We start from the raw sequence: 72,089 nt of genomic DNA, 5'->3' as shown, positions 1-72,089 counted from the left end.
GAATATTGCCATATATTAAGACTAATAATCTGTTCTTATATCAGTAATACAGCTGTAAACCCTGAAGAGAAGCAGTTTTACAGTGAGTATTTGAAGTGTTTAAAGAGAGCTCCGGTGAGTCAGAGCAGAAGCTCCTGTGTTCTGCTAGTTAGCTAATCTCTGATAGGGGGGAGTTCACCCTGCTGTGTTTAAGATTAGATATTTTGGTAGAGAAATTAGTAAAATAAATAACCAGTCAGACTTAAGAAAATGTTTTAACACTTGTAGAAATGCACTAAAATTGTAGTTAATTCTAATTGCTAGGCAATGGTAACCGCAGGTAACCGCATCTTGTGAACCATAAGGCCTATTCTCAAGATAATTTTTTTAGACTTGCTAAGCTAAGTGGCTGTGCTTAGATTGCCACTTGCGGCTTTATTATATATATTTTTTTTCGTTTACTGGATCCTTTAACAAGATAATCACTCATGCAGAAGAACAAGTACAATGTTCTGGAATGGCCACCTCAGTCCCCAGACCTTAAAATGATTGAAATCTGTGGTGACATAAAGCGGGATGTTTATGCTCGAAAACCTGACTGAACTGGAGATGTTTTGTAAAGAAGAATGGTCCAAAATACCTTCAGCCAGAACCTAGAGTCGCATTGGAAACTATAGGAAGTGTTTATTTCTGCAAAAGGAGAATCTACTAAATATTGATGTCTTTTTTTTGTTGAACCCAAATTTATGCATCTGCCTAATTTTTGCACACTTTCAGTAAATCCTATAAACTCCATTTAACTTCTCTAATATCACTGTGTTTATCTGCTATATGATATATTTAACAGAAATGATCTAAACATCCAATGATTTACAAGGGGACATCATGAAAATTGTCTAAACTTTTTAAGTTTATGCCACTGTATTTCCTGCTATGTTTAAGTCTAATAAAATTAGATATAAAATTGGCTATGAAATATGATTATGAATATGGCAATGAAATTACCACTACATCTGTTTGATTTGTGTTCAGCTGAGCAGCTGATTCAAATTAAATGCTTTCCACTTTAAACTGTAACAGAAACATTGTAAATATGATTTCTTTCAGCAAAGTTTAACTTTATCAAATTTTAACTTTATTAAAATATCTCCTCAAAACCACATCTGCACCTCCACGCAACACCTTTGCTCAACAAGGTACAATAATTACAAAATAATAATACAAAATATTTACTTGAATTTCTGCATAAATTGGTCATTGTTTCATCAAGTCACAACAATAGACAAACACAGTCTGCTTAAAATAATACCACACAAAAATTATGTTTACATGTTTTTATTGAGCACAACATGTTAACATTCACAGTTAGGGTAGAAAACGTATGTGAATCCCTACATCCCTACCTAATGACTATTCTAAGAGCTAATTGGAGTCAGGATGTGATGAGATTGGATTTGTTAGTTAAAGCTGCCAAGCCCTATAAAAACACAAACCAGTTTAGAGTTTGCTGTTCTTAAGAAGCATTGCTTAGTGTGAATCATGCCTAGCACAAAAGATCAACTCTCAGAAGACCTACGTTCAAGAATTGTTGACTTGCATGAAGCTGGGGTTACAAAAGTATTTCTAAAATCCTTGATGTTCATGTGTCCACGGAACGACAGACAGTCTGCAAATGGAGAAAGTTCAGCACTGTTGCTCCTCTCCCTGGGTGTGGTGGACCTTTAAAAATGACTGCAAGAGCACAACACAGAATAATCAATGAGGTGAGGAAGAATCCTAGAGTGTCAGCTGAAGACTCACAGAAATCTCTGGCACATGCTAACATTTTTGTTGACAAATTAACAAAACTGGTTGACACCAGATATCCAGATAATATTGCTAAACTGTTTTGGGAGGAGGAATGATCCAAAATTCCTCCTGACTGTTGTGCAGGTCTGATCTGCAACTACAGGAAACCTTTGGTTGAGATTATTTCTGCCAAAGGAGGATCAACCAGTTATCACATACCCCCCACCAACTGTAAATGATAACATGTTGTGTTCAATAAAATCATGCAAACATATATTTTTGTGTGGTATGAGTTTAAGCAGACTATACAGTTTGTCTATTTTTGTGACTTAGATGAAGATCAGAACCCATTTAGTGATTCATTTTTGCAGAAATCCAAGTAATCCAAAAGGGTTCACATACTTCTTCTTGCAACTGTAGCACTTTTTAAACATAGAATCAGAGACGTTATTATTGATGGGAACAGCCGCTGGAGTGGCATCTCAGGAAAAGGGTCCACGTGCAAGAGAGAAAAATCTGTCTCAATGGTAAGATCTGCACAGGCACAGTAGTTATACCAAGCTACATCATGTAGTCAAATGCTATAAACTTTAAAGAGCTTTTTGTTATATTCCTGAAACAGGTTTTTCCCCATTCAAAGAGATTGAATTCAAAGACATTCAAAGAAATTCTGTGAAACAGGATCATGATATTGCATCGTGAGTTGCCCGGTGATTCCATTCCCAATGCCACAATATAAGATAAAAAATGAATTAAATAATAATAATGATAGTAATAATAATAGTTTATTATTAGTTATAATAGTTTATTATAGTTATAATAGTTTATTATTAATATAGTTTATTATTATATTAATGGTATTGGTAATAATGGTAATGTATTAATGATAATAAAAGATGCCTGGAAAGTTTTGGTACCTTGTGGCACCAGATTGTTTCAGCAGTATTTTGTTTTTTATTTTTTGAACTTTGTGGATGTAAGGTCCTGGCCCTGTTTCCTGTCTGTCCTCGTGCCTGTGTTGTCCCACGTGACCCGTGCCCCTGTGTTCTGCCTGTGTTTTTCCACTCACCTGTGTTCTTTTGTAACTCCGCCCCTTCGTCCCAGGTGTTTCATGTTTCCTGTGTGTGTGCACCTCTATTTAAGGTCCGTCTTCCATTTCCCCGGTGTCGATCCTTGTACGTTTTTACGTCTGTTAGTGGTCCGTGTGTTTCCCCAGTTTCCTCAGTCCAGTTTTCAGTTATTTCCCAGTAAGTGTATTCCAAGTTTGTTTTGTGTTCATTTTTGTAATAAATCCCGTTTATGTTTGCATTTTGCGTCCGCCTCCTCGTCCTCCCTGCACCCTCACCCTGACAGAAGGATCGACCCCAAAAATGGACGCAGCAAACCGCTGGACCAGCTCCAGGTTGGCGATTCGCCACGCTCCATGCGGGACCCCGGCGTTGGAATCCCCGAGGCCTAAAGGACGCCACAGGCCTCGGGGTAGACGTTCTAAGGGGTCCCGCCAGCCGAAGGAGGATCCCTTTTCCGGGGAAGAATTGCTTGGGGGGGCGCTGCGGGTGTGTGCGGGGAGCCTCGGGACTCGTCTCAGGTTGGGTGAAACCTACGAGTACCCGAGGCTCGTGGAGCGGAAGCCGTGGGACTTCATCGGTTGCGCTCCCAGCAGCTCCGAGGAGGAAGAGGAGCTCTACCCCGCACCAGCCCGTACTCCATTGCCGTTTCCCCCAGGGGCTGTACTCTACCCGCGCTCGGTGACTTTCGCGGCCGAGATGCCGCGCTCTGTGAAGCTCGCGGCTGAGGCTCCTCGCCCCGACGAGGACTGGGGTGGCATGGATGCAGGCTGTGAGGAGTCCTATTCCTGGGACTACTCCGATCTCCTCACACCTGTGTCCAGTGAAGAGGAGTTTGAGGACTGCCCTCCTGCACCAGCCCGCCAGCCGCTACTTCCTCCCGCGGTAGCTGCCGATCCGCGCCCAGTGTCTTTCGCGGTGGCAGCCGAACCAGTTGCGCGTTAAGGGGGGGGTTATGTAAGGTCCTGGCCCTGTTTCCTGTCTGTCCTCGTGCCTGTGTTGTCCCACGTGACCCGTGTCCCTGTGTTCTGCCTGTGTTTTTCCACTCACCTGTGTTCTTTTGTAACTCCGCCCCTTCGTCCCAGGTGTTTCATGTTTCCTGTGTGTGTGCACCTCTATTTAAGGTCCGTCTTCCATTTCCCCGGTGTCGATCCTTGTACGTTTTTACGTCTGTTAGTGGTCCGTGTGTTTCCCCAGTTTCCTCAGTCCAGTTTTCAGTTATTTCCCAGTAAGTGTATTCCAAGTTTGTTTTGTGTTCATTTTTGTAATAAATCCCGTTTATGTTTGCATTTTGCGTCCGCCTCCTCGTCCTCCCTGCACCCTCACCCTGACAGTGGAACTTTGTATGTAGGGTTGCAGCGGTAACCGGTTTCACGGTATACCGTGGTATTAAAATGCACGGTTATCATACCGTGTGTGTTTGCTTATTACCGGTAAAACGCAAGCCAGCGGAGAAAGTCACCCGCGCATGCGCAACTCTGCTCCGCTTCAGCTACTCAGCACACAGCGGTGAGAATGGCAGAAAGTGCATCAGAGCCTAGATTCTCTGCCCGAACCAGACCTGACCCGAGGACCGACCCGAAATCGGGTCCGTTCGGGCCGAGATTTCCCACCACATTCCTCGGGCCGGGTCGGGTTGGGCTCCAGAAAATAGTCTGAGATGTAGGCATCTGTTTTTTAATTATATATTTTATTTTTAAATAAAGCTCTGGTGTGATAATCACAATGTTAATGCTAAGTAACCAATTATTATTGTTAATGAAAACGAACCAAATAACGAAAACTGAAAGTGAAACTTAACTAACTTATTTATAAGCGCTGTTTTCACTCCCGCAGTTCTACAGCGGGAGGTGTTGTGCCGATTCTGTCCGCGAAGCGGGAGTCGGATTGAGCAGGGAGTCGGATTCGGCATAACAGCGGCAGCGCGGCTGCACCTCGCGGTCCGCGGTGTTAGTTGTAAGCGCTCGCGCTAGCCGCAAAATACGACAGAAAACACTGAGAAACTGCAGAATTATGAATTGGACTAAAATGAGCACGAGGAGATAAAAGAGAACCTTTACCTGTGAGTAGCTCTCATCAGAACACGCAAATCTCTCTCTCTCTCTGTGTCTCTCTCTCTCGCACGTGAACTTCTCCGCACTGTGTTTAGCTGTTCTTAAAAATCATTTTTATTAAATAATAGTTCTATGCTTCTATGTTAGTGTTAATTAACATAATTCTGATCATATTTCGCTCATTCAAACAGCCTGAAAACAGACTTGTAATCTTGTAATCAACAAGCTTGTAATCAATGTGGCCGTAGTCACAGCTAAAGGAGGAAATACATCAAACCTGTTCTCCCATCTCCGAGAACACCACCCCGCTGTGCAGCGGAAAGTATGTGTTTAGTTTATAATTTTAATCTGAACATAAATAAAAACCTCTTTGTAGTCGTGCACAACCCATGCGGTAAGCGCCCGCAAAAGCGCTGAGTTATCCGAAATTTGGGCACGCAGGTACAGGCGTGAAGTGCGTGCTACGATGGATTCACGTGTCCGTGTAAAGGTCCTGGCCGGACTGGATGTGAAAGACGCCATTCATTTACATGCGTTAATTTTCAAATTCTGACGTGCCTGTTTTTCATATGTTGAAGGTTTTAAGGTGTGAAAGCCTTAAAATAGAAATCTCTATTGTGAGGATCATGTCAGAAATAAATCCCCTCTTTCTGCAGTATCTGGTTATATACCAACTTTTTTTATATATATATACACTCTTAATGCCCTTAAGAGTAGTGGAAAAACATGGTTTCCTTCACCTGATGGTGTAGTTTCTACAATAAATAGTTAATTGAACAAAAAAACTTTGTTGTAATTTCTTTAAGGGTCAGTTTAATAATATATGTAACAAACTGTGATACCGTGATAACCGTGATACCGCGGTATTTTCCGAGACGGTTATCATACCGTGAAAATCTCATACCGTTGCAACCCTATTTGTATGATTTGATTTTAGGATTTGTCAGAAATTCAGATGCAGGGAAGTTCTAACCCATTAAGAGGTTTTAAAGGTATTAAAATCTTAAACTTAATTATAAAAGAACTAGCAGCTATTGTGTATTGATGATTGACCAACAGAGAGTAAATCCTATTTTATATTTAACTGTTTTATAATCCCATCACAGAAAATATGGTAATTATCTATATATGACTCAATGTTGTTCTTTCCTTTTCGTTTGCCTTTTCTCTTCTATGTGCTCTGCTTCTCTCTGTTGGGCAGGTGAGTCAGGGCAATGTTCCCGGCATTGAGAGCGCATCCCTGGCCATGGACACAGAGGAGGGAGTGGAGGTGGTGTGGAATGAGGTTCAGTTCTCTGATAAGAAGGTCTTCAAGGCCCACGAGGTAATGGTCGCAGCGGCGAGGGATGCACCAAATGAATGTGGCAAAAAAAAAAAAAAGGCCTTTAAGAGTTTTACATTTAGGCTATTTAATTTATGCAAGGGTAAAAAAGTTCCAGAAAGCACAATGATCTGAGAATTGCTGGCACCAGCAATACTAGTGACAAGGGAAGTTTATAGAAATAAGGATTTGGGTATTTGGCCTTCCAAACTGCTTAAATTTAAAATATTATTGCACATTTATTTACAAAATATTTGTTTTCAATATTTTAGTATTGTGCAGGTCTAATAATAATAATACTAATAATCTAATTTATGTAGCCCTTACTCTTGAATAGCTGTTGCACAGTAGATGAGCCCTCAGTCATGCTTAAAGGCTTGCAGGAAGAAAGACCCATCTGTAAAAGAGGATGCTGCTGCTCTTTCTGCTCTGCACGAGTGGCAGTGACCTGGAGGCTGGTAGGAAAGCGGGCCTGTGAAATAAACAGTGCCTTGCCCCCTTGAATTTTTTAACCTTTGCCACATTCCAGGCCTCAAACATAAAGATTCATAATTGTACATTTTTTGTGAAAAATCAACAACAAGTGGGACACAATCGTGACAAAATGTATTGGCTATTTTTAACTTTTTTTTTTTTTTTTTAATAAAAAACTGGGGTGTGCAATATTACTCAGCCCCTTTGCGCTAATACTTTGTAGCACCACCTTTTGCTGCGATTACAGCTGTAAGTAGCTTGGGGTATGAAATTTTGGCCCATCCTTGCAAAACAGCTGAAGGTCAGTGGATGGAGAGCATTTGTGAACAGCAGATTTCAGCTCTTTCCACAGATTCTCTATTGGATTCAAGTCTGCACTTTAACTTGGCCATTCTAACACCTGGATAAGTTTATTTGTGAACCATTCCGTTGTAGATTTATGTTTTGGATCATTGTCTTCTTGGAAGATAAATCTCTGTCCCAGTCTCAGGTCTTTTGCAGATTCAAACAGGTTTTCTTCTAGAATGGTCCTGTATTTGGCTTCATTCATCTTCCCATCAATTTTAACCATCTTCCCTGTCCCTGCTGAAGAACAACCGGCCCAAACCATGATGCTGCCACCACCATGTTTGACAGTGGGGATGGTCTGTTCAGGGTTATCGGCAGTTGCTCAAAATCAAATGACTCGGACTCCAGCAGCTGCTGTTCAGGCCCGTGCTGCTGTCTTTAATGGCTGCAGTGTTGTGTTCTGTATAGTGGTGTAAAGCAGTGTTAGTGAAACGATGGCAGACAGTGGCAGTACGGATTAAGAGCAGATAATGGAAATATGCTAACATTTGTGTTTCTGTTTTTAGGACAGGATCAAGGAAATGTTTGAGAACCTGATGCAGGTGGAGCATCCCAACATCGTCAAATTCCACAAATACTGGCTGGACACAAGGGAGAACCGGGCCAGGGTGAGAGCTCAGCATTTTCTACTAGTTTTCTTAATGCTTAGATTACTACATAACCAAATTCTGTGTAAAATATATTAATAATGAAAAATCATACACTACATTAAATGTTTAATATTTATATGACTTTATACACTCAGCATGGAGCAGAGTGCAACAAATATAAATGATGAAAAACATGTGAATCACATGTTCACAAAATCGAGAAAACATCACTCAAGAACATATGATTTACATGTGCTAAACAAAAAGTAAAAGCAGCATTAAGGGTCCAACACACATCTTTACTAGGGATGCAATGGTTCTCAGTATTTTATAGAATCGGCACAACACCGCCCGCTGTAAAACTGCTGGAGTGAAAACTTATAGCACTTATAAATAAAGGAACAAACATTCTAAAAACTATTCTATCTGTTATTTCAGTTTGTTTTAGTTAGGTACCTTTTTTTCTTTTAATTACTGTTTTATTAGTTTCAGTTAACAAAAATGTTATTTTTGTTTCAGTTTTGTTATTTTGTTCGTTTTCGTTAACAATAATACCAGGTTACTTGGCAATATTGTCATTACCACGCCAGAGCCCAAGAACCGCAATACGAACCGAACGGTGGCCACACTGTAGCGCTGCATCCCTAATCTTTACCAATCAGGCTTTAACAGGAAAAAAAGTCTGACAATCGGAGCCAGTTCTTAGAGACGGATCATTGGGGACCGACCCCCCTCTACTTTCAAGAACTGATTTCTACATTCCCTTAAAATTAGTCAGAGAAATAGAGAAACTGGAGTGTCTGATTGTATCTTTTTCTTCCTGATGCAGGTCATCTTCATCACAGAGTACATGTCCTCTGGAAGTCTGAAACAGTTTCTGAAGAAAACCAAGAAAAACCACAAGACCATGAACGTGAAGGTAATCATCCAGCTTCCTCTGACTTCACATGCAGTACAGTGCCCCCCTGTGGTAAAATAACAGCAGCACAATAACATCCATACATCGTGTGTGTGTGTGTGTGTGTGTGTGTGTGTGTGTGTGTGTGTGTGTGTGTGTGTGTGTGTGTGTGTGTGTGTGTGTGTGTGGTAGGCATGGAAGCGCTGGTGCACACAGATCTTGTCGGCCCTCAGGTAAGACACCACCTCTGTCCTGTAGTTTTAGTGCTGTAATTAAATCTGTTTATTAGAAAGGTTTTCTTCTGACAGAACACTACCAGCTCCCCACAAGGTACAGTACATATATGACATACAATTTCACATGTATAAAATATTATTAGCACATCTTTGATTTTTTTTCAAGAAGAGCCAAGGAGCATAAATGAGCAGATACGTTGACATGAATGTTTTTTTTATAAATTAACAAAAAAATATCCTAGAATCTAAATATTCTTCATATTTAAAAATAATTGCTCCTTAAAAGAGAGTATTGGATTAATTTTAGAAGTATATGTGTGCTAAATGGACTCAAAAAATGTTTGCCAATTATTTCTTGTGGCGGGCCTAATGCTGTGTTTACACTACTCTGTCGCGACAACGCACAGCGATATATTCCATTAATTTTCAATGGGAAGCATCAGCTCCATCACGCGGTGCATCATGGGTCAAATCTGGGGGATGCGATGCAAGGAAAATTTGAGCTGAGCTCAACTTACTGCAAAAGAATCTGTCCAACGTAATGCATCTATCCAATCAGAGAGCAGGTGTTTGCCTGATACGTGTCCTCAGTGCTTTTCAGTTCCACTTTAAACGTTCAAGAGAAGCATGGAAGAAAATCTAATCATTGCGATTTCAGGTTTCCTTGTCCTTTATGTTAAATCCCTGCTGATTTACAGGGACTCTGATTAGCATAATACAGCATGGAGAAAGGTTGCAGAGATTGTTGGGGTCTCTGGTGGGTTTTCAAAATATTAATATATAATTTAATTGGAAAAGTTTGCTTTTGTTAGCCTATATGCTGCTCACTAGACAGCATTATGACTCTCAATCAAACATTTATATTTGTAAATATTAGTGGTTTCAATTTTGTCACTACAATTTTTTGCGATTTAATTTTATAGTGAATATTTAAATGTAAATAAAAGAATGAATGTAAGAAATGTAAAATGCAATTACTGTATATTAGTGGTGGCAATTAAAATGTTAGTATATACTTGTATGTTTGAGGGAGATAAAATCAATGTTCTGGAATAAAGAATGCATGATAAATTGGATTGTAAATGTCTCTGTGTCTGCGTGAGAGAGAGAAAGAGAGAGAGAAAGAGAGATGAGAGAGAGAGAGAGCGAGCTCTCTGAGCTGGAAGTTCAGACTGCGCCGTTTAATTATTCAGCCAGAAAACAGATCATGGCGGAAGTGGGAATCAAACTTGGTGCCTTAATTAACTTGCATAAAAAAAATAATAACGCGTTACTAGTTCCAAATTAACAGCGTGCGTTAACACTTTAACGTTGACAGTTTATTAGTTTATAGGAAATAATAAAAGCTTGTTTAAAACCATTTGCCATTTATTAAAATGATTTAATTGGACAACGCAGGAAATGCCTTTGTAATGCCCACACGTGACCAGTTGGAGGGGGCAGTGCATGTATGTGCGTTGATGCGATGGTGCAGTGTAAATGCAGCGTAATGCAGGCAGACTGCTGTCATTTTTGTACTTCACATCACAGTACTTTGTACTTTACATCACAGAAACATTTTCAAATACTCTAACATGAAGCACATGTGATTATTCAGTACCAGCAGTTATAATACCCCCTGCAACAGACTTTACTATCAGGGTATCAGTGTTTGAGTTGTGTTATATGGATTCAATGATGTTCTTGCAGCTGCGCATGAAGACGATACAGTGGTCAGTTTTACATTTCATATTTTATTCCTTCTGTCCCCCCTCAGCTACCTGCACTCCTGTGATCCACCCATCGTTCACGGCAATCTGACCTGTGACACCATCTTTATCCAGCACAACGGCCTGATAAAGATCGGATCAGGTGCAGCAGAATCTTCTCCAATGTCTTCAGAACGGTGAAGTTTGAGAATGCAATGTGTTATGATTTTCTGAGAGAGGTGTTTAAAGTATTTTTTTTCTGCCTATTCCACAGTTTGGCACAGATTGTTTGTGAATGGTAAGTGCTGTTTCTGCTGATAATTAGTTAATTAATCTTTCATTTTGGTTCTGTAGATTAATTGCTAACAAAAATAATCTCAAAAAGAAGCTAAAGTGTGACATGCACACATCACATGGCTAAAAACAGGTCTACAACCATCTACAAGCCCTGGTATCGTGTCCCATTTTTTTTCAGTTATTTGGCCAAAGAATTCTGCCCTGACCTGTGGGATATGTAGGTGGGCTCTCCTACGTTGAATGTGAAATTGCTTGTCTGTTTACACAGACAATTCTAGCCAGACCCTGTGGGTGGTAATAGTAGCCTTCAATGGTTTATTCAAACCAAATCCAGTTTATTTATATAGCTTTCATCATATAACTGATTTGTCTGCACCATGCAGAGATAAGGCATTCTTTAGCCTGACAAAGATTTGAGGGCTAAAAAAGCTCTTCTGGTAACACTAGATATGCTAGATCTGAACCTATGATAATTTTTAGCTGCTGAACAAGGTGTGGCTGACAGATAGTTTTGACATTAAGTCTGATGTAAATAAGATCAGTGTAAATAAAAACAGTCCTAAGAGAAGGACCTCCCGTGTGCATCTCCAGGAAAGATGTCGCTCAGTCCAGGTGACGTATCAATGTATCACCTTTTGTGTGGGCGGAGAGTTGCCTGGAGGACCTTTCCTAAATATTTAGGAGTATTAAACTGTGACATCATGGAATGAGCAGATTAAAGAATTACTGCTTAACGTGTGCCCGAAAGTAAATACTAAACTAATACTTGATTTCCCAACCTAAAAAATGTTTAGCACAGGCAGTGTTCCCAAATTCACATAAATTCCTCTTGTGTGCTGAACATCTTCAAACATAAACCAAAAAAACTTTGTGGCATTAAGTTTTCAGTGATATAAATTTAATAGAAAGTAAAGCAGCCCCCTCTCGTGTGAGGTGGATACCATCAGTACCTGTAAGACCAGGTTTGTCATCAAACTTTAACGCGTTATCTATAAAGCCCACATGATTTTCTGCACACCACTTGGACATCCAGCAGTTCAGCAAGGAAAGCCTGCTGTAAGCTTCATCACCACGCCTCATTGGGATGGGGCCTCGGAGATCGCCTGAGCCTCTTTGATGAGTAGATAATTAAAGTGTACGTTTTGTCAATAATACATTTCTTGATGGTTCCTAAAAGAGTAAAAAATTCAGTTAATAAACTGAAATAACTAAAAAAAGAGGAGAAGTTGTTAATGACTGGTGATGCCAAACTTTTGAACAGTATTCTTCCCATCTGTTCCACCACTCTCTGCGCTGTAGCTGTGTTTATCTGTGTAGAGCTACAGCTGCTGCATTATTGAGCTGATCCTTGCTGACCCTTCCCTTGACCGCTTTAGAGAGGTCATTCTGACTGTCTCATCAATTGTGTTTACTGGCTGTGCTTTGGACAGACCCCCTTCTTATAAATATAAATAAATAAATAATGGATGGAATGTGCGTTTCTTGCTCTGTGTGTTTCTCTTTGCTCTGTGTTCCTCTTTGCTCTGTGTTCCTCTTTGCTCTGTGTGTTCCTCTTTGCTCTGTGTGTTCCTCTTTGCTCTGTGTGTTCCTCTTTGCTCTGTGTGTTCCTCTTTGCTCTGTGTGTTCCTCTTTGCTCTGTGTGTTCCTCTTTGCTCTGTGTGTTCCTCTTTGCTCTGTGTGTTCCTCTTTGCTCTGTGTGATTCTCTTTGCTCTGTGTGTCCCTCTTTGCTCTGTGTTCCTCTTTGCTCTGTGTGTTCCTCTTTGCTCTGTGTGTTCCTCTTTGCTCTGTGTGATTCTCTTTGCTCTGTGTGTTCCTCTTTGCTCTGTGTGTTCCTCTTTGCTCTGTGTTCCTCTTTGCTCTGTGTTTCTCTTTGCTCTGTGTTCCTCTTTGCTCTGTGTGTTCCTCTTTGCTCTGTGTGTTCCTCTTTGCTCTGTGTGTTCCTCTTTGCTCTGTGTTCCTCTTTGCTCTGTGTGTTTCTCTTTGCTCTGTGTTTCTCTTTGCTCTGTGTTCCTCTTTGCTCTCTGTGTTCCTCTTTGCTCTGTGTTCCTCTTTGCTCTGTGTTCCTCTTTGCTCTGTGTGTTCCTCTTTGCTCTGTGTGTTCCTCTTTGCTCTGTGTGTTCCTCTTTGCTCTGTGTGTTCCTCTTTGCTCTGTGTGTTCCTCTTTGCTCTGTGTGTTCCTCTTTGCTCTGTGTGTTCCTCTTTGCTCTGTGTGTTCCTCTTTGCTCTGTGTGTTCCTCTTTGCTCTGTGTGTTCCTCTTTGCTCTGTGTGTTCCTCTTTGCTCTGTGTGTTCCTCTTTGCTCTGTGTGTTCCTCTTTGCTCTGTGTGTTCCTCTTTGCTCTGTGTGTTCCTCTTTGCTCTGTGTGTTCCTCTTTGCTCTCTGTGTTCCTCTTTGCTCTCTGTGTTCCTCTTTGCTCTCTGTGTTCCTCTTTCCTCTGTGTGTTCCTCTTTGCTCTGTGTGTTTCTCTTTGCTCTGTGTGTTTCTCTTTGCTCTGTGTGTTTCTCTTTGCTCTGTGTTCCTCTTTGCTCTCTGTGTTCATCTTTGCTCTCTGTGTTCCTCTTTGCTCTGTGTGTTCCTCTTTGCTCTGTGTGTTCCTCTTTGCTCTGTGTGTTCCTCTTTGCTCTGTGTGTTCCTCTTTGCTCTGTGTGTTCCTCTTTGCTCTCTGTGTTCCTCTTTGCTCTCTGTGTTCCTCTTTGCTCTCTGTGTTCCTCTTTGCTCTCTGTGTTCCTCTTTGCTCTCTGTGTTCCTCTTTGCTCTGTGTGTTCCTCTTTGCTCTGTGTGTTCCTCTTTGCTCTGTGTGTTCCTCTTTGCTCTGTGTGTTCCTCTTTGCTCTGTGTGTTCCTCTTTGCTCTGTGTGTTCCTCTTTGCTCTGTGTGATTCTCTTTGCTCTGTGTGTTTCTCTTTGCTCTGTGTGTTTCTCTTTGCTCTGTGTGTTTCTCTTTGCTCTGTGTGTTCCTCTTTGCTCTGTGTGTTCCTCTTTGCTATGTGTTCCTCTTTGCTATGTGTTTCTCTTTGCTCTGTGTTTCTCTTTGCTCTGTGTTTCTCTTTGCTCTGTGTTTCTCTTTGCTCTGTGTGTTCCTCTTTGCTCTCTGTGTTCCTCTTTGCTCTCTGTGTTCCTCTTTGCTCTCTGTGTTCCTCTTTGCTCTGTGTGTTCCTCTTTGCTCTGTGTGTTCCTCTTTGCTCTGTGTGTTTCTCTTTGCTCTGTGTGATTCTCTTTGCTCTGTGTGTTTCTCTTTGCTCTGTGTGATTCTCTTTGCTCTGTGTGTTTCTCTTTGCTATGTGTTCCTCTTTGCTCTGTGTTTCTCTTTGCTCTGTGTTTCTCTTTGCTCTGTGTTTCTCTTTGCTCTGTGTTTCTCTTTGCTCTGTGTTCCTCTTTGCTCTGTGTGTTTCTCTTTGCTCTGTGTTTCTTGCTGTGCTCTGTGTGTTCCTCTTTGCTTTGTGTGTTCCTTTCAAGGATTCAAGGAGATTTTATTGTCATTCACATCACATGTGGTACATGAGGTGGAGCAAAATTGTTTTCTCACGATCCAGTTGACAGCCAAAGAGCAATTAAAAATAGATACATATAAAGATAAAATAAAATAAATAATACACAGAATAATATGAAGGATTAGGGAAGTAGCAGCAACATTAGGTCCAAAGTGCAAATTGCTATAGTTTTACTGGCCAAACTGTCCTTAATCCTTAAAGTTTGGTTCTGCTAATAAAGTTGGGCCCAGAATCGACGTAAAAAAAAGCTCAAAACATGGTTTTCGCTAGGAGCGTGAAAAGCTGCTGTACTACTGCGTGCCGCCATGTTAGAGCGTCTTTGCTCTGTTTCTTGCTGTGCTTCTATGTGTTCCTCGCTGTGCTCTGTATTCTTCTACACTGTGTTCCTAGATGTGCTGTGTGTTTCTCTATGCTCTCTTTGTCCCTTAATGCACTGTGTGTTCCTTGCTGCTCTGTGTATTGTTGAAGATGTTCCACTGTGCTCTTCCAGTTTTCCCAGAGGCCATCCACGGGAATGTGCACCAGCACCGGGACGAGCTGCGCAATCAGCACTTCTTTGCTCCAGAGTATGGCTGTAAGTTCTTGAGCAGCTCTGTCTGTTTGTCTGTCTGTCTTTTAATCTTTCTTTGTCTCACAATATACTCTCACTAACGCCTGTACACCTACTGATAATTATTTGACAGCAATGTAGTATATATATAATATATATATTTAAAGAATGCCTACTAACTTACAATAAACATTGTTTTCCCTTTTTATGATTTCTTTTTTTTTTGCATGTTTATCATTCTTAAATGTTTAAGATCATCAAACAAATTTAACACAAACATTAAACCCAAAATGCAGTTTTTAAACTATGTTTTTTTATTATAAGGCAAGAAAAAATCTAAACCTACATGGCCCTAACACTTTTTCACACCACTGTAGTATTGCAAGTCATATTATTCTTATTTTAAAACCATTTTGTGCCATATATGTAATGATAATTTAGCACAATATTAATGCATTTTACAATCTTTTAAAGAGCAATGAATGTTTTATTTTTATTTAAACATTGAAATTGAAATAGATTTTATTTTTTGACATACAGCTCTTGTATATTAATTAACTTTATTTTCAAAAATACATTGGCCAATATTGAGGTCAAGTCTATATTTTTTTACTGTAATTCATTAACATGTTTATTGTGATTTATTGTATCTTTAGGTAATGTTCACATCAACCAACAGAATGGAAAAACGAAATCTCAGTGATTTTGTTATATTATAATTTATACTGTAGAGAAAAGTAATTCTGTAATATCATCCAATTAGTTGATGAGTTGCATTGTTTTATGGCTCTATAAATAGCAGTTCTACGCTAGTTTGGCTTTTGGATAACTTTTTGAGAGACAATTTTCTAAAGGGAAAAATGTTTTCTCTGTGCAGTTGCAGAGGATGATTACTCTATTGATATTTACTCGTTTGGGATCTGTGCTTTGGAGGTAAAACACTGAGCATCAGATTTACACTCACAGTTTACCATTTACACTCTTCACATTCATCCCTGACTTTACTGATCACAACACCCTGATTCTTGCTCTATTCAAGATGGCAGTGTTGGAGATCCAGGCCAATGGAGACACTGCGGTTTCCAAAGAGGCCATTACACATGCTGGACAGTCCCTGGAGGATCCGCTTATGAGGGTAAACAAATTGTGTCTTCTATTTTATAATGTAGACTGAATATCCTGTCTTTAGCTATTCTGGTCCAGAAAGTCCAACTTCACTTGAGCATTTTATTCCAGGCACCCTGGAGTTTATAGCAAGACCCTGTAAACATTGAAATTTTCAGGACATGAATTTACTACTTCTGCTTTTTAACTTTTATGTAATTTGGGCTACAGGAAAATCATCATTTGGCGCTCTTACTTCTAATAGTGATTTAACATCAACTTTGTTTGGTCTGATCAATAACAGCAGATGTGAAAGGTGCTGTGAACCATGGTACCAAAGCAGCAAGTATTGGTCCAACCAAAAGAGCAGAGTTTCAGATTTTTAGACCAATTAAATAATGAAAGAAGTATAGGGAGTCTCCGCCCACGTAGATGATGGTGACAGGATGATGGTTTTATAAAGCAGTGTAATACATGTAGCTCACTGCAAACTCATTCATGAACATTTGTGAAACATACAGATCTGGAAAAAAATTAGATACCACTTAAAAATGTATTTGATTTTACCAAATTGAAAACCAAGAGAAAAATATGTATGTGTGTAAGGTGGAGGAGAACATGCCAAGATACATGAAAACTGTGATTAAAAACCAGGGTTATTCCACCAAATATTGATTTCTGAACTTTTTTCTTTGCATTATTTGAGGTCTGAAAGCTCTGCATCTTTTTGTTATTTCAGCCATTTCTCATTTTCTGCAAAAAAAACACTGTAAATGACAATATTTGTATTTGGAATTTGGGAGAAACGTTGTCCGCAATTTATAGAATACAACAATGTTGTTCATTTTACTCAAACATATACCTTTTTAATTCGTAGTCTCTTCTCGAATGGGTCTGTTCTTATAGCTTCTTATGATCTGTGAATCTTTAGATAAATGATCATCCAGTGCTATTAAGCAGTTAATGAGATAAATTATTAATTGTGAATTATTAATTATTATTGACTTGTCTGTCTGTGTGGATGTATGCAGGAGTTTACACAGTCGTGTGTGCGCACCGAGGCCAAGCTGAGGCCTACAGCTCATGACCTGCTGTTTCATAGAGTGCTGTTTGAAGTCCATTCCTTAAAACTGCTGGCAGCACACTGCTTCATCAGCAACCAGTGTAAGTGGATTCCTGCATCAGGAGCTTGTAGTACTTGCTTTCGGTTCCAACCAGTGAAATCTCCTGTGCTTTACCAGAACAAAAGCAGGCCATCTCAGGATCAGCTGGTCGTTGTCTGTAAACTAAATTTTTTAGGCAGCCTTGTTCAAAAAGTAAAACTCTCTGTATTAACCTCTGATGTTTCAAAAAGTGATTTACTATTAAATCTGATCTGATTACAATAGACTAGATTTAATTGTTATTGATAAAGGACACATACAGTTGCAAGAAAAAGTATGTGATCCCTTTTGGATTACTTGGATTTCTGCATAAATGAATCATTAAATGGTTTCTGATCTTCATCAACAATAGACAAACTGTACAGTCTGCTTAAACTAATACCACGCAAAAAATACATATGTTTGCCTTGTTTTATTGAACACAACATGATAACATTCAGAGTGAGGGGTGGAAAAATATGTGAACCTTTGGATTTAATAACTGGTTGATCCTCCTTTGTCAGAAATAACCTCGACCAATCGTTTCCTCTAGCTGCAGATCAGACCTGCACAACAGTCAGGAGGAATTTTGGATCATTCCTCTTCACTAAACTGTTTCAGTTCAGCTATAATATTCTTGGGATATCTGGTGTGAATCGCTCTCTTGAGGTCATGATGCCACAGCATCTCAATTGGGTCTCCAGAAGAGGTATTTTCTTCTGTTGAAGCCGTTCAGTTGTGGATTTACTTCTGTGTTTTGGGTCATTGTTCTGTTGCATCATTCATCCTCTGTTGAGCTTCAGTTGGAGGACAGATTCAGTCTTTTCTGCCAAATATCTAGGTAAACTTGGGAATTCATTTGTCCGTTGATGACTGCAATCTGTCCAGGCCCTGAAGCAGCAAAGCAGCCCCAACCATGTTTCACAGTTGGGATGAGGTTTTGATGGTGTGCTGTGCCTTTTTTCTCCACACATAGTGCTGTGTGTTCGTTGGCGTAGGAACCTGGGGGAGATGGACATGTCCCACCCAATATCAGAAACAGGTGGATTTGTCCCCCCCAAAAATGATACCGCAGAACAGGGGCGTCGCCAGAAGCGAATCGTTTCGCTCAACTCAGCTGTATTATTAATGAGGGGACAGGCCACTGAGCGCTGTGTTAATGGGAAATCTCTTAGCGCTAATTACGGTGCTGGTTCAAGGATGAAGTTCTGCCTTTCAAGACAAACGGCCATTCAGCTCGCTGATTTTGTGGAGCTGTGGAGGATTTTTTACGTAATAAGATTCAGCAGGGTGCAGCGAGCAGACGTTGAAACATATCTGGATGTACGCCAATTTTTCTAAAACAAAGGTAGCGGAGCTAACCATGTAAACTGTGATGAGATCATTTCTGATAGTTGCCTAAAATCTCTGAATGAAAACACACAGATTAAACCCACTATGTGATTAATAAAATGCAGTTTGTGATTAGTCATTGTGACTTGTAGACTAGGATTGCAGGATTACTGTAAATTACAATGAAGAAGAATTCTTTTAGCTAGCTTAACTAGTTGGCTAGAACCTGTATGTAGTGGATCACCAAAATTCAGTACAATACTTTATGTTGGTAGTTTAAAGCTGTTTCTTAACCCTGATCACTAAACTAAAAATAAGTATTTTCCACAGGATCCAACTGATCAGCTAATAAACAATCCTTTACTGAGTTTACCTCAATCATTATGTATATCCAGCAGTGTATTAAACACATCATACCACCACTTACTTTATTAAAGTGCCTTTAAAGCAGAGAAAGCTCTGGAACAGGGGTCAGCAACAGGCGGTCCGTAGGCCAGATGTGGCCTGCAAGCATGAAACATCTGGCCTGTGAGGTTGTTTGAAATCAGGCACGCGCAGAGGGGGGTGGAGGGTGCTTGGGTCTTAGTGGCCTTACCGCTCTCTACTAAATTATTCCTTCAGCACCACCACCCCCGCCCCCCATTCTCAACTAAAATGTTCTGTCAGCAATCCCCCCCAATATTCTGTAAAATGCCTCTCTGGCCAGATATTGTGTAAATTGCTCCTCTGTCTCTCTGTCTCGTTCGGTGTGACTTTAGTTTCTGTCCGTTCTCGTCTTTCCGCTTGTTCTTGGGCTCCCTTTCTCCTTTTAATGGCAGTTTTTCATGGCTGTGTCTCAATTCACTAGCTGGGGCAGCGACAGTGTTTTTGGGCCACAAGCCTGAGGACCCGGATTCGATCCCGCGTGAGGAGCGGTGTGTTTATTTGTACTTTTTCCTTCCCCAATCACCACTCAATGTGGAGAGTACTGAAATGAACTGAACTGAATAGGACTGATCAAAAGAAAGAACAGGTTAAGAGAAGCAAGATTATGCATACAAATATCTGAGTCATTATTAAAGAGTATTAATAGTGTAGTCCCCTTAAGACCAATAATTCTTTCAATAATTAGTTTCATTGTGTCATAAAAGGTAAAAGAACAATTTAGAATGAAGTGAATTGTTTATATTATTACATTGTTAAATGAAATCCATTGTTGATGTACTATTTTGCCTACTTTTAAGAATTTTTACTATTAAGAGATAGATTTACTAATGGAATATATCTGATCCTTTAGTAAAAGCTCATGATACTAACAGACTAGGAGGGTTTGTGTTATCTAACGTTTATATTAACTCCTGCCCAAAATCTCTATGAAACGTAAGATTACATTCTTTTACATAACATCACCATCATAAGAAGTACTTTTAGTCAAAAGAAAGATACTTTTTTAACCCTTTCAGCTTCATGCAAGTCAACAATTCTTAACAAAGGTCTTCTGAGAGTTGATGAGAGGCATGATTCAAATCAAGCAATGCTTATTAAGAACAACAAACTCAAAACTGGTGTGTGTTTTTTTTTATAGGGCAGGGCAGCTTTAACCAACACACCCAATCTCATCACATTGATTGGACTCCAGGTTTGTTGACTCCTGGCTCCAATTAGCTCTTAGAAATGTCATTAGCCTAGGAGTTCACATACTCCCTCCCCCTGTTAACATGTGTTCAATAAAACCATACAAACATATAATTTTTGTGTGGTATTAGTTTAAGCAGACGGTGTTTGTCTATTGTTGTGACTTAAAGATCAGGACACATTTCATGACCAATTTATGCAGAAATCCCAAAGGGTTAAAACTGCACAAGCCAATAAAATACTGTAAAATACACAACACCGAACCCCGGGAGCCAGCAGAAGAGAGGGGCCAGGAAAGACAAGAGACGAGACCGTGGACTGGACGAGAGACTGAGCAGGGGAGTGAAATGTAGACTGGACAGGGGACTGGAACATTGACTGGACATTAGACACCAACGGGGACTGGATAGGAGCATTGAGCATTATACCAAACTGGACATTGAGCATTATACTGGGCACTGAGGACCGAGTCTTCGGCAGTGTACTTCTCCAGCACGTCGGAGGAAAAAGGGGTTAGCCGGATAGCCAACCTGGATCTATACCCCGGGTTACTTGCAGCATCCATGATAGCGGTCGCTTCTACTGTCATGACACGGGAGCACAAACAGGACATAAATGCTGCTGAAACAGATGACAAATGTACAGGAACTGACAAACTAACACTGAAGACACAGGGGCTTCAGTACACACACAGGGCAGGAAAGAATACAGGTAACACCTGGGGACTGGTAATGAGGGGGCAGAGCTACAAATGAACACAGGTTAAAACAGTTTAGGAGGAGACACGGAGGAACATAGGACCACATGGAAAAATGACAGTCACGGAGGAGGAAAAGGTAAACAAACACAAAGAAATATATAAATATTATAACACACGCAATTAATTTGAAAGCAGAAATACATTTTTATTTGTTTTACGCTAATTTATTTTCGCCACCAAGTTGGACCCCAACTTCTACTGTAATCTGCCTGCCCCTCTCTAATGCACAGATTTTTTTCAGGTATCAGATATACTCCTTTTTATTGAGCTAAACTGCTGATAAGGTGCAGTTTAATCTGGTATGTTAGCCAGATAGCGCTATTGACCACAGCTATGAACAAACGCTGTCTCTACACTGTCTCTTCTTTGTCCTGTGATCATGTTCCTGTAAAGCTGCTTTGTGCCAACACCAGTTGTAAAAAGTGCTATACAGATAAATTTGATTTGATCTGATTTGATACTGTGAGAACAGAATCAACCCACAGACCAGTCCCAAAGACCTACATCATCATCTTACTGCAGATGGAGTCACTGTGCATCGATCAACTATTCAGTGCACTTTGCACAAGGAGAGGCTGTATGGGAGAGTAATACAGAAGAAGTCTTTTCTACTTACACGCCACAAACAGAGTCGCTTGAGGTATGCTAAAACACATTAGGAAAAGCCAGCTTCATTTTGGAATAAGGTGCTGTGGAATGATGAAACTTTTGAGTTATTTGGAGCACGGTATGCATGCCTGAAAAAGAACACAGCATTCCAAGACAAACACTTGCTACCAAAAGTAAAGTTTGGTGGTGGTTCCATCATGCTGTGGGGCTTTGTGGTCAGTGCAGAGATCTTGTTAAAGTTGAGGGTCGCATGGATTTTATTCAGTATCAGCAGATTCTCTTGTTAATATTTATATTATATTTTACTGGCTACCTCAACAAGACAATGACTCTAAACACTGCTATCTAAAGTATTCATGCAGAGGAATGAGTACAACATTCTGGAATGACCTCAGTCCTCAGACCTGAATATTACTGAAAATCTGTGATGTGACTAAAGCATCAAGAACCATTAAACCTGACTAAACTGAAGATGTTTTGTAAAGAAGAATGATCCAAAATACCTTCAACCTGAAGCCAGACTCTCATTAGAAGCTATAGAAAGTGTTTAGAGGCTGTTATTTCTGCAAAAGGAGGATCTACTAAATATTGACATTTCTGTTGGAGTGCCCACATTTCTTCATCTGCGTAATTTTGTTTAAAGAATTTTTGTACATTTTCTATAAATCCTATAAACTTATATTATCACGATATGATCTATTTAACTGAAAATACTGATCCCAACAATCAATGATTATATATATCCTGTATAATGAATGATGAATGTACAGTGAGTTACAAACTCATGTATCTGTCTTCCTGGTTCTGGTATCCTTAAGTCAAGTCAAGTAGTTTTATTGTCAGTACTGCATATGTACAGGACATACAGAGAATTACATTACTCTCCTTACCAATTTTACAGCAGGTACAGATAATAGATATAATAAAAGAAAGAATGGGAGACACTATGTGCACAATACAGCAGGGACACAAATAGACATACATGAGACAGAAACAAGGTGCAGTAGTGGTGGGGGTGAAATAAGATATATAAATAGAAATAAAAAGATATACGATATATAATATAAAAGAGTGGGAGACACTATATGTACAATACAACACAAGGTCTTGCTTTTAATATGAGACTCGTTACGTTATTGCCGGTGATGTGTTACATTATGCAGTAACAAACACAGTAAACCTGCACATGTAAAACAACAAGAGAAAAGTCCTGTCTTTAGTGGAGTGAAACCTTAATCAGAAAAGTTTTTTGTATTGTTTTTAAAAACACAGTACTGTCTTTTATTAACATCTGATATGTCCTCATTGGAACAGATTTCCTCCCTGAGAACTGTGTGGAGGAAAAGACCAAGTCTATTGACCCAAATGGCATCATGGCAGAGATTAATCATAGTGACAGGCCTGGAATCCAGATAAAGTAGGTTTCTATCTACCTTTGTCTCTCTGGATGCATTTTTGTCTCCATAATGGAGTTCTCTCTCCTTACTGGCTTCTCTTTGGTTTGAAGGTACTCGCATGTCTCTCCGCTGGAGTTAGACAAGTTCCTCGAGGATGTTAAGTAAGTGCAGGAGTGACTGGGGCTGGAGGACATTTGATCTTTACATTTTAATGGTATTCAGTGTCTTGCTGGTGTAGATTTAAGGTTGCAACCCTGTACTGTGTGACCAGGAACGGAATCTACCCCCTAATGAACTTCGCCTCTCAGAGGCCACATCCTATTCCCCGGTCGCTGTCCCTTTCCCAGGAGCACATGGAGACGGTGAAGACTCCAACCCCAGAGCCACAGGAGACTGAGACTAGGAAGGTAAGAAAAATAGATCAACCAAGGCCACATACGCTAATAAAATGTTGTTTCTACAACAATGTATAACACCAAAGCTTTGGTGTCCGTATACTGATTTTAGTTTGGAAGAGTTTCTGTTGGATCATTAGTGGTGAAATGTTAGGAAGGGTAAAGGGCAGGTGGAATTTTAAAATGTTGTTACTATAAAAGGAAAACTGTGGTGTTTGTATGATTTCAGCAGTGTGCCATCAGATCCAGTCAGTTTATGTTTTTATCAATTTGGTACAGGTGGTCCAGATGCACTGTAATTTGGAAGCTAATGAGGAGGGAACCAGAAGTCACGTGAGTACCGCAATCCTTACTGCCTCACTTTCACACGTTGCTTATAGTACATCTTTTAAGCGAAAGTGATCTATGTTTATTTACTGTTCATCCTCTTCCTCTGCAGCTATCTCTCTTTCTGAAGATGGATGACAAGCTTCACCGGCAGCTCAGCTGTGATGTTCTGCCCAGTAAGTTGGTCTGTGGGGGTATATTTTGAGTGTATAGAGGAATATTTAGCACATTGTGTTTTCAGTTCTCTGCCAGGTCAGAAGCAGTACGGTCTCAGTAGATGTTACAGTAGATGTTTTGTAAGAGCTGATACATAACTGTGTTTTCCAGCTGACCGTCCCAAAGATTTGGCCTGTGAGCTGGTGCACCATGCATTCATTAGCGAGGTGAGTAGAGGGAGGTTTTTTTGTGTTTACACACATCTAACTCTGGGTCATCTTTACTCTTGGTGCGATTTTTGTCTGGTCTGAATACAGTAACCACACCTGAGTTGGTCTTGGTCCGGTCCCAAATCAACACACAATCTGATTTATTAATTTAACCTGATTTATTAACTGTAGAAAATTACTACAGTTGATAATGAAAGCAGTCTTTGCTGCTGCTTCATGCTAAATGCATGCATTCTGTACAGAAACCTACCTACCTACCTACCAACCAGTAAGTGAAGAGTACATTCTTACATGGTTTATTATGACATATATTAGAGCACACAGATTCTTCACTGCGTGAACAACCGACAAACCCAAAATAAATCTAAATAAACACTCCAAATGTACAAACTTAACACTTAACAAAGTTAACACTATAGAGTTAACAAACTCACCACCCATCTCAATGTTTTAATTATTATCTTAAATTTAAGCTCTGAAGAACAGAGCTTGTTTGTTTACATTACTGAATAAGTGAGTAGGAAACTGCATTTTAAGTCATTCCACAGTTTTACAGTGAAGTAAATTCTAAATGATTGTGACCATTCCCTACTAAAAGAATCATTAAAAAAACATTGAAGACACAGAATTCTTGGACCCCAGAAAGATAATAAATACACTGTGATTTGGTGTGTGTGTGTGTGTGTGTGTGTTCTAACCAATACATGGTTGATTTGATGTTGTGCAGGAAGACTGTGAGAAGCTGGCATGTTTTTTGGAGGATGCTCTGGGAAAGCACTGGGCTGGAGCTTCTGCTTCCTCTGCCGCCATGGTGATTTTGCACTGAGCCCCATCAGAACTCCACTGTGAAGCAGAAGAGATGGCCGGAACCGGCCCAACTGCGAAAGAGCACAAAACCTGGAGAGAAGAGGCGGAGCTGAAGAGCGACTGAAAGCAACACAGCAGGGAAGTGGAGAAACATGTCTGTGAGGAAGGCGGTTTTAGTTAGAAAGATCCATTCAAACACCACAGAACCAAGGGACCAATGGCCTAATATCATCTGAGTGGGAGATCCCCACAAGGCAGCAGGCTTGTGGTTAAATGGCCAATGGAGAGCCGTCCATATCTTCTTTGTGTGATTTTTAATTTTTTTTGGGTGTCCTTTATGCTGTCCTTTGGGAACACCTGTACTCCATCCGAGAAGCTTCTGGCAAGGAAAATGTGGCACTGGAAAAACAAAAAAAAAGGAACAAAGAAAAAATGGAAACAGGAGGCTAGTGGTCCAAAATGTGTAGTTGCTTCTCATGAGAGTGGCAGCCCACATGTTTTAAATTGTCCAACATTCTCATTGTATTTTAAGTGAACCTGCAGTAGATATATATTTATTGTTTTTAGTCGAACTGTTTAATGGATTCTGCTGAGAGAAGTCTTTCAACATGCTTAATATGTCTACATACAACATGTTTTTAAGTTGGAAATAACTCTTTTGTTAGAAGAGTTGATGATGAGCTGATGAATGTGTAGGACTGTAGCAGATTCCTGCTGACACTAGTTTATATTATCTTTCCCTGAGGCTAGAGATATACTTGCAGTTAACTACATAACCGCGTATGCATTATGGCTGCTTTGTGTTTTCTATATTCATTTGGAATTTAGGTTGTGCATGTCATTTAGAAAAGAAACTTGTAAAAAGTTTTGAGGAGCAACTGTGTAATTTGTCCTCGCTGCTGCACAACTTCAAAAATGCTGATCAGAACAGCTCGTAAGACTAGAAGTTGTTTTAGAAGTTGATGTTTTAACATGAATATTAAAATGGAAACAAATCTGGAACACTTTCTGCACAATTCAGCAAATCCCAGAGGAACGGAGCAGGGACCAAGTTGACGAGTGTTTTAACTAGTAGTCATCAGGCCCCTGAGCTGCCCTCACGTCGTATCTTCTTATATGTGTAGCACACAGGCCAAAATGTGAACGTATGCATTTACAATGCAGCCGGTCATCTATGTGAAGACATTGTCAAACATCAAGTATATATCTAGCTTTGGAACTGAAACCACTTGCCATTCATTTAGACTGGTTCTTACAAAGCAATAAGTGCCTGAGTGAGAAATGAATGTGTCAAACATGCTCTGTATGGTGTCCTCCTGTGTCACTGCCATTACTCCACATCAATGACTTTATAAACATGGATGCTGTGGTTCTGCTTCAAGCCATTCTATAAAAATGAAGTAAAAAATGTCTGCTATGTTATCAATTTTGCAACCAGAATCTGAGCAGTAGGTGGAGCCAGATTGGCTTTTGAGTTTACAACGCAGACTTAAGGACTTAAGGAAAACTGATTTTTAGGGGAGGAAATGTAGCAAAATTTAGCATTGTGAATACTAACTGTTGGAGTTGGACACTGGAGATGGAAATACAGTTTAGAGGAGAAAAGTGAAATGGAAAACGGGCAGGACTGTTTTGCTTTGAAACATATGAGAATGGGTGGAGCTACACATTACACTGCAATCAGTCAGCAGGGGCACTAGACCTGTGGTGACTTCAGTTTTGAGAGACATTGCGCTGTACATGCTTATACAGTCATCAATGCAATTGCTTATATACAGACTTGTGGCTTCTTAAGTTCGCATACATTTGTATAGCGTGACAATAATAGTTACTCCTCAGACTTGGTGTGTGTGTGTGTGTATATAAGAGAGATGCTCTTAGTGCTGTCAGAGCATTAAGAGCACATTAAGTGCAGCTGCAGCACACTACCAAACATCACCTTAGTAGCACCTATTGAGACACATGCTGTCCTCCCAGTCCACACTGCACCCAGATTACTGACGCTGTATCTCTGTCCTAAACACTCCCTCTCCAATAATCACAGCGAAGCACACACAGACATTTACACTGTCAGTGAGCACACATTACAGGTATTTAATCATAATAGACAAAAAATCAGAGCTCAGCTAATCACACATTGTCAGTACACCTGCACTGTAACACATTCTAACACAGTTAAATGATTTTTATTAAGGCCTTAACTAAAGTCTGAGCAACAATACATCTTTACAATACAACAATACAAACCAAAGAAGCAAGAAAACATTTGGAGAACTGTGCTACCATTTCTGTTTAGAGAAGCATGAACAAATGTAACATCAGAGGTCCGAGGTCGCATGACACCCATTTATATCAGAAACTAAATAAGGCAGCTTTCAAGAGGGCAGGCACCTGAACGCTTCCTCACCCATCACTTGCTGGGGTGTTCAGATATGTAATATGTAACACCTGGCTATGAAGTTTAAAGCTCTATGAGGTTACCAAACCAATTTTGTGCTTCAGTAAAAAGTAGTTAGGAGTATTCAAATCAATAAAATGATAAGGGTGCCCATACTTTTGCACCAGTCAAATTTTGGTTTAATGCATATTGCACCTTTTCTGTTGGTACAATAAACCTAATTGCAATCCTGAAATATTACTGTGTCCATCAGTTATTAGATATATCAAACTGAAATGGCTTTTGCAAACACCCAAATATTTACAACTAAAAATGATTAAGATTAATAGGGGTGCCCAAACTTTTTCATATGACTGTATGTCCAATCACAGATTGTGACACAAATCATCCCAAACTGGAGGAGTCGCTCATGTTTTCAATAAAACAAATCAGCTCAAGAGATGAAAAGGTTTAGGATTGACTCCACATGCCGTTCAGCTCCTGGTCAGCAAATCAATTTCAATTGCAGCATTTATTAGAAGGGTAAAACCAGGGTTTTGTTTAGTGTGTGTCTGGTCTTACATGATGTGTGTGATCTGCTGGGTAAAAATCTAATAGGAATCACTCCTCTGTAGTTTAAAAGGGCTGTACTTACTTTCAGCTTTTACATTAAAACAGCAGTATTTTAACTTTTTCATGTTGCATAAGAGTGCTGTTTACATGCTTGTAACATTGCAACGGAACCGTGTCAATGCCAAACAATATTACTGTCTATATTAGAAAAAGCCCAACCCAATTCCTGATTCAGTACTTTTACTACACTCTGCATTAATACAGTCTTGTGTTTGTAAATCAGTGTTCATTATGTATTTATTCCGGTCATGCTGTCCATTGTGTTACAATCTGTTTAATCCCAGTGCAATTGGAATTGTTTTAGCTGGCACACCTATTCATTCTACAGCAGTTCAGATGTAGCTTGTAAGTATAGTGTGAACAGCCTAAAAAATAACTGATTTGGGGAGAATATCACACCACTTATACCTGCTGTAAAAAATATTTATTAAATCAACCCAAGCAAAATGAAAATGATATAGTTCTGTTATTTAACTAAAACAAAATGAATAAATATATCTAAATCCAAAACTGTATGACTAGTGTAAAGATGCCCTCAATAAGCACATTTATTTTAGAAGAGCAAATCCATATTCATCTTCAATCTATAGTCCTGTATAATATACGAGCTACAGTATCAGTCAAACTTTTGACACGTCCTATCTTGCTCTGTGTTTTTCTTTATTTTTTATTTTCTACATTAATATTGAGTATTGAACATTTCCTGAGGTAGAACCTGGAATGACAATCCGATGGACAAGTCTGTTCTAACATGACTGCCCACCAATACACAAAGCAAGTTTCATAAAGGGATAAGTGATTTTTGTGCGGAAGAACTTGACTGGCCTGCGCAGTGTCCTGACCTCAACCTGATGGAACAGCTTTGGGACGTCTTTTGTGATGCCATCTCGTCAAACATCAATGACTGACCTCACTAATGCAGTTCTGAAAGAATGGTCAAATTGTTCGGAAACACACTCCAAAACCTTGTGAAAAGCCTTCCAAAATGAATTAAGGTTGTTATAACTGTAAAGGGTGGGCTGAGATCAAGAATGAAATTACACTTAAGTTCATATGCGTGTGAAAACATATGAACAAATACTGATGACCGTACAGCATCTTCTTTTATAGTTTTGATGTCTTCAAATATGTAGAAGATTACATTACATTACATTACATTACATTTGGCAGACGCTTTTGTCCAAAGCGACTTACAAATGTAGATAATAAAAGTAATGAAAAGATCTTGAATGAAAAGGTGTGTTGAATCTGTTGACTGGTACTGTATGTTTTTGATTAATTACATTGACAGAAACACGTAGAATGAGAAATGTCTGCTAATGAAGCAGGGTTTTTCAGAGGAATGCTGGGAAATATCCATCCGCTAGCCATGTTTTCAAAATGTAAAGATAAGTTTGCTATAGGAAATCATAATCAAAAGTACTTGATGCTGTGTAACTACAGCAGTTAACCTTTGGCTGTTTATGACTGCACTACAGCAGTACCTGACTGGGTCTTCCAGGGTCCTTTTACACTTTTACATTGGTTCTTGAAGACATCCGTTATTTGTACAGATTTGCTCACATGCCAGTACATGTATGATATTGCTCCCATGTGGGAGGTGCTGAATGAGACCAACATCGATCGAAAACAAAGTGGGAGGACACATGGCCGTCTCTCCGTGGTGATGTAATGACCCATGTCATATTTCTGTCTTGGACATTGTGCAAAACATAGACTATAATCTGCTCATGGTTTAAACAGTATATAAAGAAATATTTATAAATATATTAAAAAGGAATGTTTGTTCAGTAACTTTTAAATGCCTGCACCCTGATTGGCTGGTGTCCTCCTCTGCTTCAGTCAGGTGGTTTCACTGCACATCTTTCTTTCTTTAATCCATACAATGATTTATTTGTATTTGTGTTGAAATGCTAACAATGGATTAACATGAATTACAATATTATACAAATAAAAAACTGATGGAAGTATATCTGGAAAAATATTTTTGCATCTTTTTTTTGCACAAGTTAGATATTTTATTACATTCAATTTTATAGCAACATTCAGAATATATATTCTGTATTGACTAATACCACTTACAACTTTACTGTACACAACACAAGCCTTATGTTCATCATATACATCATATACACCAACAGGTTCTACAATACAGAATTACTGTATTCACTAATACAGTAAAACACTAATACAACTTTACTGTACCAGAGATGCTCACAAGTCTTTGGGCAGGAGTCCCAGTCAAGTCTCAAGTCTTTGATCACGAGTCCGAGTCAAGTCTCAAGTCTTTGATCATTGCATTTGATGAAAGTCTAGCAGCTCCTCAGTCAGACAACAGTGTCAGCATGTAAATCGCATGCGTTTTCCTACAGGACAAACCATTCAAAAGTGCAGATGAACCCATTCAAAATCACACAGTGTCTGTCTGGATTAAAATACTTAGGTACAGCTATTAAATTAATAAATCAACATTCAATAATCAAATCAAATTTATTTGTATAGCGCTTTTTACAACTGGTGTTGGCACAAAGCAGCTTTACAGAAACATGATTACAGGACAAAGAATCAGGCAAAACATTAAACATAGAATATACATAATACAGAACCCCCAGTGAGCGCGGAGGCAAGGAAAAACTCCCTCAGAGCTGCAAGAGGAGGAAGAAACCTTGGGAGGACCAAGACTCACATTAAAGGGGGGACCATCCTACCACTGGTCAAATGGCTTTTAAATTAATTTTAAAAAGTCTTTCATACATCCACATATGTTTTATATATTCAGGTGTATAGCAGCTCCACTAATGGCTTATAGAGTAAGATGGATGATGAGCAGCTGATCTGTGGTGGTGGATGGAGAAGAGCTGACTTCAGTAACTTCCAGTCTGGCCAGACAGAGGACATGAGAGCCTGAGGGTCCAACATCCCGCGGTATCGGGTCAGACAGGTGGGCAGTCAGTAACTCGGAGGAAGGCAGAGAGATGGAATTAGTTTTGACTGGATTTATGTAAAACAGAGAATATAAAACATTATCAGAGTGTGGCTAATGACTCCGGCAGATCTAAATAAAACAGCCTAACTAAAGGCAGAGAGCCAGAAGGTAACATAGACATGGAGGCTCCCTGAAACACTGGCATCCACCCACAAACCTGAGTGACCGTGTGCAGTGGGAGAACAGCAGCACCAGCATCTCAGTTTAATAAAAAGATCAGTCGGATGTTTTGTATGCTAAATGACAAAAAATCTAGCAACAAGCTAGAAGCTAATAAGCTAATAATAACAGAAAAATATATATTACATAGAAAAACAACCAACTATGCTATAAGAAATATAATCAAACGAATTCCAAAATATCAATTCGAAATATTGAACGGCAGCAGCTGTCAGGGCCAGACAGGGAAGAGACTTGTGCGGATATGATAAAAATCTTTTATTAAAAGATTTAGCAGGGGTAGTCAAAACAAGCCAGGTCAATACCAGTGAAACAATGAGCAGGGAAACCATACCATAAACAGAAGACAGTCCAGAGTTTATACACGAGCAGGGGGTATCACAGAGAAGGCAGTAATCCAGTGGTGAAGTAACAGTCCAGGTCATACACAGATAATCCAATATACATGCAAAGGCAAAAATCAAGGTCGGTAAAACACGGAAAAAGGATCATACATGGAATAACAACAAGGGCAATAGAAACGCTTTGTAATGCAGGACGAACCAAACAATTACTAAACGAGGAGTGAGCGTGATACTGAGGGGCAATCAATACTCAGGACTTCCTGGAGGTGTCATGCGGTGTACCATGTGATTGGGAGTGCGTGTGATGTCATGGTGAGGTGCGTTCTGGGTATTGTAGTTGGAAGCTTGGAAAACACAGGTAGAGCTGAGTGAGGGGAACACAGGTGTGCTTTCAGCACCAGACATGACAGTACCCTCCCCCAAAGGAGCCGGAGCGGAGACAGATCGGGGCCGACCCCGGCAACGACCACCCGACGGACAGGGAGTACAGGCGGGAGGAGCAGATGGCGCAGTGGAGGTACTGGACAGGCGGGGTCCCCTGGAGCGGGCAACCTGACGAACTGGAGCAGAGCTGGCCGGGGAACGCTTGAGACGTCCACTGGGCCTAGGGGCAGGCTTACCAGGATTACGGGCATGAAACTCTGCGAGTAACGCAGGGTCCAGCACGTCCTTGGCAGCCACCCAACTCCTCCGGACCATACCCCTCCCAGTCAATGAGGTATTGGAGAATACCACCACGCCTGCGTGAGTCCAGCACCTCCCAGATAGCATACGTGGACGAGTCCTTCCCCTCCACCGCCATGGGTGGCACATCAGCCGGTGCAGCGTCAGCAAGTGGACTCGGGACCATAGGCTTGAGGAGAGACACATGGAAAGTATTGTTAACACGGTATTGGGGACGTAACTTAACTTTGTATGTTACCTCATTAACTTCAGATAAGATCTTAAGAGGACCAATGAACTTTGGTAGAAGTTTCCAGCAACTACCCTCAAACCTAAAGCCACACCCATCACCAGTTTGGTAGTTGGGGTTGTCACCACGGTGTCTGTCAGCTCGTTCCTTGTACCTTAGCAACACCTCGTAGACCCTACGATGAGTCTCCTCCCACACCGGCTCACTGCGCTTCATCCATTCATCCACAGCCGGGACGCCAGTGGACACCGCTGTCCAAGGAGCTAGAGGAGGCTGAAAACCCAGAACACACTGAAAGGGGGTGAGACCAGAAGTGGTATTAACCAAGGAGTTTTGCGCAAAACCAGCCCAGATGAGTAGGGTGTTTGTGGCAGTATGTGCAGAGGAATTTCCCTAGTTCTTGATTTACCCTCTCACATTGACCATTACACTCTGGGTGGAAACCTGAGGTGAGACTGACATGAACTCCTAAATGTTAAAAAAATGCTGACCAAACACGGGAAGTAAACTGTGGACCTCGATCAGATAAAATATCTTCAGGAATGCCAAAGTGTCTAAAAACATGAGCGTAGATAGCCTGAGCAGTTTGCAGAGGAGTGGGTAAAGCAAGGAAAGGAATAAACTTAACTCCTCTAGAAAAACGATCTACAATAGTGAGAACAGTAACAAAATCAACAGCTATATGCGACCAGGGTCGTTCGGGTACAGTGAGTGGCAGCAGCTTACCGGCTGGAAGAGTTTTGGGTGTTTTGCATTGCGCACAGACGGAGCAGGAGATAACGAAAGTATGTACGTCAGCGCGCATGGTTTCCCACCAATAGCGCGCTGAGAGGAGCTGTAAAGTGCGAGTTACACCCGGATGGCCAGAAGTCAATGCGGAGTGAGCCCATGTGATTAACCTATCACGAAATTGAACTGAAGAGAAAGTTTTATCGTGAGGACAATCCTCTGGACTAGGTTGGTCAGAATTACTGAGGCAAATTTGTTAATCTAACTCCCTAATCTAACTTGAATGGCTGCGATCTGTACTGAGGGAGGCAGAATACGTTCAGCTTCGGACAAGTGAGATGCGCTGTCTGAAGTGCAGTAGACTCTAGACAGCGCATCGGCCTTAGTGTTACAATTACCTGGACGGAACGAGATCGAGAAGTCAAACTGGGAGAAAAATAACGACCAACGAGCTTGTCGAGAATTAAGTCGTTTAGCGGTGTGGAGATATTCCAAATTTTTGTGATCTGTGAGCACAGTAAACGGATGGGCGGACCCTTCCAGCCAGTGACGCCACTCTTCAAGGGCTAGTTTGACAGCTAGGAGTTCCCTATCCCCTATCCCATAGTTACGCTCCGCAGGAGAAAGCTTGCGCGAGAAGAAGGCTATAGGATATAATTTGGGTGGCGACCCACTACGCTGAGAGAGGACTGCACCTACGCCAGATTCGGAGGCATCGACCTCCACTACAAAGGGTAACTCGAGTTTAGGGTGCTTGAGAATGGGTGCGGATGTGAAGGCTGATTTTTTTAGATCACCAAACGCACGATCAGCTTCGGGAGATCATCTAAGTTGCTTAGCAGCACCCTTAGTGAGAGCAGTAAGAGGGGTGGCGATGCTGCTGAAATTACGGATAAACCGTAATAAAATTAGCGAAACCAAGAAATCGCTGGAGAGCTTTAATGGTCTGAGGTACTGTCCAGCTAGTGACAGCTGAAACCTTATCCATAATAACACCGTTAGAGCTGATAACATAGCCAAGAAATGTGACCCGTTGCAGATAGAACTCACACTTCTCGGCTTTGGAAAAGAGATTATTCTCACGTTAACAGTCGAGAACTTGGCGGACCTGACAAACGTGCATGGAAAGACCGCGGGAGTAAATCAAAATGTTGTCTATAAAAAGTATAACGAACTGGCCAATGTAATCACGAAAAATGTCGTTCATAAAAGATTGGAAGACAGCGGGGGCGTTAGCGAGGCCGTAACTCATAACGAGGTACTCGTAGTGGCTGTTAGTAGTCGAGAATGCTGTCTTCCACTCATCCCCCTCCCTAATGCGTACCAAATTATATGCGCTGAGGAGATCAAGCTTGGTGAAGTACTTGGCATCGCGCAACTGCTCTAACGCAAGACAGCAGAAGAAAAAAATAAATGCTAATATTACAAAAAGTAAATAAACTGCCTCTTAAGTGCGACTCCAACTTGAGTCCCCATCTCTGTACTGTACACAACACAAGCCTTATGTTCACCAATAAACTCTACAATACAGAGTTACTATATTTACTAATACCACTCACAACTTTATATACAGAACACAAGCCTTATGTTCACCATGTCCTTTATCACCAACAAACTCTACTATACAGAATTACTATATTCACTAATACCACTCACAACTTTATATACAGAACACAAGCCTTATGTTCACCATGTCCTTTATCACCAACAAGCTCTACTATACAGAATTACTATATTCACTAATACCACTTACAAATTTATGGTACACAACACAAGCCTTATGTTCACCATTTCCTTTATCCAGAGGTGGTTCATTAATTAGGCAAACCTAGGCATTTGCCTAGGGCCTCGACCAAATCTGTCCTCCAAAGGGGCCCCCAAATCTGACCATCCCAGCTACAGTAAATACACCAAAAACAATGTTAATCTGTTACTTATGTAAAGTAAAGAAAAAAATATTTCTATTAAAAAAACAGCAGAAATATCAGTAGAATACCGAATTAATGTCTAAATACTAGTTGTCCATACACACATACCCCCCTCCATTGCTTGCATTGAACTAGTCCATAATATGATGAAGTAGCAATGTGCCACATGACGTGACTTCAAACCAAAACAGCGGGAACTGTACACGACTGGAGTGACAGCTGTCACAGTGAAAATGAAGCGAAGTTATGAAAGTGGTTCTGCTAAACGAAAGAAACGGGCAGAGAGCAAAAGAATCGCAGATGCACTGCCAAAATTGACCTTCTTTTTTACACCTTCTGGACCGATCAGAGTTTTTGGGGCTTTAACCACGATCGGCCGATCACTGATACCAATATTGGGCGGGGCCAAATGCCACATTAATGCCACACAGGTGCCAGGCAAACCTGGTACAGATTCCCCTAATTGCATCCACGCCTAAGCAAACACTGGTAATTTATGCTGCTAGTAAATAAACACGAGTGTTACTGACCAAAATATTTTTATAAATATATTTATAAGACAATACCTGACAAAATCTGCTTTAATGACGTTAATGAACATCACTAGTCAGATTCACCGCAGCAAAGGACGAGGACGTGAATCACTTATCTAACCAGCCTTTACTGATTTCTCCCCCCAATAACCCTTTCAATAACCTCCAATAGCCTTTAATAGTCTTCAGTAGCCTTCAACAGTCTAACCTTGCAGCCGTAGTGTGTCCACTAAACTCCGTAGTTATAAACATCATGAGGTTAGCAGCGCGCTAACTGCCCTGTTTATAATGTAATCCCAGCAGTGACTCCGTGACGGCTGCTCTAAACTGCTGCTGTTAGCTGCTTGGGCTGAAAGATGAACTGTAGAGAGCTGTATTAACCGTTTAGTGGGGTAAAACATTTATTTCCTACACAGATGAACTTAAGAAAACTGTAAAAACGCTCCAGACTGACTCAGGTTTAGCTGTGAAAGTGGGTGAAATGCTTCCAATCTATCTTCAGTAACTAGGTTTTGTTCTATATTAACCACACCAAATGACCTTAATCAGTTTATCAATCAACCTTTATTTTTACTTAGTAATACATTGAGTGTAACCCTCATTTTCAGTGTATTTAAAACTTAAATGGACTGAAAAACAAAATAAAATAAATATCAAGTATTTAATCAGGTGAGCTAAAATAAGGAACTTCATGAACAAAACATAAAAAATTATGGTAAAAGCATTTGAAAAACAAGCAAAAAATACAAGATTTAATTAAGAAGAAATAAAATAATTCAGAATAAAAGGATAAGTGGACAGGCTAAAATGTAAAGCAATAAAATAAAGAGATTAATAATTACAATAATAAAATATATAAAATAAAAAGGAGAAAATAAATGACATAAAAAGGCAAAAGGCCAAAAGTAAAACGAGACAATAAGTAAAAGAATGAAATGAATAAAAAAAAGCTAAAAGGTAAAACAGAACATTTCATGGATGACAAAACATATAAAAGGTAAAAGAAACTGAACTAAAACAGGTACATGCTGTCTGATAGCAGTTAGAAATTAAAAGTTTAAAATAATTTAGTGACATCATTGAGCTAAGTTTTAGTGTTTCCTTTAGTGAATTCCAGTTCACTGTAGCTAAAAGCACTAGGAACCTGTCAGGTAATACAGCCAGTAGAGTGGTCTGACAATTACTGTTATTTTAATTGCCAAGAGAGCAAGTTATGAATAAATATAAGCCAGTGTGTTTCTCATGGAGCTGCTAGTGAGGACGCGCCTACTTTTTGTAGTGTAAGGGTCACCATCTAATGAGCAAAATGATAGACTGAATCCAGAGGGTTTAAAGCACTGGTGGATGCATTTCTATAAATTACATCAACATAGTCCAATACTGAGAGTAATGTTGCCTCTACCACTCTTTTTCTGCCAAACATAGGCAGACAAGATTTTTTATGATAAAGAAATCCCAGTCTCTGTCTGCACGTAATGACTTAATTATTAATGTGTGCTTTAAATGAGAGTTTTTCATCCAGCCAGATGCCAAGATACTTATACTCTGTAACTCAATGTCGCTCAATGTCCTGTGAGGTTAGTAATAATCACAGTATTTCAATTTAAATTTGGAGATCTGGAGAACAGCCTAAACCTAGATTTCTTGGTATTTAAAACTATTTTATGATGGTATGAAGCAGTCTGTAAGAGATTAAAAGAACATTGGAGCTTTTCAATGAGCAGAAAAAAGCTGAACAGCATAAAACTGGATGTGCATTTTTTATCTGTAGATTTTTTCTCATTTTATTATTGAAAAGTCAATCAAAATAAATATTATTGTCCATAAATGTGTTTAGCTGATAGAGGTTGTGGTGAAAGCCAGGAGAAGCATCACAAAAGAAAAATGCAAACATGTTGTCAGGCCAGTGGGTCACAGGCTTGATTCAGTTATTGCAAACAAAGGATTTACAACTAAATATTAAGTAATATTCACTTTATTTATGAATCTAAATTGTGTTATTTTAACACTAAATTGTAATTTAGACATTTCATAACTACATCCATTCTATAAGAATACCAAAAATAAGCATACCTGTCAAGTCTCCCGTTTTGGCCGGGAAACTACCGTATTTTACTCCTTTTTCCCGCCGTCCTCCCGTATTATTATTTTCCCGTAAATGTCCCGTATTATATTAAAATAAAAAAAACATATATTATTGAGGAGACAGGGCACTGACCGCTCTGTGTCTCTTAACCAATCGTGGAGCCGGTTCAAGGAGAAAGTCCCGCCTTTCAGGAGAAACAGCCAATCAGCTTGCAAAGGAGGGTCAGTGTAGGTAAGCCCCCCGTCGCTGTGAGTTCAGGCAGCTCGTCGGAGCAGCTGATGTTAAAACATATCTGGATATACAGCGATTTTTCTAAAAGAAAGGTAACGGTAGGTTAATGGAAACTATGATGAGATTTTTCTGATAGCTGCTTAAAAATACTCGTCTCCGAAATAAAACACACAGATTAAACCTCTTAAAATAAAAAAATAAAGTTTGTGACTCAGTTTAACTAGAAATGTGTAGAGGACCGAAATGAACTGAACTGATCAGGAGTGATCAAAAGAAAGAAGTATTAATTAAAAATTATTAATTTAGTAGGCCCATTAGGACTATTTTTTACTGATGAAACATATCTGGTCCATGTCCTTTTAGTAAAAGCTCATGATACTATTTTTAGGTCACCAACAGTCATTTTGCAGACTTTGTGCACCTTTTGTTCAATTTTAAATCTATTAAATAAATAAAAAATATATCATATAAAAGAGTGCATTATGCCAAAAAAGACATGAAATCTTAACCTTTTTTTAAATATCTAGAAAAGGGGTTTTAATTTGGCTGTATTAAAAGATTGACATATGTAGGAATGTCCACAACATTTCAGATTCTGATAATCTAATTGTAGTCTGTTAGTGTTTCACATGTGGTTATTTTAGATTTTTTTTAAACCTGTCTTAAAATGTAAGGGATACTGAACCTTCGTTGGGCTGGTGGGCTGGTGGGAGTGGACAGAGGAAAATGTCCCTTATTTTTAAATCTAAAACTTGACAGGTATGAAAATAAGCCAAAAATGATGTATTAATTGGATTAATATCTAACTATTTAATAACTAAATCTATGTTTTGTTGTGTGTTTCCCTTTCTTATTTTTTATTTTGTTCTTATGTATTAGTTGATGTTAGAATAAGTGCTGTGAGGGAGTGAGTATACTGCGCTGGTTCTGATGGAACAGTCTGGAAACACGTTGCAGCGGCAGGTCCAGTTCAAGGACTGAAATCTCGCGAGTACAGCGGACAACCTCGTAAGTTAGACTGCGTGAGGTCAGAATGTCGCGATATTTCACAGTCTTCATTGCTGTGGTCCTCGCTCTGGAAGGTGTGCTGCATGGCGTCGGGGATTTTGTGGTAAATTTTTCATTTGTGTTTCTTGTTTTATAGAAAACTCTTTATTTTCATATTAGAGGACGAATAAAGCCGATGGGCTCAGCGCGGTCTTATATCGCGGGCTGTGTGTCCCCCGGGGTACTTCGTCTGAGGAGAGCGGGCTTCGGGCCTGACCTGCTCATCCCGGGGTTTATCACAGAAGTGGATAACCTAGGTCCATAAAGTAAAAATCCATCCCAGGGTTTTGTACAAGCTGCCTGGGCGGCTCCGGTACAAAACCCTGGGGTTAATTTTTACTTTCTGGACTTATTGGGTTACTCTGGGTTATTTACGTCCATTTATTGGCGAGTCCAGCTAGAGCTGAGTCCCCCGCTCTTCCCCCTCATCCGCTGATTTCTCAGCACAGAATAGTGCACTAGTTCCTTCACTTTTACCGCGGTCTCTGTGTGGGCTGAGCCGCCGTGCATTCAGTTAGTCTTGCTTCTGAGGTTAAATGCGTTAGCTAGCTGTTAGCTAGCTAATTAACCTGTTGTGGTTACCCTGCTAACCCGCGAGCTAACTAAGCTAGCTAACGCGCCTTAACTGTGGCCTAATCCCATCCTGTTCTCTCGCAGAAGTGGACTCTTTGTTTTGAAGGTGTATCATGCAGTTTTATGCCCTGTGAAGTGCACAAAATAAGGAGGAACGGCTGCATTTTAAACCGAGTCATTGTCGTTACGACTCGATACTGACTCGCTAAACGCTGGCTAAAAACTGGCTAAACGCGCTAGTTTTTTTTCCTAGGCGATGGCGGGCAACTCGGCCACAGCGCTGCTTTTATTCTCCGCCAACTGTAACTCACTGATTTACTCCTTTTCATTTAACCGAGCAGTGCGGCGCCACTGCTGTATTCACCGCCTCAGTATATATCACAGAATCAGATGAGGGGTATTGCCGGAGCTGGGCAACCTTTAAACAACACAAACAACAAACAAACTTTTAACAACTATTTTTAACGTTCTTTTAGACATTGAACTTGTGTCCCTAAACCTGTTCTCAATGATTTTAATCAAAGCTTTTTTTCTCCAACATAGTTTAGGTACTGACACAATGCACCCTCAAACCTGTTTTTTTTTTTCAATTCTAGAATTAAATGTTCCAAACAAAGCCATAATATTTGCTGCACTTACAACACATCATAACACTTATGTATACACACATTACATTGTGATGAGATTTTTGTAAAAAAAAAAAAAAAAAACACTTTATGAAACGTGTGTTCATGACAAATCTTTGATATTTTAAATGAATCTGATTTAAATCAGGGCTCTGAGTTGTCCAACGGGCTAAGCGCTGCCATTATGATCAGGAGATCACCAGTTCGAATCCCAGTCATGCAGCTTGCCTTCAACTGCTGGAGCCATGAGAGAGCACAATTGGCCTTGCTCTCTCTGGGTGGGTACAGTAGATGGTGCTCCTTCCCCTCATCACTCCTAGGGTGATGTTGATCAGCACAAGGCATCTGTAAGATGAATCAGAACAGAGTCACTACGCTTTCCTCCGAGCGTTAGTGCTGTGATGCTACTCGACAATGCAACATCAGTCTGACTTTACATGTGTTGGAGAAGGCATGTGTTAGTCTTCACCCTCGTGGGATATTTATTACTAGTGACAGGGGAAGTCTTAATGAGTGAGTTGGGTAATTGGTCATGTAAATTTGGGAGAAAATGGGGGAGGGATTGAGGAAAAAAATTCTGGTTTAATTCAATTTTTGTATGGAATTTATTGTTTATTATCTTTAAATAGTAATGATATGATGCTTTGTCATTTGGAGCAACCACTCATCATGTGGTGCAACCTATAATAACAGTAACTGTATTAAATTTAAAATGTAATACTGTATGCTTAAGTTAATGGTAGTTTAGAAAACGTTTTAAGTTTTATAGGATTTGCAGGAAAAAATACTCTAACTACATTAAAGCCAGTGATTGGTAAACTATAAAACAAAATTGAGATCATTTTTTACAAAAACTTAAAAATAATGCAAATATTAGTGGGAATTTTTAAAATAAAAATAAAGTATATTAAGGAAATGTATTAATTTTAACATAAATCACAGCCGCACCACATGGCATTTTGTAAGGCCAAGGCCAATTCTTCTAAATGAAAATACACTAAAATCACTCTATCTAAAATTTTAATGAGTTTGTGTTCACAACATTTAAATTTTTAAACAATTACAATAGATACTCTTATTTTTTGTATTTTAAAAAATATATTATATTAATTATATTATATTATATATTATATTATATTAAAATTGGCATGTTAAAAACCTTATACGTCATTGCCCCATATACAACAGGAACACTATATCAGTGTTTCTCAACCAGGGTGCCGCGGCACCCTGGGGTGCCGTCTGGCTTCATCGGGGGTGCCGTCAAAATATTGCGCCTCACGTGCATATTTCCTTTCCAGAGTCAGCTCGTGTCGGGATGTGTCCCAATTCACAGGCAGCACTAATCGCGCTAATTGTGACGCGCTATTTTATTTCATATTCCGCCAGCAACCCCCCCCTTTCTCACCTGAAGTACTGCGCCAGCACCCCCCCCGTTCTCACCTGAAGTACTGCGCCAGCAGTAAACTGGGGTGCCTTGACATCTCGCATATATTTAAAGGGTGACGTGATAGAAAAAAGGTTGAGAAACGCTGCACTATATAATAACTTTAGATTGATATTGAATCAATGTAAAATCAATATTATTTCAGACGTCTGAAATCAAGTGTTTCCATACATTTGTTTGGAAAAACGAATATTTATGCAACATACTTTGTGTTTTGGGCAGATTGAGAATAAGTGTCTTAAAATATTATAATGTTTTTATAAATTTGCCCAGTCCAAGGTATTTTTGCCAAAAGTGGCCTAAGAGTAACCAATTTAGTGTCTTGATTTTGTTCACGAAGTGCATGTGATTGCTTCATGTTTCTCTTTTTGGTTGTTGATAGTTTTAAGTTTTATCTTTTTTTTCTGTAATTGGTAATCTGCAAATATAAACAAAGAAAGTAATAATAATTTAATAATTAGTACTTTTAACATATTTAATGTAAACTATTTTCAACATGTTTTTCGTAAGTATCAAAACATTAGGGCATTAATCAATAAAAAGAGAAAAAAACGTTTGTTTTATGTTGTGCATTTTAGCTTCTGAACAGCAGAGACATTGTCAGTTCTGCCAGTGTTGTATAAGCGCTGCATTCTTTTCACACCAAGCTGGTGGATTCTCCTTCTTGGGCAGGGCATGTTCTCCAAAATATATCAAGACTTGTGGAATAATTGTGACAACAGAAGTTTTAAAATGTCTTCTCAGGTCTAATTAATTGACATCATTAAGACTAAATGACGTAATACAATAAGTTCATGGCTGTTCATTTATGAACCCTAATAGAGTACTAAATTGATATTTTATCCATCAACCAAGAGAGAGACACTTCCCTGTTTCACCACACAAAGTGTTTTTGTCTCACTGGCCACTGGTATTCGTAGATGGAAAAAAAATAAGCATATTGTTTCCGGCCAAAGTAACTTAAGCTCAGCTAACTTTAATGTGTTTATTCTTAACTCCACAGCACTGTGTTTACTGATTACATAAAGCCTGTAATAAGTCTCGAACTTTTCTGCTTTGTAATGAATCACACATTCGACAGTATTCCTAATAATCAGCACTTCACAGGGCTGTCGTTATGTTAAGGTACGTTATTGTTAATCTCATTGATTTGTTATGAATTAAGTAGGGCTGGCCCGAATAGCGTTTTTTGAGCTCCAGATATTCGGCACTGATTCGAAGCGAATATTCGAATATTCGTTTAAAAAAAAAAGAGGTAAAAAAAATAAATAAAAAAAAGCAAATCACGGCCCCTTTAATCCACTGAAAAATGTTCAATTTGCTCTGACCGACGAGACATATTCACCCCGGATTTTTGGTGTTTTTATCCCCCATATTTTTGTGTTTTCACCCCATATTTTTTCTGTGTTTTTAGCCCAGATTTCTTTGTGTTTTCATCCCGGAATTTCTGCTGCCCCACACCGCGGCTTATCCGCTGCATAAGCAGGCTAGGAGGCTGCTGCACGGTTTCTCCGCTGCGCAAGCCAGCCCAGTAAATTGCTGTTTGTGTTTTCACACTTAGGCTATTTGCTTAAAAAAACAAACAAAAAAACTTTTGTTCAGGAAGTATTTTATATTCTTAAACATTGTTAATTATATTAGAGGACAGTCATTGTAAACTGTACTTGGTCTATTTCGGTTAAAGGATTGTGCAGGGCATATTACTGATTTTGTATTTTTGCACTTGGGCTATAAGCTCAATATTAAATATTTCGTTTGTTTAGAAATTATTTTATATTTTTAAACCATGTTAAATTATATTAGAGTAGAGGAAAGTCATTGTTAATGACGTTATTGTACTTGGTCTATTTCGGTTTAAGCATTGTGCAGGGCATAGCCGTATTACTGATTTTGTATTTTTGCACTTGGGCTATAAGCTCAATATTAAATATTTCGTTTGCTTAGAAATTATTTTATATTTTTAAACCATTTTAAATTATATTAGATAAAAGGAAATTCGTTCAGACATCATTTTTGTAGGCCAGGCTTTTGTAACCGATTTAGCCCCTACTGTTGCCACATTACCCCTTACGTTTTATTATATAAATCAGTTTCGAAGAGCCTGCATTTTTTTTATCATGTATAATAGAGGTCTGCGCGAGACTGATTTTTAAACCCACTCTTCCACGCTCCCGCGTTTCTGTCTCGTTACCGCTCCGCAAAAAAATTGCTTCTTTTAATCCCGCGCCCGCCCGCCACATACACATTTCTGCCGCTCCCGCCCCACGTTCCTAATATAAATTAAATAAACTACATTTAATGCTTCAAATTTACTTATATATTTATTAAAACAGCAGCGCTGAATAGTGCGGTCCCGTTCCTTACCCCAGTCCAAACACCATCGGTGTGTGCGTGTGTGTGTCGGTCCATCCTGCGCGTTGAGAGTTTTCTTTAGGTTTTTTTTTTTTTTTACAATTATTACAGTTTTCTTAACTATTTATTAATTTGCTCCCGCATCGTCTGGATTAAACTCCCGCTCCAGCCAATAACAGGTCAGTTCTGTCCCGCGCGCAAGATATTCTGACGGGACCCGCTAAAACAGAAGTGGTTAGAGTGAGGTGGAACTCTGGAAAGGAGAAAAAAAACGAATATCCGAATACCAAAATTAAAAACCGAATACCTACTCAACGAACGAATATCCGAATACCCGAATATTCGGGTCCAGCCCTAGAATTAAGTTTACCTTTTTTCGGCTCCACTTCTCCCATGTCTTCAGCTGAGACGGTGCAGCATTGAAGACATGCTGTTGTGAGAGGCAAGAGCCACACTGGACTGAATACACGCTGTCCAACCTAAAATGCTTCATTATTATTGCCCCTTTTTTCTCGTAGGTTGTCGCTCTTTCCCTGTTCCACTTCCGTATTCTCACTCCTCAGCTAAAAACCTCTGCCACTTCCTCCTTCTTCCTGGGCGTGTGTGATGTAACGTTAAGCGCGTTGTCACATTAAAAGTAGTCAAAGCTCTGTTGTTTAAAATTAAATAAACAATTACTCGAGGCACAGAAAATTACTTTTTTTTTTTTTTTTTTTTTTTTACTCGAGTAATTTGTTTCAGTAAAGTAAAGGGTTTTTGTAATAGTTTGTGCGTTGGGTGAGTTAACGAACTAATGGTTAGTACAGTAAACTAAATTTTAATTGGCTTTCCTGTAAGATGTTTGTAACCCTAAAAGATGTTTTCCCCCTGTTTAAACTGTAGAAGCTCTGTTTCGTAGAGAAACCTGCATCAGGACACCTTAGCGGAGACCAGGCGCTAGGTAAGGAGCACAGATTTAACTGTATCTTGTATGAATTTGTTATATTTTTGATCTTTAAATCTGTGACAGGATAACACATTAGGACAAGAGTTTGGATGTCCGTGTTCTTAAATAGGGTTTGGTGTTGCAGTGTTGTGCTTTTAGGCATACATTGCACCCATAGTGTTCCACTGTAATATTTTAAATTGGTTAGACTGCAGTAAAATAATCTTTCTGGGTAGTACAATTATTTTAAAATCAAATTTTGCTGCTTACATTATTCTTGCCAGTACAGATGTCATACTATTGATCTTTTTTTTTTTCCTCTCCCTCTCCCTCTTCTTTAAGTTTAGTTGGCTCGGAAACAAGATCATAATGTCAAAGATGATTTTTACTATATTTTCTAGTGAAACAAGTCCCTCACACTTACGCTTTTTTTTGCAGAGAGGCGAGGCTCTGACGATGGAGAATGGACAGAGCACAGCCTCAAAGCTTGGCCTGCCGCCTCTCACCCCTGAGCAGCAGGAGGCGCTGCAAAAGGTAATGGGCAGGTGTGTGTGTGTGTGTGTGTGGATTGGGGGGTGGATAAATGGTTAGTTATTAGGGGTCCGAGCACGCAGTGCTAGGAACCCTATTGTAATTGTTCTGATTATAGTTCTTATTCTTTTTCTGCCATAAAAGCGATTGGGCAGAAGAAACCATAAGGCCTACAGGGCTGAGACTTGGTCATATGGTAGTACTTCTCACCGCTGGCCCGAATAGCGTTTTTTGAGCTCCGGATATTCGGCACTGATTCGAAGCGAATATTCGAATATTCGTTTTTAAAAAAAGAGGTAAAAAAAATAAATAAAAAAAAGCAAATCACGGCCCCTTTAATCCACTGAAAAATGTTCAATTTGCTCTGACCGACGAGACATATTCACCCCGGATTTTTGGTGTTTTTATCCCCCATATTTTTGTGTTTTCACCCCATATTTTTTCTGTGTTTTTAGCCCAGATTTCTTTGCGTTTTCATCCCGGAATTTCTGCTGCCCCACACCGCGGCTTATCCGCTGCATAAGCAGGCTAGGAGCGCTGCTGCACGGTTTCTCCGCTGCGCAAGCCAGCCCAGTAAATTGCTGTTTGTGTTTTCACACTTAGGCTATTTGCTTAAAAAAACAAACAAAAAAAACGTTTGTTCAGGAAGTATTTTATATTCTTAAACATTGTTAATTATATTAGAGGACAGTCATTGTAAACTGTACTTGGTCTATTTCGGTTAAAGGATTGTGCAGGGCATATTACTGATTTTGTATTTTTGCACTTGGGCTATAAGCTCAATATTAAATATTTCGTTTGTTTAGAAATTATTTTATATTTTTAAACCATGTTAAATTTTATATTAGAGTAGAGGAAAGTCATTGTTAATGACGTTATTGTACTTGGTCTATTTCGGTTTAAGGATTGTGCAGGGCATAGCCGTATTACTGATTTTGTATTTTTGCACTTGGGCTATAAGCTCAATATTAAATATTTCGTTTGCTTAGAAATTATTTTATATTTTTAAACCATTTTAAATTATATTAGATAAGAGGAAATTCGTTCAGACATCATTTTTGTAGGCCAGGCTTTTGTAACCGATTTAGCCCCTACTGTTGCCACATTACCCCTTACGTTTTATTATATAAATCAGTTTCGAAGAGCCTGCATTTTTTTTATCATGTATAATAGAGGTCTGCGCGAGACTGATTTTTAAACCCACTCTTCCACGCTCCCGCGTTTCTGTCTCGTTACCGCTCCGCAAAAAAATTGCTTCTTTTAATCCCGCGCCCGCCCGCCACATACACATTTCTGCCACTCCCGCCCCACGTTCCTAATATAAATTAAATAAACTACATTTAATGCTTCAAATTTACTTATATATTTATTAAAACAGCAGCGCTGAATAGTGCGGTCCCGTTCCTTACCCCAGTCCAAACACCATCGGTGTGTGCGTGTGTGTGTCGGTCCATCCTGCGCGTTGAGAGTTTTCTTTAGGTTTTTTTTTTTTTTTTTACAATTATTACAGTTTTCTTAACTATTTATTAATTTGCTCCCGCATCGTCTGGATTAAACTCCCACTCCAGCCAATAACGGGTCAGTTCTGTCCCGCGCGCAAGATATTCTGACGGGACCCGCGAAAACAGAAGTGGTTAGAGTGAGGTGGAACTCTGGAAAGGAGAAAAAAAACAAATATCCGAATACCAAAATTAAAAACCGAATACCTACTCAACGAACGAATATCCGAATACCCGAATATTCGGGTCCAGCCCTACTAATCAGATTCAAAAGATGAGCCCGATCGGCCTCAAGGAGGCGCTATGGTGAAGGTCAACGCGTTAGGCCTCGTAACTCCCACGCCCTGATAGCTACACGAAAAATTATTTTGTTATATGATTCCTTGGTTTAAGCTCCACCCACTTTTTTCTATTAAGCTTAAAATGAAAACCTACTTTTGCAAACTAGTCTGGATTTTTGACCAATCCTGACATGTTTGGTGTTAAACAACTCAGCAGAGTCCCAACCTCAATAATTATCGAAAAAATCTAGAAATTTGTAAACAATATGGCCGCCGTATGCAAATTAATCTTACCGTGGCACACCAAAATTTACTCTAACAGCTGTAACTTTTGAACGCTTAAACCGACACTAATGCCACTTTAGACCTTTGATCCTAACATGATTCTGAGGTAGCCTGTCAATCTGTGTAGACATACGCCCCCAGGGGGCGGAGCCAAAGCTAAAAATCTATTTCTCAGGAACCGTACAAGCTATTAAGCTCTCTTTTGGCATGTATCATCTAGTCCTAATGGACTACCAAAGGAAAATTTGATATGTAAATCTTTGTGGGCGCTATTAGCCAATCAGTTTCCAGCAAGCTTTTGACAGGCTAAACAATCACCAATCAGGACGACACTTATACTGTATATGAGGGCCTTCTATCATGCATTAAAATATGGCATTGATTGGCCTCTAGGGGGCACTAAAGCAGAAAATCAGTAAATGTACGTGTGGCCCAGGCTTATGATTCTTTTTGATTTGTATGCTTTGCTGTAACCGTTACAACTTTGTCATTACATGTCTTTACTAAAAATACATTGTTTTGCATCAGTGGCCAGTAGAGTAAAAATCGCACTTTTCGAACTAGTCCCTGGATATTCAACCAATCAAATCAATGTTGGTCTTGATGCAATCTTGAGACCGTGTAGGTAAATAATTATCGAACAAATTTTGGCATTATATCTTTTTGTGGCCCATAAACCTTGATCAAACAGGTACGTGAAAGCCTTTTCAGAGTTATTTGGCCAAAACTCTGTCAATGTTTGCGGCATGTCAAAAATATGGCACTCATTAGCAATAACATTTTAAGCACATCTGCCAAGAATGAGCCAAATAAGTCTTCAGTAGGCTCTACAGTGACAAATTAACTATTTTCAATTAATTCTATTTATCGCTATATTCATACCTAAATGGACACAAGACAGGAACCTTTCACCCTATCAATACACAAATTTACACACATATATAGACTGATAATCTGATCTTGACTGCAAATTTTCAGCCAAATCCGACATGTTTCCCTCTACAACGGCTCGAAATCTACAGTGATTTTGTAGGCCGTAAGCCTATATTATCGCTCTTTTCAAACCTAAATTGACAGAAGACAGGAACCTTTGACCCTATCAACACACAAATTTACATACATATATAACGTAAGAGAACGGTATTCCGTACACATTTTCGGTATTTTCCGCGTTTGAGTGGATATAACGAAAATAACCGAGTTTAAATAGGCTGCAGTGATTGGCTAAACTATGGAATATCTGCCTAGCAACCAAAATAAATTTTGATTGGTTACATTTGGACCAATAGTTTTAAAGAAAACCCCAAAAAACTGACCTCAGTCCTGTCACCAGTGTTCATCAGTATTCCGTACACCTGCCAACAAACAGGCAACGGTGTTCCGTACACCTCAGATTTCCACTCGTGGTGGCTGTATTTTACAAAAGTTCACCACCTATAACATATGAGCTTAGACTGACGTAGAAGCTTAGTAAAGTGTTTGTCAAATGGATTTGATAAGTTGTCTATGAATTGAAAAAAATTGTGCTGAAGCTGCAGCACAAAATCTCAGCTGTCTATGAGAGATGAAGTGGAGTTATAAACAACGATTATTAATTCCTCTAACAAATATTACAACATATGCTGTTAGTTGGATGTTTAACGTTGCATTTTGGGTGAAATGTGATGTTCAAAGTGGGTAAAACCTTACGTGAACTAGTCAATAAAGTTTCCCCCAACCCTTAGCCTCAACGTTGTTAACCCTTCCCCACCCACCCGTTTTCGGCGACGCGGACGGTTCCTCCCTACCTACCGGAATTTCAAGAGAAAACACAACGTGGATGGTCACTGACCTGTTTTAATGGAAAGAGGAAGGATTGACAATGACCCCAGACTATATTTCAAACATAACAATAGTTTATTATTAAGTATTTTATTGTTTAAATGCTCAACTGTACGGAATACTGAAGTGTACGATAGACCGTTCTCTTACGTTTTATATATATATATATATATACATACATACATACATACATACATACATACATACATACATACATACATACATACATACATACCACCTGATCTTGACTACCAATTTGGAGCCAAATCGGACTTTTCTTCTCTCTGCAATAAAAATAAATGCACTGATGGGAATATTTCTCTCTTACTGATAGACTGATAGATTCTCAGCAGGTTATATGTGGTCTCTTGCTGCATTCTGGTGGTCATTTGGTGAAACAGCTACAGGTTTATTATTCTAAATTAAAGCTATACTGATCTTGCTGGTTGAACATCTTTATCCCTCTTGGTCATGCTGGTCAGCCACCTTGGTCATTCTGGTTCTTGCTCCACCCATTTAAGTTTTTTGCAAATTTGCGTAATATGCAAAACCTACTTTTGAGAACTTGTCCTTGGCTTTTGACCCATCATGACATGTTTGGTGTCGAACAGTTCAGCAGAGCTTACTCCTCAATAATTATTTAAAAAGTCTTTAAATGTGTAAACAATATGGCCACCATATGCAAACTAGACCTACCATGGTGCAGCAAAATTTCTTGTAAGCTGAGATTAATACCATGTCAGTCCTTTGATCTTAACATGTTTCTCAGATGCCCCGTCAGTTTAAAAAGACGTACACCCCCAGGGGGCGGAGCCAATGCTCGATAGCTGTTTCTGTAGAACCATACAAGCTATCAAGCTCAGCCTTGCCAATTATCATCTATGGCCCATGCACTAATGGTACACCAAATGAAAATGTGATATGTACATTTTTGTGGTTACTATTAGCCAATCACATTCCAGCAAGCTTTTGACAGGTTGAATATTAATCAGGTCAAAACTTATACACTATATGTGGGTTATTTATATGTGCCCTTTTCATGCCTCACTGCTAGGCTCTCAGCAGGATAAATGTAGTTTGTATTTTTTCAATTTAAGAACTAAAGTTGTTTCACCAAATGCCCACAAGAGTGCAGCAAGACACCACATAAAACCTGATTAACACTACAGCTCAATTTATCAATGCTTTTCAACTAGTTTACTCACACCACTCATCTAGCATTGTCATTATGGTCTTTATGGTCATGCTGGTCACCCAGCCTGGTCAAGCTGATCATTCAGCTTGGTCATACAGGTCAACCACCGTTGCCATGCTGGTCATCCAGTTTGGTCATTATGGTCTTCCAGCTTGGTCAATATGGTCAATATGTTTGTTCATGCTGGTCAATCAGCTTGATTATGCTGATCATGCTGGTCAACCAGCTTTGTCATTCTGGTCATGCTGGTCATCCAGATTAGTCATGCTGGCAATCTAGCTTGGTCTTTATGGTCATGCTGGTCATCCTCATCCAGTTTGGTGATGCCGTTCAAACTGCAACATGTTTTAAGCCTAACTGGCCTTCAGGGGCCTCTTTGCCTGTAATGCTCTGACCCCGTAAATCGCCGCTTGCGGCTATATTTTATATTTGTTGCTGTGTGTGTACCGTAGGCGAAAAAGTATGCCATGGAACAAAGCATCAAGAGCGTCCTGGTCAAACAGACGCTTGCCCATCAGCAGCAGCAGCAGCTAAATAACCTTCAGGTAAACTGCAGGCTTTTTGTTTGTGATGCAACATGCTGGCCAGTGATGATTTAATATTTTAACCACTCTTTTTACTTTTGCTAATATTTTAGTAATTACAGTGGTATGAAAAATTCGGTCACCCCTGATAATTTTTGATTTTCCTTTATAAATCATCAATTTGAACAATATATTTTTTGTTAAATATATTGTAGCAGATAAACACAGTGATGTTAGTGAAGTTAAATTAAGTTTATAGGATTTACTGAAAGTGTGCAATAATTCAACAGAATTGCAGATGAATAAATTTGGGCACCCCAAATGAAAAATTACATCAGTAATTAGTAGATTCTCCTTTAGCAGAAATAACAGCCTCTGAACACTTCCTATAGCTTTCAATGAGAGTCTGGCGTCTGGTTAAAGGAATTTTGGATCATTCTTCTTTACAAAACATCTCCAGTTCAGTCAGGTTTGATTCAGGTTTCTGATCATGAACAGCCCGCTTTAAATCACACCACAGATTTTCAAAAATATTCAGGTCTGGGGACTGAGAGTTCATTCCAGAACGTTGTACTTGTTCCTCTGCATGAAAGCCTTAGTAAATTTTGAGCAGTGTCGTTGTTAAAATAACCATCCGGTGCATCTTTATCTTTGTCACTGATTCTTGAACATTGTTTACAAGGATCTGCTCATGTTGACTGGAACCCCTTGTTATGTCCAAATAACTCAGTTTTAGATGCATCACCTCACAGCACCAAAATGAAGCAGGGTTGCCCAAATGTGCTTAAGCATACCTCAAGCAACTCTGTTTGTGGCGTGGGCAGAGAAAGTCGTCTTCTGCATCACTCTCCCATACAGCCTCTCCTTGTGGAAAGTGCGCAGAATAGCTGAATGAATTGCTAATTCAAACAACCAATACTTTATAAAGAATGATCATGGAACTTGTCCGGAGTGCCCAAACTTTTTATACCACTGTTAAAAAATAGTTTTTCATATGTTGTTTCTGTATGCTGAGACAGTGTGTAAACTCTTAATTTTAATGCAGTGAACTACTTTGCCCTTTTTTACTTTTATTGTTCCTGTCCAAATAGCTCCCTAATTCCCTTCAGATGGCATCTTTAACCATGGCTGGATTTGGAGATCCTCTTTCACCCCTACAGTCTGTAAGTTCATTCAGAAATCTCTCTTTTGTATTTTGTAAGGTCTGTAAATGTGACTCTTCTCTATAAATGTCGCTCGTTTCTTGGCATACATTTTGTTGTTCAGTACTCGTGTGTGTGTAATGTTTGGAGGTAAAGCAGAGTGCTGTCTTTGGTGCCAGCGTGTTTATACAGTGGTTCTATCCTCAATCACTGTAACACACGAAGTATGGAGTTCATTTTCTTTTTGTAAAATATTTTCAAGTTGACTGCTGTTGATTTTCAGGTTGCGGCACAGAGGCAGCGGGCGCTGGCCATAATGTGCCGTGTTTACGTAGGCTCAATATACTATGAGCTTGGAGAAGACACCATTAGACAGGCCTTTGCTCCGTTTGGGCCTATCAAGAGCATTGACATGTCCTGGGATTCAGTTACACTGAAGCACAAGGTCTGAATTTGTATTATTTGTATATCAAAACCTATTATTGTTATTGTTATTATTATTATTATTATTATTATTATTATTATTAAGGCCTATCCTGAAGATTTGCTTTTCTTTCTCCTTCTGCAGGGTTTTGCATTTGTAGAGTATGAGGTGCCAGAGGCAGCACAGCTGGCTTTAGAACAGATGAACTCTGTCATGCTAGGGGGAAGGAACATCAAGGTAAGTTGGACAGGGGCATTTTCTTAAGGGATTACTCTGGTGTCTTAAAAGTACTTACCTTTGATGAATAGCACACCTCTGTTTGCGACGTTAATTTGGGTTGCAATGTTGGGCCAGGCTGAATCTACACAATCCAAGCGTGAAAGACGAGTTCAGTGAAAGACGAGTTCAGTAACTCTTGTTATATTCCTTCTTTGGTCACTGAGCTTTTTTTGAGACATACTGAGGCTTTTTAGGCTGTATAGCAGCTAAGGTTCAACTGAACCAGCCCTGCTAGCTTCCAGGCTGTAACACAGATCGCCTGCAGTAGTGTACGTTTACTACTGAGAATTGCATTACTACTGAGAGTTACATAGTGGTCCTTTTAAAACGAGGCATTAAAAACTTGTGCACAAGAAGTTTATTAAAAAACTATGTTTACATCCCAGGGTTAGCTAATCGGCTGGTGCTTGCATATTAAGGTCATCAAGTCAAACATGTACTGTTGACAGAACTACATGCTGGACACATGAAGGAGGCTTGACCGGGATGTGTGATGTGCTTTGTGGTAGTCAATTTTGAAGCGATGGCTTTAAGGCTGTGTTGTGGCTAGGTGTGTGCTGCAGCAGCATCCTCTCTCTCTCTCTGGCCTGTATCTCGGGGGTCTTAAAATTTCTGGATCTCGAAATGCTGCAGGAAAACGAAGGTGTGCAATTCATCAAAGGTAAGTACTTTTTATTAGAGATGGAACCCATCCAATCAGACATCGGGTGACAGCCGATCAACTTACCGATCCAAATTCCAATCCGCAGCTTGAGCTGGACAATAAATCCGCTGTAACGTAAACACGAAACGCATTCCGGTGTTGTGAAGGTATTAACTACAGACTGAAGTAAACTATAACGTTAGTCCTTACCCACATATCCTATAAAACCACAGGGTCTACAAACACTAACCATTACAAACACACCCATCTGTTGGTAAAAACAGTGATTAATGTAGTTCTGAAATACAGTTAGCATTGCCAATCTCCATTAATATCTGCAGTCGGTTAGCCAGGCTAGCTCTGAGCCGACAGCTGCATTCTGGCAGTGTGAGTGTAAAATGTAATCTCAAGTGAATTACAGCCATAATCCACATCGAATATCGAACCACAGATCCATAGGCCGCGGTATTCCAGTGCATGAAGTACTGCACTAACGGAGCAAACAGATGCTCTGCCACTGTACATGGTGCTGGGGTTGCTCAGCGAGTGAGGCTCCTCTGTCTCCGCCCAAAAAACGCAAACTCTACAGGTTTCACTCATTTTCATCAAAATGATTAACTATAAGTGAGTGCGAGAGAGAGAGAAATTTATCAGTTAATTCTGGTGTACAAGTTACTCACATGTAAAGGCACAGCTGCATTTCAGATGGACCTACAGTATGTAGAATAAACTCCACACAGCTATATCTCCTGTTTTACTACAGAACACGGGCTTTTATCTCTCTTGGCACATATTCTAATCCCATTCTGCAGCTCCCTCAGTGTTTTCTGTCGTTATTTTGTGGCCAGCACGGGCGACCACGAGGTGCTAACGCCACGCCCGTCCGCTGTAAAACAGCTGGAGGGGAAACAGCACTTATTAATAAATTAACAAACACGAAAATGAAGGGTATTCTATCAGTAATTTCAGTTCGTTTTTGTTTTATAAACTCTAAAAACAGTTCCAGCTAGTTACCTTTTTTTTCTTTTAATTACCATTTTATTAGTTTCAGTTAACGAAAATAGTTTTTTTACTTTCAGTTTTCATTATTTTGTTCGTTTTCATTAAGGATAATACATTGTTACTTAGCTATATTGTGACTATTATGCCAGAGCTTTATCTAAAATAAAAATAGCTTTAAAAAACAGATGCCTATGTCACAGACATATATTTTCTGGAACCTGACCTGACCCGGCCCGAGGAAAGTGGTGGGAAATCTCGGTTCAGGCAGAGAATCTGAGCTCTAATATTGATATCTCAAAACTGAACCGATACCGTGGCCACACTGTACCATTGCATCCCTAGTTTGTATATAAAGTGTGTCAAATAAATGACTTTGGAATGCATTTACATTTAAATGCACTTGTGTATACTTTTTAAAGGGCTGTGTGGTCTGTTTAGGCCTCATTATGTAACCTTAATCATAATAATAATAATAATAATAATAATAATAAAACTGACGCCGATAAAAGGGCTCTTTTAGTTTGTTTTATATCGGATCGAAAAAAGTGGATCGTCCCACCACTACTTTTAAGCATGTTTTACTACACCAAAAGTCCAATTTACACAGTTCTCCTGTAATGCAAGCAGTTGGATATAGAGATGGACAGATCAGTGTATTTAGGGTTGTTTTCGATTGCCGAGCGTCTTTTATCTTGTCCACTTAATTGGCTGATCTAGGGCTTGGCCATAAATAGCCTTTCTTCCTCACTTAACCAAACCACCCCCACACCCCTTTCTTTTTTATTTTATTTTTATTTTATTTATTTTTTTTATCATTTTTTCCCAAAGCACACTATTGTGTCCCTTGTTTTTAAGCTACATGAAGAATCTGATGTTTATAACAAGTGTAATTTGATTGGCCTTTCAGTTGTTGACAACCTAAAATGCTGCTAAAACTAATACGCAAGAACATGTAGCATGTAGGGTCAACAAGCTTGACAAACATGTTTTGTGTTCCAATAATTAACTAAAATTACTGAAGTTACAAATGTTATTCAAATGTATAAAATGACAAGTGTGCCATTTGTGCACCTGCCTAACTTTTTGTTTGAAGAATTATTTCACACTCTTTGTAAATCCTATAAACTTCATTTCACTTCTCAGATATCACTGTGTTCATCTCACCATTCAGTAAAAAAAAAAAAGTTTAGTTTTGAACGATGTTGACCAGCCCCTAGGCCGGTTAATGATACCGATGTATATTTTATTTACTTATTATTATTTTTTTATATATAAACCTACATGGCAGTACTGTAGGAACAGGGAACCCAGCATTGGATGACTCACTGCCTGTTTCCCAGAGTCATCTTGCTGCTTAAAAAGCTTATAGTTAATGTTAATCTTATCTAACCAAGTTATTATTTTAATAACAGCTAGAATCTAACACTCCAGTTCAGTTCCAGATGAGGGAGTCTCTGAATCCCCTTAAAGAACCGCACTGTGCATATCGGCACTAAAACCAGTTTTAATGGGATTGCCTTAGCGTTGTGATGGCTGCTGCTGTGTTTGCTCACTCTGCTAATCACCGTATGGGCATAAAGATGCACTGTTGAGCAGTATTATCCGGTTAGTGGGATTAAAACATTCTTTTCAAAACAAGGCTTATGTTTCTACACGTAAGAACTGGCAAGTGAGTGAGGAGAATGGGGTTCCTCAAATCAGTATCAGCAGCTGTGCTTGAGCTCCAGAGTTCCATATAAAAGTTGGATCAGGTTTTTTGGCTAAAAATCGGTCTATGATACTCAGCTGATCGATCTTTCAATTTCTAGTATATTATATTGGTTTGTTTTAATGTAACATTTGGAATGTTGAAGTCGTCTTTCCTTTTTTAGAGCTAGGCTAAAAAGTGCAAGGTGACCTATTTATTTCTCTTCTTCTTAAGGTGGGAAGGCCAAGCAATATTGGTCAAGCCCAACCAATCATAGACCAGCTAGCAGAAGAAGCTCGAGCTTTCAACCGCATCTACGTAGCATCTGTACACCCAGACCTGTCAGATGAGGACATCAAGAGTGTTTTTGAAGCCTTTGGCAGAATCAAGTCCTGTACGCTTGCACGGGATCCTACGACAGGAAAACACAAGGGCTACGGCTTCATAGGTGAGTGCCAGGCATCCTGTTGTCTTCGGCTGAAAATTCATGTATGTGACTGAGAGCGTTCGGTCATGGCAGAATGCTGTTCTCTACATATGTCTCGCAGGGGATAGAGAAGGGTGGGGGCAGGTTCCTCACATGCTTTCATAGTAAGTTTTTGTTTTTGTTGTTGTCGTTATTTTCTTAGGCTCAGTTGCGGACAATTTGTGCCATAAGTGCCCTCTGGTAATTACACAGTAAATGACACAGTGCTCTGCTAGAAGATTTAAGCTTAGCCTTCTCATAGGTCAGTTAAGTCTTATCCTCATGTTCCCTCCATTGTAGAATACGACAAGGCCCAGTCGGCACAGGATGCCGTTTCTTCAATGAACCTCTTCGACCTTGGTGGTCAGTACCTGCGAGTAGGCAAAGCGGTCACACCTCCCATCCCCCTGCTGACGCCGGCCACACCCGGTGGCCTGCCTCCTGCAGCCGCAGTAGCGGCTGCTGCAGCAACAGCCAAAATCACTGCTCAGGTGAGCCCTTTCATTTTTACAATTTTTTTTTACTATTTTTATTTTTATTTTTTTTTTACATATTATTAGTCAGGGAGTGTGTGGGTGTGTGTGATCGGCTGCTTCTTTTTGGCACTAGAATCGTTCCTTGATTAAAATAAGGCAGCGTGATATTAATTTTCTTCCTTTTTAAAAAAAAAAATGCGCTTAGGCTAGAGCAGAGATATGGTGCTGTATGTGAGGGCTTGCTTTGAGTCAGTTTAGGTATTTGACTGGCATGAAGACTCAGTATGACACAGCATTACTTATGAGACAGAGCTTTTACATGCAGAAAGATAACATAGCGTGTAAACTCCAAAAACAGATGGCATGGAATCTTTCCACTCCGGAGAATCGGACAGAAGACTTCCTCAACTGTCTGGTAAATCCTTCAGGCAATTCTGTTCCAAGCACACTGGTGCCTTTTTGTTTTGTGTAGATTTATAAGTGTGGGGAGAGACTTGTCTTCAGGACCTCCCAGTATTATTATTATTAATGATGATGATTATTATTATGTTGTTGACAATTATTGTGCCATAGTCTGTTAGATAGAGAATGTTAAATGGTCAGTCATGTAATTCCTGGAAGCTGTAGTTTCAGGTGACTCAAGGTTCCAAGTAGCCCTTGCTTCTAAAACACTAAGGCAGCATTATGCCATTTATTAAACGGGGCACTTTGGCTCTTGATTTGTTGCCTGCACACCTTTCAGTTTGCCAATCCCAGATGCATTTGTTAAGACCTAATAGACCATTTTAAGTGGATGTAGCAGGTTGTCCACTTATTTTGTAACTGAATTTTTAGTCCTTTCTTAATAAGTGTGACTCCATATTATAAAAAAATTACCTGCTTTGGAATTTCTTTGCAATTTTAACAAGCCTATGCTACTGCATAGACTGACGTGAAAGATGTACCATATTATTATGTGAATTTATTAATAGTAATAACCTGTTTATTCAGTAATAACTTGTATTCTGTCCTGTTGTCTTATACTTGCTATTAATGTTGTGTACAACAGTAACAATTCTGAAAATAAAATAAAATGTAATAATAAAACTATATATATATATATATATATATATATATATATATATATATATATATATATATATATATATATATATATATATATATATATAGTATTTTTAATGTACATGATTAGAGTGAATGGTTTTGTCTTGTCCTTGATGTTCTATGTTTTTGGCTTGGGCCTCGTTGCATTGAAGCAGTGTTTGAAATGACATTTGTTTGTTTTATGTAACTATTTATGTAATGTTAACAAATGGCACACAGGATCATCCCCAGCAAAAAATTTGTCCCTGGATTTGATCTGTTTCTTTGCTATATAAAATTCACCCTGTTTTGGGTGAGAATGATCCACCACCCAAATATAGCTGCTCTGTGCTGGTCTATCCTGTGGGGTCCTAACCATCAAAGAACAGGGTGAAAGCAGGATAGTAAAGTATGCAAAGAAACAGATACAGGACCACAGTCTGTATTTTTATAACTATATCCATCAATCAATCCATTGTCAAGACCTGCGGACAGTCCGCCAGTCTTATTATTTATTACTTTTATATCTATAAAGTATTCTTTATGAGTTGATTTAATTGACAACAAGGTACTGTAAAAGAAGTGGCTGGGTGGTGATTTTTAGTGATTATCTAAAGGTATTACTTCAGTCTTACTTGTTTTGCATCTTTAGTTGCAAACAAACAAATGATACTTAGGCTTTTTTAAAGCATGCTAATTTAGTTTAGAAGGATAAGAATTAGGTTTGCAAGTCTGACATTTTGGCAAACTGAGGTTTTACTGTAATTTAGCTTCACTTGAGCTGAAACTTAAAACTATGGTCATCCTAAAATATTTGGGGTTTCTGGTGCAGTCATTTCCTCTGTAGGTGCAAAAGCTATCCCCTTTGATTGCTGTGTGCTACATGGTTGGTCTTTTCATCAGTGTATCCTAGACTGGAGTGAGGGTACTGTAATAATAAAGCTCACTGTGATAGGACTGGAGTGAGGGTACTGTAATAATAAAGAGCACTGTGATAGGACTGGAGTGAGGGTACTGTAATAATAAAGAGCACTGTGATAGGACTGGAGAGAGGGTACTGTAATAATAAAGAACACTGTGATAGGACTGGAGTGAGGGTACTGTAATAATAAAGACCACTGTGATAGGACTGGCGTGAGGGTACTGTAATAATAAAGAGCACTGTGATAGGACTGGAGTGAGGGTACTGTAATAATAAAGAGCACTGTGATGGGACTGGGGTGAGGGTACTGTAATAATAAAGCACAGTATGATGGGACTGGTGTGAGGGTACTGTAATAATAAAGACCACTGTGATAGGACTGGAGTGAGGGTACTGTAATAATAAAGAGCACTGTGATGGGACTGGAGTGAGGGTACTGTAATAATAAAGAGCACTGTGATAGGACTGGAGTGAGGGTACTGTAATAATAAAGACCACTGTGATAGGACTGGAGTGAGGGTACTGTAATAATAAAGACCACTGTGATAGGACTGGAGTGAGGGTACTGTAATAATAAAGACCACTGTGATAGGACTGGAGTGAGGGTACTGTAATAATAAAGAGCACTAGGACTGAGGGTACTGTAATAAAAAAAAGAGCACTGTGATATAGTGATGGGACGATACACTTTTTTCAGCTCCGATCCGATACCGATATAAAACTGATATAAGATTGCCGATACCGATACAAATACCAATACTTTTAGTTTATTAATAGTACTATGATTAAGGTTAAATAATGAGGCTGAAACAGACCACACAGCCCTTTTAAGAGTATCCACAGGTGCATTTAATGTAAATGCATTCAAAAGTCATTTATTTGACACACTTCATATGCAATTACACAATAGTTTCCTTTCAAATAAAATGTTTGAATTTTTATTAAATATAAAAAAAAAGTAAAATATTAAATACGTTAAACATTAAATTCAGGGCATTTTTTGCAACGGTTGTGCAGGAGACTTTTATTTTGACAGGTAGCATAGAGGATTAGCTGCAATAGCTAACGGCTAACTGGCGATGCTAACTGTATTTCCGAGCTAAATTAATCACTGTTTTTTAATAACAGATTGATTTCTTAGTGCTGGTTAGGGTTGGTAGGATCTGTGGTTTGATATCAGATGTGGATTATGGCTGTAGTTCACTTAAGATAGTTATTTATTACATTCACAATGCCGGAATGATTTTGCTAGCTAGGCTAACAGACTGCAGATCTTAATGGAGATGGCTAACGGCTAAATGGCAATGCTAACTGTGTTTCCGAACTAAATTAATGACTGTTTTTTAATAACAGATCGGTGTGTTTGTGCTGGTTAGTGTTTGTAGATGCTGTGGTTTTATAGGATATGTGGATTATGAATATAGTTTACTCCAGTCTGTAGTTATAATACCTTCACAACACCGGAATGCAGCTGCTGTCAGTTCAGTGCTAGCTAGGCTAACAGACTGCTGGTGTTAATCTGTTTACCTCTCACTGTGATAGGACTGGAGTGAGGGTACTGTAATAATAAAGCGCACTGTGATAGGACTGGAGTGAGGGTACTGTAATAATAAAGAGCACTGTGATAGGACTGAAGTGAGGGTACTGTAGTAATAAAGAGCACTGTGATAGGACTGGAGTGAGGGTACTGTAATAAAAAAGAGCACTGTGATAGGACTGGAGTGAGGGTACTGTAATAATAAAGAGCACTGTGAAAGGACTGGAGTGAGGGTACTGTAATAAAAAAGAGCACTGTGATAGGACTGGAGTGAGGGTACTGTAGTAATAAAGAGCACTGTGATAGGACTGGAGTGAGGGTACTGTAGTAATACAGAGCACTGTGATAGGACTGGAGTGAGGGTACTGTAATAATAAAGAGCACTGTGATAGGACTGGAGTGAGGGTACTGTAATAATGAGCACTGTGATGGGACTGGAGTGAGGGTACTGTAATAATAAAGAGCACTGTGATAGGACTGGAGTGAGGGTACTGTAATAATAAAGAGCACTGTGATAGGACTGGAGTGAGGGTACTGTAATAATAAAGAACACTGTGATAGGACTGGAGTGAGGGTACTGTAGTAATACAGAGCACTGTGATAGGACTGGAGTGAGGGTACTGTAATAATAAAGAGCACTGTGATAGGACTGGAGTGAGGGTACTGTAATAATAAAGAGCACTGTGATAGGACTGGAGTGAGGGTACTGTAATAATAAAGAGCACTGTGATAGGACTGGAGTGAGGGTACTGTAATAATAAAGAGCACTGTGATGGGACTGGAGTGAGGGTACTGTAATAATAAAGAGCACTGTGATAGGACTGGAGTGAGGGTACTGTAATAATAAAGAGCACTGTGATAGGACTGGAGTGAGGGTACTGTAATAATAAAGAGCACTGTGATGGGACTGGAGTGAGGGTACTGTAATAATAAAGAACACTGTGATAGGACTGGAGTGAGGGTAGGGCTGAACGATTAATTGCATTTGCGATAATCTCGCGATATTTTAAAACGCGATTCTCTAACCGCACTGGCTGCGATTTGACTGGTCACGTGACTTGGGAGCAAGCCAAGCCGAGGACGAGCGGAGCATACCCGAGCAGAAGGCAGGGAGGTGGAGAAGTGAAGCCAACACAGCGCACTTTAGGGCGTTTTCACACCAGCACTATTTGGTCCGGTTAAAATTAACTCTGGTCCGTTTGTAACTTTAGTGCGGTTCGATTGAGCAGGTGTGAAAACAGTAATCACACTTGGGTGCGGATCAAAAGAACCGGACCGAGACCAGCTAGAGGAGGTGGTCTCGGTCCAGTACCAAACGAACTCTGGAGCGGTTCGCTTGTGGTGAAAACGTGATCCGGTCTCGATCGGATCCAGCTATTAAATCTAAGCCATTTATTTGAGCTAAACTGCTAAAAAAGCAAGCATAGTTTAAACTAATATATTAGCTAGATAACGCTAATTACCACAGCTGTGAACAAACACTGTCCATGCACGCGCTGCATTCACTGCTCTGTTTATTATGTATAAATCTGCGCTGCGCGCAGAAACATTGTGTTTGAAAGTGCAGCGTTCAGTGTTAAAGCACAGATATTTGCGCTGGAACACAAAATCTTCTCGCTGTATTTACTTTTTTCGTATATTTATATTTAATGTACTCCCGTGTCAGACAGCTCTGACCAATCAGAGGACACAGGCTGCTCGCGTGGTTTATTGATGCGCATTTTGGTGCGTTTACATTTATGCCTGTGGGAAACCAGACCGAACAGAGCGAGAAAACGCTCCAAGTAAACGAACTCATTAGAAACTGCAATTGCAATTAGATTATTTTCCAAAATCGTTCAGCCCTAAGTGAGGGTACTGTAATAATAAAGAGCACTGTGATGGGACTGGAGTGAGGGTACTGTAATAATAAAGAACACTGTGATAGGACTGGAGTGAGGGTACTGTAATAATAAAGCGCACTGTGATAGGACTGGAGTGAGGGTACTGTAATAATAAAGAGCACTGTGATAGGACTGGAGTGAGGGTACTGTAATAATAAAGAGCACTGTGATAGGACTGGAGTGAGGGTACTGTAATAATAAAGAGCACTGTGATAGGACTGGAGTGAGGGTACTGTAATAATAAAGAGCACTGTGATAGGACTGGTACTATTACATGCAGTGGAGTAAAGGAGCGAAGAAGTGTCTCCACATTTGCCAAAATGTCAGTACTGTCTCTTTACCCCTCTGAAACACTGCCTTAAATGCAGTCAGCCCAGGTCTTGTCTAAGTTTGTCTGTCCTGTCATGTCCCTTGTCATGTCCCGTCTCGTCCATGTCCCTGTGTGTGCTGGTTAACGGGCGCTGTGCGGGCGGTGTTCCTATATGTCCCACTCTCTTCTTCCAGGAAGCGGTAGCGGGCGCATCAATCCTAGGGGCGATGACCGCGGGCTCTGTGACATTACCCCAGCAACTAAGTGGCCTACCTCAGGCCGTCATGGCAGCCCAAGCACCAGGGGTCATTACAGGTAGGCTGAGGGTGGGCTTGGCACACATTTTTGGTATCACATTTTACACTGTAGAAGTCACATGTCGTGCATCTAGTGTGCTTCTGGTGGTAGTCGATGGGTGTGTGCTTGCATTTAAAAAGCATGAAGTTGCTGCATGTTAAAGATGTGGTGGTATGTATCTGAATGGGGCACTGCCATCTAGGGTTGGGTATCCTTAAAAAAATTCGATACCAATACGATGCTTTGAATTCAATACCGATACCCAAACGGTATTTTTTTTTCTGATACTTTTGTCTAAATTGTTACCAAAAATACAAAGAGATCATTCTTCTAACAAAACGTATTTATTTAAGAGCTGACATTTTTATTCTCATACCGTCACAAGAATCAAATAAAAGTGGTACTTTTAGCTGTTTAAACTACAATTTGTGCATAACTGTGTTGCTGGATGCATTTTAGTTTAAGAGTTCTTTTTAAGAAATATCAGCATTAGATTTGCAAAAATAAATGTAATATTTATATTAGTGGTGTAAATCAATTAAATTAATTATCATGCTAGTTCCCTGTATTATTGAACGGGGAAAGTATTAATAGTGTGGTTTCTGTCTGACAGACAAGATCCTTTTCACTTTATTATAATGTCTCAGGGTAAAGAAAGGACAGGGTGCGACTGCATGACAATGCAAATGAGCTTGACAGCAAGGGAGCACACGTGAGAGCAAGCTAGAGACGGAGCGAACGACCTGGATTTTAGCATAGCAGCGTGTCGACCGTGCATCTGTGCATGCTCTCTTTCTGTATGTGCACTATCATGGTTATTAGCTCTCTTTGCATTTATGCACGTTTCATACTAAGTATCATCATCAGACACCAAATATTTCGGCTTTTTTGGTGCTCGCTAGTATCAAGACGTTTTGGGCGGTGCCTTTTTGGTATAGAATTTTGATACCCAGCCCTACTGCCATCAGTTGGACACACAGTGGGAACCTGGGGTGGACAGTATGGCCCAAACCTATAACACTATTTCTTTATTTTTGATGATGCAATCTGTTTTTCATATTGATATCAGAATTAAAGACACAGAGAACTGCCAACAATGCAGATCATACAGAACAGATGTCAACCTACAAACATCACCGTTATTGGTGCACATTTTATCATTTAGAGTTATTGTCCAGCTCTGGTAGAACACGTGTATGTCATAGTTCATCTTTAATTGCCCAGTTCCTGCATTTAGTTGAGTGTATTTATCTAGTAATCGAGTTAAATATGCACCAAGTAGTAATCACAGCAGAAACTGAAACTGATTGGACTCATTTTGCACTTTCATTTTTTCAAATCCCATCAGTAATATTTTTTTGTGTCCGAATAGCTGGTGTTAAACCCTGTCTCTCCTGCAGGATTCTGTTGTCTCCTACACATTACATAGTTTGACATGGCGTGTCGTGGGACCTGTCCACTAATAGATTCTCTTTTATTTTCTCTTCTCTCCTTGTCTCTTTCTCTCTTTTTTTTCTCCTTTTCTTTCTCTCCTCTCTTCCCCTCCCCGTCTTTACTCTCCACGATCGCCCTGACCGTGGCCTCTTAACCCCTTCCCTTTGCTGCACACTGACCAACCAAGTGTGAAGAGGACTGTTTCTAGCCCCTCCCCTCATAAACAAATCTCTCATTCCCATTGGCCAGTGAGTCTCAGATCCTGTGTGTTTTTGTGGAGTTGAATCTTGACCTTTCGTCTGAGATGACAGGCATGAGAGGAGGGCAAGTGGCTGTTAAGGGTGGAGGGATGGGATGGAGTATAACAGTCCATCAGGAGGAAGCCTGAGTCCCACCTTTCTCAGCTTTTGTAGTTGAGCATTTGAACAGCTCGCCCCCACTCTTCCATTAGTTTTAAGTACTAACATTTACTGTACATGGAGAAATGTACTAGGTACTAGTACTAATTAGGAAACTGGCCCACCATAGCAATAAGCAGCTACGCCTGGTGGGTGTGAAGCACATCTTATTAAAACATATATGAAAATATACACATCTATATGGACTCCCATACATTATCACCCTACATGCTACTTAAATCATCTTGTTATTAACCCAAGAGTCTGTTTGTTTGTGGTTAAACTTTGAAGCCAGATTTATTAAATGAGCCCCTGTTGCCTGATTAGTCACCTACACAAAACACACACACTCTCACACAAAACATTAAGAGGGCTTTTACAGGCCTCACAGGGCTTCATATTGTCCTCCTGATATCTGTAATGAACTCTCTGACCTCAGCCTCTCTGTGCAGGCGTGACTCCCGCTCGGCCCGTTCTGCCCCAGGTGGGTCTGGTAAACCCAGTGCTGGCCTCTCCGCCGGTGATTTCTGCTGCAGTGGCTGCTGCCCAGGAGGCCAAGAAGGAAAAAGAAAAGGAGGAGGAAGAAGCTGCTCAAGACGGCACGGGTCAAGAGATGCTCAGTGAACAGGAGCATATGAGCATCTCCGGCAGCAGCGCCAGACATATGGTCATGCAAAAACTGCTGAGAAAGCAGGAGGTGAGACTGACTGACTACACAAATACTTCAGGATGTTTGTTTTTGTTTGTTTGTTGTTCATTGTTGTTCAAAGCCTGTACTCATGCTAGGAGATTAGTACTGTGCCCAAGGTCATTTGTTATTATTATTATTATTATTATTATTAATATAGAACCAAGGATAAACATTAATGTAGTTTTGATGATTATTATGATGTAATGTCAAAGTTCCTGCATTGCTCTGAAGTAAAGTAATTTTTAAAACACTTACTCTACCCACAGTCGACAGTTATGGTGCTCAGAAATATGGTTGGGCCAGAGGATATAGATGACGACCTGGAGGGCGAAGTAACGGAAGAATGTGGCAAGTTTGGAGCAGTCAACAGAGTGATTATTTACCAGGAGAAGCAGGGCGAAGAGGAGGATGCTGAGGTCATTGTAAAAATCTTTGTGGAGTTTTCAGCAGCGTCTGAGATGAACAAGGCCATTCAGGCCCTCAATAATCGCTGGTTTGGAGGTCGTAAGGTTATTGCAGAGGTGTACGATCAGGAGCGGTTTGACAACAGCGACCTCTCTGCATAGACACGATCATCCGCCAGTTCTACGACCCTTTCCCTTGCTTCTGTCTCACACTTACAGAAACAGCTGCTGACCACTTCGCCAAGTGGCGTTGGCCTCTTTTTAACTTGTAATTATTTTTTTTATCGATGTTGATATTAATATTATTAATGATTCCTTTTCGGGACAAAGGCAAACAAATGCTTATGGATTTTTGTTCCTTCCCCTCCACTCTTGCCTACTGTGAAGGACTTTTTTTGGATGTGTTTTGTTTCCTCCTGCCCCACCCAAGTAATTTTGATTGGTTGCAACACTTTTCTGTAATAAAGCCCTTGGTTTCAAATAGCCTGAACAATAAATTCTTTAAATATCACATGTTCTGCAGCCACTCCCCTGAACTCCAAAAAATGTTTTCATATCTGTGAAGTTTCACCATTAAAATGTGTTTTATTAAAAAATACTGTTTTATCAGTGGTTAACAGTGTCACACTAACACCAGCTTTATTACTTTTGTCACACCTTAAGTTGTAAACAAAACTATTGCACTATTTATTCTTTCACCTTAAGTGCTGCAGCTGTTCTAGAAGTAGTGTTAATGCTTTTTTTCTGTTCCACCGTGAATATGAGGAGAATGAAATTCATGGTCTATTTTTTCCTTATCCAGTTAAGGAGGATGAGTAGTAGTGGAGGGTTGGGGGAAATGTAAAAATGGTCAGATTTAGGTTTACAGAGGTCAGGTAGCAGAGCCTTGTGAATTTCTGGACTGACTGCTCACCAAGGAAAACAAATTTATTCCTTTTTTTTTTTTCTCCCAAATAAACAGCGCTCCTTGTTCTGGTGAGACATTGTTAATAAAGTTATAAAAAAGGTTCATTAGATTAAATAAATGGTTTATACTGTTATAGGCATTAGTTAAGTTGGTTAGCTTTGGATAATAAGTAGTCTGAAAAGTGTATTTTTAAAATGTGCAATTCTATCATTCATTATATTAAAGTAGCAAGTACAGCATCTCTTTTAACAGGGGTGGAATCACAGGGCATTACACAATATAGTATTATAATATGCTGGCCACAATAACTATAATTCTGACGCTTAACAGCATCTTGTCTTTCACAGAACTGGTGAAAAATACTGCAGGTTTACACTATTTATTTGATTAGTACCACTACATCGAATATGTGGTTAGAGCTTTTTTCTTTGTAAATACCCATATTTAAATCTACATATTAATAGAAAACGTTGCAATAATGCTTTATATGTGTATGCTGTTTTAACATTTCTGCAAGGAGACCAGGGTATTTTTCACATTCTTGGAATTGAGAAACATTAATGCTCCCCACAGAGACTGCCTGGTTTGTTTAGAGGTGTGTGTGTGTGTGTGTGTGTGTGTGTGTGTGTGTGTGTGTGTGTGTGTGCGCGCGTGGTTTTAAATTCGTATGGTAGAAGAGGAGCTGCAGGATGAGTGTTGTGGTGAAGCTGTTGTGTTCTGTGGTGGTCCTGCAGAGTTCTACTCAACTATGGAATAACTATGGAGATTTGCCTGAAGAATACAGAACACACATTGACAAGGCTCTGGGTGAAGCCAATAATGAACTGGGAAGTCGTCATCTTATTGTGTATGAATCTCTTCTGGCTTCACCGACCGTAAGTCTCTCTCATTGTTTACTGCTCCTGCTGCGGTTAGGACAATTTAAATTGAATCAGGTTTATTGTCACATCACAGTAACAGGTGTTAAACTAAGTGAAACATGCTGGTGTTCAGTTTTTCAGAGCAGTAAATATGCAGTAATATATATACATGTAGCTTAAACTGTACATTCATTATAGCAACATTTAAATATAAATTTGTGTTTAAAATAATAGCAGTGTGTTTAAAAACATTAGTTTAGCAGAAAATCTTTATAGTAGTTTTTATTTTCATGCTTTGGGAACATCACGTTTATTTAGCATTCCTGTAAGTCACTAACCTAATATGTAGTTCAATAACCGCAGTTTTTTAGAACTGCTTCACATCTGTGTTGCATAGAGTCAACCTACTTCTGGCACCTGTATTCCAGCCCAGGATGCTTTGGCTAAATCCCACAATTCATTTGCATTTCTTGATTTTGCTCGTTTATTGCTGTGTTTAGGGTTTTGTCTTGTTGAAACACCCATTTTAAGGGCATTTCCTCTTCAGCAGAAGACAACATGACCTGTTCAAGTACTCTGATATATGCAAACTGGTCCATGATCCCTGGTATGCAGTAAATAGGCCAAGCACCATAGTAAGAGAAACATGCTCATATCATGATGCTTGCACCACCATGCTTTACTGACTGTGTACTGTGGCTTAAATTCAGAGTAGAGGGTCGTCTGTCAAACTGTCCGCGGCCCTTGAACCCAAAAAGAACAATTTTACTTTCATCAGTCCACAATATGTTTCTCTATTTCTCTTTAGTCCAGTGGATGTGTTTTTTTGCAAATAGTATCAACTTAAGTAAATGTCTTTTTTTTTTTTTTTTTTTTTTTTTTTTTTTTTTTTATATAGCTACGCCCCGTTTAGTAGATTTGACCTACCTAATCACGCATAAGTTTAGCATGTTCTACATCTGTGAGATGCGTTTCTTGGAGTAATCCGATCAATATTTTATCTTTCTTTAAGGGCATTACGATTCCAATGATGATTTCCAATACCCTTAACATTCCATGTAACCAGGCCCGGCGCCTCAGCAGGGCGAAGTGTTACGCCCCCTAATGTATATAATAAGTCTTAATTATTTTACAATATTTTTAAAAAACAATTTACCTTTTTTCTGAAGCAGTTGGCAGCGTTTCCTGTAGATTTATTGGTCCCTAAACGTCACAATAAAATACAGTCCGTAATTGGCAGTCAAACGTGTGATTCATGTTATTAAAACTGGCAGTTATTGGTCACATTTACCCAATGAAACTATGATGACAGTGGGCGGGCACTCTTGATTAGACCGCTGGACTATAGTGAAACGTTAATGGCACTGGCTAAAAGTTTTAACAATGGATATCAGAAAATGGCTCCGTAAAGAAAATGGATCTGACGGCAAAACACAAACAAACAACCTCAAATGCTCTTTCTCACGTTTCGTTGGGTGAGACCCAGTCGACTGTGAGCATAGAGCTGCAAACAGAGACTGCTCCAGCTTCAAACAGCAGCAAGAGCTGTTTAAAAACTACTGTTTTCGGTCATTTTCAGCAGGGTGGTATAAGGACAGAAACTGGCTTGAATATTCACAAAAGGCAGACGCTGCATTCTGTTTCCCATGTAGGAAATTTGGAAGACTGGATTTACCAACTGGAGGCATGCGACTGATAAAGCTAAAGGGCTTTGTAGGCATGCTAATAGTGTAATGGGTTCCTATATTGAGTGCATTACGGTAGGGGCGCTATTGTGTCTATTACGTTAGCTGATGGCTGTAGCATAAGCTAAGAATGGCGCCAGCCAGGGTGTCAGCAGTGTGTTTTTACTCGGCCATGCTGCGTGGGCTCTGGGAACACTAAAAGTAAGTAAAATAGTTTTTATTGTGCTTACTCTGAGAATTAAACCCTTTTTAAATGTATGGGTAGTCAGCATGACTCTGTGTGAAACAGAAACGGTCTTGTAGGGGGTATAATTAAATGTAGTTTTATTGTTTGTAGTTCAGCACTGTTGTGCTGGGGATTGCTGCCCACTGAGGGGAGCTGTGGCCCATGTTTAAAGGGTTAGTATTCAGTACGAGTTTAAAGAGGGAAATTCTTTTTTCTTTTTTTAGAAGATAATTACAGTGAACATGTACATTCTGCAAGGAGGTAAAATATATTAATTTCGTTTTTTCTCTTGATTGCAGATTTAATCTGTCACTGTTTTATAGCTGTGAAATATGTATTTCGCTAGTATCTGTTTGTTGTATATTTTTAGTAAATTGAAGTAGATTCTATCATTGATGCTTTTTTTTTTTTTTACAATTGAGTATTTTTAATTAAATAAAGGTAAAAGCTGTTTCAAATTAATTTGCCCTCCCATTATGGTTGATTTATATTTCTTCTAGAACGTGCTTAGTGTTACAGTTTTGGCGTCACAAACAGTTGTTTATTATTATTATTAGTATTATTATTATTATTTATTTTTTTTTTTTTTTTTGGGTCTGTGGGTTGGTATATAGTTGGAAGTTAGTATCATAGTATATAAAACAGTGGACATAGATAGAAGACAGTGTAACTCTGGTGGGAAGCCCTAACATTGGACCACATTAGAAGACTCCAAGGTACAGGATGTCTGTTGTGGAGCTAGAAGAGGAGTTAATGGCCTTACGTGAAAGACTGGTCAGAGAAAAGGCTGAGATCAGGGCTGGACTGGGACAAAAAATCGGCCCTGGCATTTTTGGTTTAGACTGGCCCCTCGTAATTAGCGGAGCACAACCGACTTGTAATTTATGTATGTGGGGTAACAGAGAAGCATAATGTATTATCAACATATTAAATATAAGAAATTTAGTGTCTGTTAACTCCACCATGTTGGTCTGCTCTGTGTAGTTAAATAGGTTTTGTATCTTTTTATTAAAATAGTCTCTAATGTGTATTTTCTGATTTTTTTTCTGATATAACAGCTCAGTACTAATTATTCAGGGTAAAGATGCTTCCTCCTTTAAACAGCTATAATGTATTTGTTTCAGGCTACAGACAGGGCTGCTTTATAAATTAATGTAACACAACTCTGTCTTAAAAGCATTTGACCCTGTTTTACTCTTGTTCAGTGTGGGCATATATTTTGCTAATATTACTTTTATATTTTTTACACTTACTTTAGTCATGCTTAAATTGCACAGCTTTTACTTGTCATTTATCTGTTTTATTTCTGTTCTGTTATTTCACTTGTTTGAGTGCTTTTTAAAACATGTTGAACCACAGCATAGAAGCTACACATTCAAACTACTATGCAGCCTTTCAACCACCTTTAACCTAAATATGTAAAATGCTGTGATGCAGCCTAAAATGTACACTTGCTGCTCATCCAACACTTCTCAGTCTTGAGTGTTTGCTATTTTATCAGAATAAGGGAGCGTAGCTGCCAGATTTTGGGAAGTATGCAAATACCATTTAATATTGATACTAATCAATGGCCAATCATCATTCTCATGCAATAGAGCTAACGTTACCCCATCACCTCAAAGTCTCTGTGTTATCCTAACATTACCTGTTTACGTGCTACAATTTTCCTCTCAGTTTGTTTCTCGGTTTCTGTCACAAGCCTGCATCTCTGGCTGCTGCTCTCCCTGTCTGCTGGGGCTGTCTTCAGATACAGAGGACGCGGAGGCTACAGCAGCGAACACGTCTGTGATTTTAACAAATTTTGTAGCAGCTACAGTGAAACTTCAAGTGTAATTTCTCCGCACCCGCTTTCTGCCGCTTTTGTTTTTCCACACTGCCTCTAACGTACGCGCTCAACACTGAACGTAGTGGGAGTTACAGAGGACAACGTGGAGAAAGAGTGGGGCCGCTTTCGTCCTATTTTCTGATTGGTTAAGTCCACTGTCTATGTTGAAGATCGGCCAATGGGCCGCCCCCTATAAATTGTGGGCCGGTCTCTTAGGAAAAAAAGGAAAAAGGTATCATAGAAAAAAATCCAACTGCGTCAGCCCCTGAAGACTGACAGCCCACCGGGAATGCCAGATTACCAGTCCAGCCCTGACTGAGATGGATAAATTGAAAAATCAAAATGATGTACTGAACACCCAGTTATTGGGCAAGGGACAGACTCCACCTGGGAAATCTAAGAGCCCACAAAGTTCTTGCCCACCTTCACCTGCTGTTTCTGCTCCTGCAAGTAATTTGGTTACCTCAGTTGAAGTGATGTATGTACCTAAGGATAAAAAGAATGTAATATTTTCGGGTCAACCAGGTACTATGCCTTTCCATGAGTGGGTGGATTAATTAAAAATAAATAAAATAATTTAGACAATATGGGGCAAGGGAGCAAGCAGCATTTCTTTATGATCATTTAGAAGGGGAGGCAAAGCAGGAGATTAGACATGGCTCCATTGAGATTAGGAGAAATCCCACTTTAATACTGGATACATCGAAAGAAGCATATGGACAGCCATTTTCACTTACAATTGCCCAAAAGAGATTTTTCGATAGGAAACAGAAGGAAGGAGAGCGATTACGAGAGTTCTCACATGCTTTG

General features: G+C 39.6%; 2 protein-coding genes and 1 non-coding gene across 4 annotated transcripts in view; all 3 read left to right on the top strand.

Moving 5' to 3' along the window:
- The window catches only part of nrbp2a (nuclear receptor binding protein 2a), a 90,651-nt gene extending 61,007 nt beyond the window's left edge, over positions 1-29,644 (top strand). Inside the window, exons 2-18 of the mRNA XM_022677963.2 lie at positions 6,090-6,212; positions 7,538-7,639; positions 8,451-8,540; positions 8,712-8,752; positions 10,512-10,606; positions 10,718-10,741; positions 14,720-14,803; positions 15,657-15,712; positions 15,819-15,914; positions 16,915-17,047; positions 22,655-22,757; positions 22,848-22,898; positions 23,009-23,144; positions 23,412-23,465; positions 23,572-23,635; positions 23,787-23,842; positions 24,573-29,644. Of these exons, the coding sequence (XP_022533684.1) occupies positions 6,090-6,212; positions 7,538-7,639; positions 8,451-8,540; positions 8,712-8,752; positions 10,512-10,606; positions 10,718-10,741; positions 14,720-14,803; positions 15,657-15,712; positions 15,819-15,914; positions 16,915-17,047; positions 22,655-22,757; positions 22,848-22,898; positions 23,009-23,144; positions 23,412-23,465; positions 23,572-23,635; positions 23,787-23,842; positions 24,573-24,671 (1,407 nt within the window). The 3' untranslated portion in view covers positions 24,672-29,644. The remainder of the gene's footprint in view (positions 1-6,089; positions 6,213-7,537; positions 7,640-8,450; positions 8,541-8,711; positions 8,753-10,511; positions 10,607-10,717; positions 10,742-14,719; positions 14,804-15,656; positions 15,713-15,818; positions 15,915-16,914; positions 17,048-22,654; positions 22,758-22,847; positions 22,899-23,008; positions 23,145-23,411; positions 23,466-23,571; positions 23,636-23,786; positions 23,843-24,572) is intronic.
- Positions 29,645-38,597: 8,953 nt separating this feature from the next.
- Positions 38,598-66,372, top strand: puf60a (poly-U binding splicing factor a). Of its 2 annotated transcripts, XM_022677960.2 has the most exons (13): positions 38,598-38,703; positions 44,520-44,577; positions 45,001-45,096; positions 50,627-50,719; positions 51,790-51,861; positions 52,124-52,285; positions 52,409-52,501; positions 56,110-56,323; positions 56,642-56,832; positions 57,176-57,232; positions 62,747-62,867; positions 65,134-65,378; positions 65,639-66,372. In XM_022677960.2, the coding sequence occupies exons 3-13, from the start codon at positions 45,019-45,021 to the stop codon at positions 65,936-65,938; spliced, it is 1,626 nt and encodes a 541-aa protein (XP_022533681.1). In that variant the 5' UTR covers positions 38,598-38,703; positions 44,520-44,577; positions 45,001-45,018; the 3' UTR covers positions 65,939-66,372. The 2 variants fall into 2 exon arrangements, with proteins under 2 accessions (XP_022533681.1, XP_022533683.1); XM_022677962.2 differs by lacking the exon at positions 57,176-57,232.
- LOC125804103 (small nucleolar RNA SNORA57) lies at positions 51,932-52,061 on the top strand. Its single transcript, XR_007440600.1, has one exon. It is a non-coding gene; the product is annotated as a small nucleolar RNA SNORA57 (small nucleolar RNA).
- Positions 66,373-72,089: the final 5,717 nt, after the last annotated feature.

Source organism: Astyanax mexicanus, chromosome 8, assembly GCF_023375975.1.
Source record: "Astyanax mexicanus isolate ESR-SI-001 chromosome 8, AstMex3_surface, whole genome shotgun sequence".
In the NCBI taxonomy this organism is placed as follows: Eukaryota; Metazoa; Chordata; class Actinopteri; order Characiformes; family Acestrorhamphidae; genus Astyanax; species Astyanax mexicanus.
The sequence above is the reverse complement of the archived record's forward strand: the minus strand, read 5'-3'. Positions and strand labels throughout refer to the sequence as shown.

Bases quoted from the DNA above. Each gene is read 5' to 3' on its own strand.
- puf60a (XM_022677960.2), top strand. From the start codon at position 45,019: ATGGAGAATGGACAGAGCACAGCCTCAAAGCTTGGCCTGCCGCCTCTC. The intron at 56,324-56,641 runs GTGAGTGCCAGG...CCTCCATTGTAG, and splicing joins CAAGGGCTACGGCTTCATAG to AATACGACAAGGCCCAGTCG. The intron at 57,233-62,746 runs GTAAATCCTTCA...CTCTTCTTCCAG, and splicing joins AAGACTTCCTCAACTGTCTG to GAAGCGGTAGCGGGCGCATC.